The 71,856-nt window shown below is 32.7% G+C and overlaps 5 protein-coding genes and 1 pseudogene across 22 annotated transcripts; 3 read left to right on the top strand and 3 right to left on the bottom strand.

Annotated features, from left to right (window-relative positions):
* Positions 1–974: 974 nt before the first annotated feature.
* On the top strand, positions 975–2,872 carry LOC105109323 (ecotropic viral integration site protein). Its single transcript, XM_011003989.1, has 3 exons — positions 975–1,141; positions 2,281–2,388; positions 2,524–2,872. Exons 1-3 carry the CDS (start codon positions 1,079–1,081, stop codon positions 2,743–2,745), a joined length of 393 nt encoding a protein of 130 aa, XP_011002291.1. The 5' UTR covers positions 975–1,078; the 3' UTR covers positions 2,746–2,872.
* A 272-nt stretch (positions 2,873–3,144) lies between these two features.
* Positions 3,145–8,186, bottom strand: LOC105109321 (uncharacterized). Of its 5 annotated transcripts, none has more exons than XR_839225.1 (4): positions 7,167–7,359; positions 3,577–4,050; positions 3,221–3,531; positions 3,145–3,159 (listed from the first exon to the last, which is right to left on the bottom strand). XR_839225.1 is itself a non-coding variant. In XM_011003988.1 (3 exons), the coding sequence occupies exons 1-3, from the start codon at positions 7,292–7,294 to the stop codon at positions 3,706–3,708; spliced, it is 372 nt and encodes a 123-aa protein (XP_011002290.1). In that variant the 5' UTR covers positions 7,295–7,356; the 3' UTR covers positions 3,629–3,705. The 5 variants fall into 5 exon arrangements, 1 of the variants encoding a protein (XP_011002290.1); XR_839228.1 differs by lacking the exon at positions 3,145–3,159 and having other exon boundaries at positions 3,349–3,531; positions 3,577–3,818; positions 3,920–4,050; positions 7,167–7,358; XR_839226.1 differs by lacking the exons at positions 3,145–3,159; positions 3,221–3,531 and adding an exon at positions 6,751–6,861 and having other exon boundaries at positions 3,629–4,050; positions 7,167–7,358.
* Positions 8,187–12,223: 4,037 nt separating this feature from the next.
* On the bottom strand, positions 12,224–24,479 carry ATCS (Citrate synthase family protein). 12 transcript variants are annotated; one of them, XM_011003976.1, is made up of 21 exons: positions 24,368–24,479; positions 23,810–23,855; positions 18,354–18,421; positions 18,184–18,276; positions 17,972–18,013; positions 17,728–17,793; positions 17,528–17,593; positions 16,430–16,543; positions 16,274–16,337; positions 15,988–16,070; positions 15,617–15,666; positions 15,460–15,537; positions 14,988–15,116; positions 14,822–14,864; positions 14,585–14,671; positions 13,592–13,693; positions 13,322–13,429; positions 13,154–13,204; positions 12,890–12,963; positions 12,727–12,778; positions 12,224–12,647 (listed from the first exon to the last, which is right to left on the bottom strand). In XM_011003976.1, the coding sequence occupies exons 3-21, from the start codon at positions 18,402–18,404 to the stop codon at positions 12,549–12,551; spliced, it is 1,452 nt and encodes a 483-aa protein (XP_011002278.1). In that variant the 5' UTR covers positions 18,405–18,421; positions 23,810–23,855; positions 24,368–24,479; the 3' UTR covers positions 12,224–12,548. The 12 variants fall into 12 exon arrangements, with proteins under 12 accessions (XP_011002278.1, XP_011002287.1, XP_011002283.1 ...); XM_011003985.1 differs by having other exon boundaries at positions 18,184–18,258; XM_011003981.1 differs by having other exon boundaries at positions 18,184–18,261; positions 24,368–24,478.
* Positions 24,480–34,388: 9,909 nt separating this feature from the next.
* LOC105109318 (F-box/kelch-repeat protein SKIP25-like) lies at positions 34,389–37,181 on the top strand. 2 transcript variants are annotated; one of them, XM_011003975.1, is made up of 2 exons: positions 34,389–36,049; positions 37,108–37,181. In XM_011003975.1, the coding sequence occupies exon 1, from the start codon at positions 34,840–34,842 to the stop codon at positions 36,040–36,042; it is 1,203 nt and encodes a 400-aa protein (XP_011002277.1). In that variant the 5' UTR covers positions 34,389–34,839; the 3' UTR covers positions 36,043–36,049; positions 37,108–37,181. The 2 variants fall into 2 exon arrangements, with proteins under 2 accessions (XP_011002277.1, XP_011002276.1); XM_011003974.1 differs by lacking the exon at positions 37,108–37,181 and adding an exon at positions 36,217–36,322.
* Positions 37,182–43,901: 6,720 nt separating this feature from the next.
* LOC105109317 (cyclic pyranopterin monophosphate synthase, mitochondrial-like) lies at positions 43,902–58,592 on the top strand (annotated as a pseudogene).
* An 8,421-nt stretch (positions 58,593–67,013) lies between these two features.
* On the bottom strand, positions 67,014–68,214 carry LOC105109316 (uncharacterized). 2 transcript variants are annotated; one of them, XM_011003973.1, is made up of 2 exons: positions 67,593–68,214; positions 67,014–67,344 (listed from the first exon to the last, which is right to left on the bottom strand). In XM_011003973.1, the coding sequence occupies exons 1-2, from the start codon at positions 68,046–68,048 to the stop codon at positions 67,324–67,326; spliced, it is 477 nt and encodes a 158-aa protein (XP_011002275.1). In that variant the 5' UTR covers positions 68,049–68,214; the 3' UTR covers positions 67,014–67,323. The 2 variants fall into 2 exon arrangements, with proteins under 2 accessions (XP_011002275.1, XP_011002272.1); XM_011003970.1 differs by having other exon boundaries at positions 67,503–68,213.
* Positions 68,215–71,856: the final 3,642 nt, after the last annotated feature.

Here is a 71,856-nt window from a genome sequence, read left to right as displayed (position 1 = left end):
ATTCTTCTTAGAAGGTTTAGAAAAAGATAAATGAAAGTTTGTTGTATATATTAAGAAAAATATTTTTTATGAGATTACAAATATAGTCATTATGAAACAGTTTTAAAATACAAAATCTCAAAGAAAATAATTATGATATAAGTTTTTTCATTTTAAATATATTCTTAAATTAATTTTGCTTGACTTGAATTAGTACATATATTTTAAATTAATTTCTCTATATAATATATGTCTATATAGTATATAATATCACATATTTATTAGTAATTTATCCTCTTATTTAAAAAACTTAACTTCACCTTTAGGTATATATAAATTGGACAGATTTCAACAATAATAATAATAATAAAAAAGATAATAATAATAATAAAAAAAAAAAATAGTTAAACTTGTGTGACAAGGAAACCTCCAAGAAATTTAATTTACATAAAGCAATCTTAAGAAGGGTTAGCATCAATTTAATATTGCTATCGATTATATATCAATTTAATATTAATATGCTTAATCTAAAATCTCGAAAAGAGAGAGAGAGAGAGAGCTTATCTAAAAGAATAAAAATAGTTTCAATGAATTTATCCTAGATTCATTGATCGCGTCTAACGGAACCGACACCTGATTAATTAATTAAATCACTGTCCTGTCCTCGTCAGCCTACTTGAAAAACATTCATTGCTTTATCTAAAAGCTTTGTCGCATTATCTTCTAAGTATTTTTTTATATATGTTTCAATCGGATCCTTTTATCAATTTGTATTAACAGTAATTAGTTTCATTAATTGGATTGGGGAGGGGACGCTTTCATGCATGCTCCACCACTGCAACGGTTCTCTTTTAATTTTATTTAATGTGTATTTTATCCAATAAAACGAAATTTCTTCTATATAAAAATTTAATTCAAGTCTACCATATACTTCATGCTTCGGTCTCTTCAGTGTAGAACACAACCCTATTGCTTTCGGACCTAATTGATAATTATTGTATACATCAGGTACTAAATTTGAGGTTTTCCATAAAAAAAAAAAAAACAAATTATACTGAAGAAAGCAGAGGGAGGGAGAGAGAGAGAAGAAATCCAAACGATGGCAGAAGAAGGGAAATCAGATGCACAGCTCTTTCAGCTCCTCTCCAATCTCCTCCAACAAGTAGGTTTCTTTTCCTTTTCATAGTGATTTTTTTCCTTATTTCTTCTATTAATTAATTTAATTGTATGTTTTACTTTTCTTAATTCTTGTGTTGATAATTGTTTGATTTCGGGTGTTGAAGAATGGGGATTTGACATTGATTGAGCATCTGGGGATCAATGAAATTGGGTTTTTATTTTTATGATCTATTGAAATTTCTGATCTGGGTTTTCTCTAGCTGTGTCTTTTATTTCTGATTTGATGGTATTTGCTTGAGTTTGTTGACATTCACAAGGTCTATTCTAATTCTTGATTACGAAAAAGAAGAAGAAATCACTAAATATTGTTAATCTCATTACATTTCTCACCTATTGGATTCAGGAATTATTTGAGAATTATCCCAAGCTCTCGTTTTAGAGACGTGCAAAATTTGATTTTGGTTTAGTTTTGTACATGTACTTGAAGAAATGGCCTGTACATCGTGTTCTTATAGTTTCAAATATGCTTTTATCCAAGGATCTCTTGGAGGTTTACGCAACTGAATTGCCTTCAGAGAGCAAATAAGTGCTCAAGGAACGTCATAGAACGAAGCCTTACATAGGAGCAGGATTCCGTGGAATGTTAATAAATACATGGGGTAGCAGCAGTTGATGCTTATTATGCAATAAGAAGCTGCATTTGATATGCTCCATGGAATGTACCAATGAAGTGAACTTGTTTTTGTAATTCCGGAGTTTTTATTTTGCACGCACTGTGTCGGTTGTATTGTGGTGGGAAGCGTGCCTTATTAGCCTCTTTTAGCATGACTGTCTTCCCCCTTCCACCTGCTGCTGAAAAGTTTTTGGCTCTGAAATTCTCCTCGAAGGACCAGCGTGTGTTAACTGATCACAATGTCCAATTTTCCTCATGCAACTTGGTATTGTTCTCTCTTGTAAATTCGAGAGATGCCCATATAAAGAGCAGCCTCGTTTTTGTGATGGAGTTGAAGACGCAGTGTATGATCATGACAGGCTTAAGGGGAATCTCTCTATGGGCCGGTCTCCAGTTACAAATAGGACACAGGGCATAACTTAATTGCTGCTTAAGATTTATCTCTCGGTCCTATGAATTTTTGATGTTTTGTCAGTGTTTCTTTTCATTCACTGGTCTCGTTAATCTAGGTGGAAGCGCAATCAAACGAGGAAGAAGTTGAGCTGCGCTCCAAAATTGAAGCACTTGGATTAGAGGTTGCAAAACTTCCATCAAGGTCGACAAATAATCTTGATGAGGTACAATAAAGTCCTTGCTTTACTTTTTTCAGATGTTATAAACCCCAACCCCCAAAAGTAATGTTCCCCTTCTAGAGTATAACCATAAATCTTTTAAGAGTTTGCTTAATGTGGGTGCTTTGATTTTATCAATAGCTGGAAATAGCGAGAGAGTTGGATAAATTATCAGCCAAGTTAGATGACGTGGATGAAATGATATCCTCGGCCCTGGCATCAGATCCACAGGTGCAGTCACTCTTAAGTGACACTGCTGATGTATGGATGCCAGTTATTACTGCTAACGCTGATGAACGTCGGAATTTTACTGCATCAGTCGGCAATGATAAATCCGAAGAGAAAGGAGAAAATCCCAAATAATTCTTGCAGGCTTGTTCTTATGATTTTAGTTTCTGCTTTCAGTTCTGAAATGACACTGTTGTATAACCTTTTATGTTTCCCTATATTTCTAATAAATTTTTATAATAATTTGCAGTTTTTAGTGGAAGATCTTTTTTTTTTGTTGTTTTCAAAGCAGTTTTTAGTGGAAGATCTTTTTTTTTTTAAAAAAAATTGTATTAAAATATATTTTTTAATTATTTTTAACATCAAATCATTAAAAAAACACTAAAAACAATATTAATTTAATATTTTTTTTAATAAAAATATACTTTTAAAACACAACAAAATCTAACACACTTCTAAAATCTCACTTAACATTCCCTTTTTAACAATAAAACATCATGCATTGGCAAATGTACCATTGAGCAGGCCACTGGTACCAGAAGGACAAGTCTTTTTAACAATAAAATATCATGCATTGGCTAAGCAGGCCACTGGTACCAGAAGGACAAGCTAGCTCTCTGGATTATCACATTTAAATATCGTCTTGTTGCTTAGTCATCTTCCTTCTTAAATCGGTGCTATGACACCCGTTTCTCTTTTGTTCTTCTATAAGTCCATAGCGCCTCAACATCAGGCCCCTATATAAGATGCTAGATAAATTAAAGCTTCCCATTGATTGTTCTCTGTACATCAACTTAGCTGGGGTTGCAAGCTAGTTCCTTGACAGGAGGAAAAAAAAGTCTCAGGCTAGTTCTTAACAGCTACTTGACACTAAATGCATCAACTGTATTATTCTGTTATTGGGGTTTTTTCAAGTTTCAACTAATTGTTTGCTTATTCTGTTATTGGGGTTTTTTCAAGTTTAAACTAATTGTTTGCTTCTTTTTTTTTTTGTTCTTTGAAAAAAAATCTAGAGCACTTGTTTGAATCCAGGTGGAGTGATTGCAGACTTGCAGTTACAAGTACAAACTTTTTAGGGTCAACCTAGTTCTCCATTCACATGTCCAAACTCCTGACATACGTGGTTTCTTGTGTCCTTGTTGAGTAGAAGTCAACCTTCTGCTCCGAAAATGAACAGTACAATATTCGATCTACTTGAAAAGCGGCACCTTAACAATTAGACCAAACAGCCACATTATGATAGATCCAAAAACCCAACATAAGAGGCAAAAAACTAGGAATCCTGCCAAAATAGTTAGGAATGGAGGACCTCGGGCATCATCGCTGGATATTGCCCCGCCGGATTTCTCTTCACTGGAATCTCCATCAGAAGGGCTGGAGTTTGAAGCAAACACAGTATATAACCTTGTCCTTAACTGCAATCTTAAGGCATCTCCGAATCTGGACCCAAAAGAAATTAAAATACTTGATATAAATTGGAAAGGCATTGGTTTGAGCAACAGCACACAAGTACTTCACCAACTGATGTGCACACACAAACATGTAAAACAAATATCTCATTTGAAAAAGCTACGAGCATAAGATATTAAGTCTTGGATACAATTCGGACAGTTTGCTAACTTTCAAGCTATAATCAACATCTTAGCCTCACTGCTGCTTTCTTCATGCAGCTACCATGTGGTTCCATCATTTTGTAATTACAGAATAATCCAAAAGAATTTGAAATTCATCATTTCATACATATGGGATAGTGATATAATCCACTCAACAACATACCAAAGCATATCAAAGTAAGTCTTCATGAAGATATTAAAATAATCAAATGTCACTGGGCATTTTAACAAATGAGTTCATATCCCTTGATCAACCAAATAGGCCTTCTCCAAAAGGAGTTAACATGTCATTAAAAAAAAAAAAAAACTATATCCATAGACAACATCCAAAAGGTCAGAGATATAGATGCAATCCAATCAAAACTTCCATTTTTCTTCTCTTTAGTGTATCTTCCGGCAACCAAACTGTGTGACTAGAATCCAACTCTATTGGTTAACCCAAAGCATAATTAGCATATAGAACAAAAAAGTATAATCAAATAGAACATTGGAGGAGCTTGAGAAATTTGTAGTGTTGTAAAGAGCAAGCCATAATAGCACATTAGTATTGTTACAATATTCAACACAAACTTATAACCCAGCTAGCACAGAGATATAAGGGCCATTGAAGACCTCAGCACTTAATCAGTGCCAAATTTAATCGGTATCAGCTTAAGCACATACTTGATAACAAGAACTAATGAGTTAGCCTAATACATGGTCTCAATGCAGAGGAGACGGTGACAAATATCATTCTCATACCAAGCAAGGATATACAATCCAAGAGTTTACACGGCCATTTGGCCCCACAATTTAGCCACCGCACAACTAATAACGTGGAAAGAGTAGGTGGAGAAACTCATATGGAAAGTTATCCGTGACCATAGCAAACAATATACATAAAAAAATATTAATTATTCGACATGTATTTAGGTGAAAAAGTGAAGAGGAAGGGTGGTGCAACAATTTATTGGGACATTTAGAGCCATGATGTGGATTTCATGTTCACAAGCACATCATCCATGAATTGACACAAAGCATAGTAATTCCACAACAGTTAACAAATAAATTTACTTGAAAATTTTCTTCTCATGCATCTTAGAATCAGCATTATATTGTGATAATTATCAGTTGCTCCAAATAATACCAGGCGAGATGCCTAAAAGAAGTATGTTTATAGTAACATTAATTAATCTGTTATGCAATTTTCAAATAAAATATAAAACAAAATCCAGAGTTTGTGATAAATACACATTCAATCCACGGGCTTGAATGAGTGATTTTCTAGGATCACCTTTCCAAAGATGCAAGATTTTGTAATCCCTAGAGATGTCAAAATAATAATCATAAACCTTCAAATAAGTTTTCTATATAAGCTCTCATTCAAGGCCACCAAATGCACCTTGTTCCATTTTCATCCTAGTTCCATTTTCATCCTAGACCCCTTCAAATAAGTTTTCTATATAAGCTCTCGTTCAAGGCCACCAAACGCACCTTGTTCCATTTTCATCCTAGACATTTGCTTCTTTCTCAATGGAAAAGAAACAACACGAGAGCGTCCTTTTCAAGGTAAGTGATTACTATGCCTAAATGAAATTTAAATCATTTTCAGAATCCTCAATAGAGTTTGCTACTTCTTAATATGTTTTGCTTATTGTTAGTATCAGCGTGCACGAGGTAAGCAACCCCAAATGATTGCAAACAAAATTCGAATGTGGGAAGAATTGACGGAACCTGCGACGAAAGATTTTATCAGTCTGATTAATGCTAATGACAGCAAGAAATGTGCCAACACATGTCCTAAAAGTAAGAAAGGAAAAGCTTTTGATCTGAATAAAAAACCACCAGAGAAGGACTGTGACGTAGCTTCAAGCTCTAATCATCAGGAATCAAACAAAGTTGAGCTACCTCTGTCAAAGGACAATTTGGATCTGACATTGCGACTATGCTCTGTTCATGCTTTGCCCTCATCGACATCTTGCAAGAGTACATGACCTAATCTTTGAGGTTTTCGAATGATTTTTTTCAATATTCAAACAATGGTAGTAAACACATCCAACTTTCTGAAAGAGATTGCTAATACAAACAATGGTAGTAAACACATCCAACTTTCTGAAATTCTCTTCCAATTGCTAATGATATTAGATTTCAAATTGTAATGGGGAAAAAGAAATTGTTCAGAGCATTACTTGATTATTTAGCAATATGTATTTGTATTTTAAGAACACCAATAATTAATCAATTATATATATATATATAAAAAAGCAAAAGAATAAGGAAGCCAAGATCTGATCCACTCATGCTGCCAATGTATGTGTCCTAAATTGCTAACATTTGCTATCAATTTCAAATGGTTAAATGCACCTCTAAAAGTACCAGGATCAGATCTCACACTTACAGAAATGACTTGTGTATTCGCAATTCATTCAATAATTGTTCAACAAATTGAGTCATCAAAATCACATTGATTACAATGCTACCTTTCAAACTCAATCAATAAGAACTAATACTTTTCAATACCATTCCTTTTTTATAATCCAGCACTCACCATTCCCAACTCCTTTACAAGCACTTGCAAACATTCAGTGTAGCTTTAGAAAATGGCAATGTTGTCATTCGAAAACACCAATATAAATTTCAAAGATCTGAAGTTTCGTCCCTGAAAATGAAATCATGTTCCTTTTTATTTTCTTTGAACCACCAGGATATAAACTGATATACAGAATATAACTCTTCACAGCTTAAACCAAGTGCCTAAATCCAAGAAATAATGCATGCCCACAAGTGGGTTTCTACTTCAGAAGCACCAAACTACTCACTCTCTTATTTATCTAATGAGCAAAAGAAGAAAACCCAGGAAATATAAAATACTATAAAACAAAGAAACAGCTGCAAAAGCATTGATAGGCATGCTGACTAAGAACGAAACAAAAAAAGAAGCAAACTTTTGGAGATTATGAACACCTGAAACTGAGAGGGGTTTGAGAGCGGCTGCTGCCAAGTTTGATAGAGTGAAAATGAGGTATGCAACTGCAACCATTTGGACTATGAAACCCATGGATCAGTTTGGGAGAAGAAAAGGAAGAAGCCATTTTTATTCCCTTTTTACTACCGATGGAAATATGATAATGGAATTATTAAGAGCCATAAAAAAATATTCGAGGGATTTGATGAAGGTAGAATAAATTAGTCTTTCTTTAGTCCCTATATTTCAAGTGTGATTATATCTTACTACCTCATATTTGCAAACCCATAACTATATTTCTAATGAAACTGGTTAAAAAATAGTGTAGTAAAAGACTTTTATTTCCTCTAGTTTTTATTATAAATTATTTTTTATAGATCTTCCTAGATAACACAAATATAAAAACTACTCATAAATAAAAAAATAATATTTAATAACACTATATAATTAGCATATACAGTTAACATTCAGATTTAATAAATATTATTTACTGGGTTGATTAAACAATTTTAAGAGCACAAAGAGATAAATGAAAGAATTTAAGAAAAAAAATAAAAAATAATAATTGATTGAATTAAAATACACAGATAAAATAAATAAACAATTGACACACAATTGATCAATTAAGCTTAGGATGCCCATTAAACTGAAAGTGTGATCAATGGGGGAGTACTAGCAAATCAGCTGCCACAATCTCTCTAACAAAACCCTTTCACACGCAACTCCTAGTCACTCTCTAATCAAAATCAGCTGCCACAATCTCTCTAACAAACCCCTTTCTTGCATATTAATTCATGCAACTCCTAATCACTCTCTAATTTATTCTTTTGATTTTTTATAAGTTGAATGATTAATTAAATTCTATATCTTGGTTTTCAACATTTTCCTCTTCCTAGCTTAAACAGATACTTAACAGCAAATTAAGCCCTCCATGGAAGAAGTACCTGATCCTCGACTTGGATTGACGTTGTCTTCCGATCTGATACAAGACCCTACTTTGCTCATCTCCTTTCCTACGGAGGGTCAAAGAAGACAGCAATTTTATTGAAAATCGTTCCAGAAAGGTTCTTGCCATGCCATATCATTAAATATTCTTGTTTGAAATAGACTTGACTCGTTTATTTATTTTACAATACAGAAGGATAGAGCAGTTGTTGCGGCCGGAGACGCTGTTTATTACATCAAACAACTTGTCCGAACAGTTGATGAACTCAAACAACTGGTGGGGAGAACGAAAGTGAAGAAATGTTGGGTTGTCGACGTTGATACAAAGCCTACTGTTCTTGGATCACGGTATAGTCATTCGTGCAATAATATTAATGATGGATCAAAATCATTTTCTAAGAAGCTTACTGAAGATACAGAGATAGATGTTCACATTATATAGTTGATGAAGTTATCATTAAGTCCTTCGCCGAAAGAAGAAGAACATTAATCATTGCTTGCTGTCTGTGTCCAAGGTTCTTGATGAGCTTCATTTAGATCTCCGGTTTGTTTCCGGTCACTACATTGGCTGCGATAACTATTATTTTCAGTTGAAAACCAAGGTCTGGAACGAACATTAATTGCCATAACTGCATATGTTGTTATTATGAAATTTAACTTGGTCTGCTTATGTTGCGAATGTACTTTGAATTGCTTGGCAGATAAATGAAGGATCAAGTGCTGATACGCTTACAATAACCGATAAGTTGACTGAGGTTCTGGACAGCCGTTGTTCTTAATAGAGCAGGACAAAGAAATTATGGTTTTGAAGGCGATGCTCTTATATGTTAACAAATCATCATGCTTAGATTGAGCACTGGGAATGTGCTGATTAAGGCTTGATGACATGCTATATATCAATTTGCTCTGATTGGATCTCGTGGCTTTTGTTGCCTCTGTTGCTTGGAGTTCATCGTAGATGCATACCCGCGTTCTAGCACCCGCTCTCCAAAGTCCATTCCACAAAACTTGTCTGCCCCACTTCGGGATGATGGCTTAGAACACCTAAAATTAATGCAAACACAATGCATTAGCATCCCATTATAAGTGTTTTGTCCCAACCGAAACAACAACTAGAGGAAAATGAGGATTTGCCAGGTGAACAAATTAAATTAATAAAAAATATGCAGGGGATGAGATCATAATTTTAAAAACCAGCCCGGTGCAAGGCTTGGGTTTCGAGTTTTGACTGGGTTATTAGGTCGGCCGAGTCAAATTTTATTTTTTAAAAAAATTAAAATAATATTATTTTAATAAAAAATAAAAAATCAATGAGTTTGCAACCAGATCTTACAGGGTTAACCATGTCTTAGGTCATATTAAGCTTTTATTTTTATTTTTTTTAACCTGACTTGATTCCAATCCTGGATTGACCGGGTTTTAAATCAACTTAACAGTCGGGCGGAGTTTCAATACTCTGGATGAGAAATCACACGAAAATACAAGAGATAATTTATAATTTAACAAAATAAAAAATCAATGAGTTTGCAACCAGTTCTTGACCGGGTCTTACAGGGTTAACCATGTCTCAAGTTATATCAGATTTTTATTTTTATTTTTTTTTAACTTGACTTGATTCCGATCCTGGATTGACTGGGTTTCAAGTCAACTTAACAGGCCGGGCGGAGTTTCAAAACTCTAGATAAGAAATCACACGACAATACAAGAGATAATTTATAATTTAACGTGGATGGATTGTAATAGTAAAATTATATTTTTTTTTGTTACTTCTCCAAATCAAGTCAGAAGATTAAGTTCATGGATTAAATAATATTTTCCATGTGATTCATTTGGTGTTCTTATTTTTAATGAGAATACAAACGTATTTTATCTTTTTTTTCTTAAAAGTGAAAAACCTTCTCTGCTTTTAAAAGAAACACTCGCATATTTCGTTCCCAGAGGCTTTTTGAGATTTCATGTGTTTTGCATAATTTAATTACTACCTTACACATGATTTCATAATTAAATAATCCTTGCTGCAGGGGCATTTGTGTGTTTTCATTATTCTAGGCATAGTGAAATCACAAAATTAACCTTTATCCTGGAACTTATTTAGGCTTGATTAAAGGATAATTTCATGTTTTTACATGGTTTTTTTTTTTAGTTATAAGCAGGTTAATTGAGGAGTAGATTAATCTTTTAAAGTAATTAAAGAAAAATTGTTAGATGTATAAGAGATGCCGCCGCATTTTAGTGGTGTGTGCGTCTTTATACGATGACCAAAATAATTTTTTAGTTGAGTCATTAGATTTCTCATGACATTCTCTTTCATATTAAAGCGATGTATGTTTATTTTTAATTGATGGATTGTTATCAGAAACATTTTTTTTCTCTTTTCTCTCCTCCCTTTGATATTCATGCATGGCATTTAAGATCTCAAAACAATCATATTGGTCGGGTATATTTGTGTATCGGTTCTATTCTTTTTTTGAATTTTTTTGTGGTTGATTTTTTTTAATTTTATTCTTTAACAATTTATTTTTTTTAAATTGAAAATTATGGTTTTTTCGAATATGATACTTTCAATCATATGACCTAGGTCATGAGTTTTGTAAATTGACATGGTTTTCCATATTTTCTTTTAGGCTTTTTTTCTTTTTTGGTATCATTACTTGATGTTGGTTTTAAAAAGAATGGGCTTCATGGTATTCTTCTTTATCTTTTTTATAGATTTATCCAGATTTTATGAGTTGGCCATTGGTTTGACGAGTTAACTTAGGTGGTTAGCGTTTATTTTTTTTTTTTATCTTTTAATAACTATTTTTTTGGATCATTTTATATTATTGATTTTTTTAATTTAATTTTTTAATATTTAATTTATTAAGAATTGATCTTTGTGGTTTTTTCATATCTAGAGTTTTCGATCAAATGGCCCGAAACACGGGTTTTATAAGCTAACAAGGGTTGGCATCGTGTTTTTTTATTTATTTTTGTCCCATATCATAATTTGACATTGGTTTTTTTAAAAACTAGGTTTCATTATTTTTTTTTCATTTCATTGTAGTGTTATCTCGATTTTATAACTTGACTCGAGGTGGACTCAAGCTTTTTTGGCTTATAATTATTATTTTTCTAATCCTTTCCATGTCATAATTCAACATTCAACATTTTTTTAATAAAAAAAATAGGTTTCATTATTTTCTTCATTTTATTTTTTATCATATTATTTCAGTCTCATAACCTAATTTATATATTAAGCGGGCCGACCCAAGTAGTTTCATATTTTTTTTAACTTATAATTGCTAATTTTTTTTTGTATGTTTGATTTTTTTTTAATTTAATCTTTCTACATAATTTTTTTACTTTTTTTTTTCATTGTTCAATACTGTTATTTTTTTTGGCTTTAAGATGTGATTTTATCGACTGAATATTATTATTATTATTATTATATTCAACCTGCAGCAAAACACAGGCTGGATTCCAACCATTGATGAGGTGTGCATCAATGTTAGTCTCCATGGCCAGCTAACTTGATATATTTAGGAGGGTAAGAGTTGCCAATCAGCTCAAAAGCAGGGGATTTTTTTTCACCGTCTTGAATGGGTCATGAAATGTGGCATCGGAGAGCTTATGGCTCGATGTCGAGGACTCCTGTACGTTCCATTAGTTCTACTCTACACTGGCAAAGTGTTTCCCCATTACACCTTTTAACCAAGGAGAGCATTCCACCTAATACATGACTGCTAATAGAGACCTCGAGAGGACAGGTTCATATTTCATGACGAACCCATGCAGATGATTGCAGATAGTTCTAAACATGGTAGCTTGCATTAGATCGACGTGAGAACCAACGCAACTCATTTATCCATTTCTCCTCTTTGATTGTGTTTCAAGTCCACCAGCATTATATATTAAGCAAAAGCTTCAACACGATCAGAGACATGGAATGTCAATGACCAACGATCATATCAGGAGAAATGAGAAAGTTAGATTTTATCACATCCAGAAATACAAAAAGGTGTTGAAGAAAGAGGCTTAGCTCTGTGGGGGCTGATTTAAAAACGAAAATAGACAGGATTAGGCTAACAACAAATCCAGCCAGAAGGCCAGGTGAGCGGGTAGTGAAAACTAAGACCAAAAGGAGTGTCATGTGAGTCAAAAGGAAATGAGCAACACAGCACTATTTTATTCAACGGGCTCCATGAAGCTTTGATTCATGTCATGACTTTACTCTCAACAAGCTTCACTGTAAAAAGTTGGTATCGATCAAAATGAAACTTGGGGCAGTCACCTAGCTGTAACCGCAAATTTTGCAGAAAAAACTTGACACCTGAGTTTGAAAACGCCTGGAAATTTGACTACGACGGAACTCATTAACTTTACACCAGTCCTCTATCCAACACGAAACTCGTGTTTCTGATAAATTATTACTGAGGAAAACAGGATGGCATTCTTCTTCAGTTGTCAGGAGCTTTCTTGCAGTGATTCTCAAGCAATTCCATTGTAACACTCTTTGGCCTCTCCAGCGGCAATCCAAGAGCTCGATCCCATATCAGCTGAATGAACAAAAGTGTATCGGTAAAATCTAAGGCACCAAACAGGATCACAGAAAATGATAATGACTGTAGAACAAACCTGAGAGCAAATGCCAATACTCCTTGATACACCGAAAAGTACAGTATAGTACCTATCAAAAAGCAATTTAAAGGAGCGTTATCATCTTTCCTCATAAGTAATGTGGTTGCTATTGAAAAGTCAATGTGGTATTATATTATTCAAAGAAACATAAATGGAATACCTAGCTTCAGTTAAACCGTAGTAGTTCAGCAACACCCCACTGTGAGCATCAACATTAGGCCATGGGTTTTTAACCTGAAAGCAGAAATAAAATCCCTATTAGAATAAGAAGCCACTCCCAGATAGGATTGCAGGACCATCAGAATTTGCGAGCAATTGGATCCATGGACAAAAATACAAACGATATTCTTACTACCTAAAAGACAAGAGCATTATTCTATGTCATTTATATTTTCAGCCTAGAGCAAAAGGATAAACAACTTGCCTTGCCCAGCTGGGTAAGAACTGGAGGCACAACTTCATATAGCTTAGAGACCTGTTAAGGTCAAAACTAGGTTAGCTAGTGAAAGAATTGTCAACGGGATTAAAAAAACCATGTGTATTAAAAAGGCATGGCCTTGTTAATGTAACATGATCAGGATAAAGTTACAACCAGCTGGAACAATGGATCATCAGGTAAATGCTTCAATGCAAACTCCCTTTGACATGTATATCTTGGATCAGTTTTGCGTAGAACTCCATGACCAAATCCAGGAACAACCTGCAAAATAAGGGAGTGGTGAATGAAGAGAAATGTGTGAATTAAACACAACAAAAGCAGAAGCAGGACTATTGTGAAGTAACAATGTGAGAGGAACTAAGATACTTATAGATTCTGAAAAGCATCTGCCAACTGTTCTTATTTCAAAATGACATAAACTACCTTTCCGCTATTTAATGTTTTCCAAACATAGTCTTTAAGTTGTTCTGTGGTTATATTCTCTCCACACTCTTCTACCACGGATTTGATCCAAAGGAGAACTTCCTGCAACCACAAAATTCTGATGAGCAAGAAGAGAAGCAATAACAATCATCTACGGCAGAAAGAAAGTGATGCCAGCATTCAAAGGAACTTGCTTTTTGTAATAGATTACACAGTTGGTGATCTTGATGTTAGAAATAAATGTGAAAAAACCCTACACAGATAGCAAGAGAAACATTTTGGTTTATAAATCTATATTTGGTAAAAAGAAAAGAGAGGCAAACATGAGCAACAAATGCCTGATATACTGGTTAAGTTTTATAAGATCTCCTCATTTTTATATTAACAAGTGATTTAGTCTCAATATCACTCATTGACTTCGTACTTACAATTTGCAGAAAGGTTTTTTTTTTCTTTCTTTTTTTATATATGAATTGCTCCATCCAATGGTTTTCAGTGAAGTATTGCCTATAAATGAGAAACTCTTATTGCCAGACATGGTTTCCCGCCCATTTGCATAGATATGTGACTGTGTTCGGGCATCTTTGCTTTTGCAGTTGCTAAGGATATGTGACAGTTTGAGTGTCTATAGCCAATACCAAAACAATCAGAACTTCTAGAAAGCATTCTTGAGTCCAGATTTTTGCTTGTCTTTAGTTCAAAAATACAACGCAAGTTGGGTACCTTATAATCTAAGAGATCCATAACTTTTAAGTTGCATATTTAGAAATCAAGCTCATTGTCAAGTGTCAACAACTAGAAATCTTTAGGGTAATATGATAGTGCCCACAGAAAGGGACAGCCTAAGACTTTTGGTCCTTGTTCTTAATATATCTTCTTCAGCACCAGCTAAAATGTTGATCCTACTCCAAAGCCCCAGAACAGAAGAAGAAAGGACATCAACGAAGAATAGAGAGTAAGCTGGATCAGAAGATAGGACTTAAGCTGCCATACCTGATTTGCCAAGCCATGGAGTGGCCCAGCTAAACCATTCAATGCAGCTGCAAATGAAAGATAAGGATCTGAAAGTGCACTAGCAACCTGAACACAGCACAACATTGATTCAAGGAAAACCATATGCATTAGCATTTAACTGGATAAGAAGCCATACACAATACCCCTCCCTTCCCACCAAAAAAAAAGTGGGGTGAGTAGGTGAAGTCCTGAAAGTGCATAACTTGAGTAACTTACCAGGTGACCAGTATGAGCACTGACATTCCCACCTTCATGGTCACTGCATCACATTAAGAAAGGAATGAAAAATTAGCATGATAAAATGCTTCTATGTTTACCACATGCATCACATGAAAGTCAATAGAATTTTATTCAATCCAAGTAAAGAACAAGATATACAAACCTATGGATTGTAACATAAAGCCTCATAAGCTCTTGCATTTCAGGACTATCAAATCCCAACATGTGTGAAAAATTTCCACCATAATCCAAAGAATCATTCATAGGAATAACTTTCCCATCTTTGTAAATTCTTCAAGAAACACGATAGATCAAGGAAATTAAAATCAATTTCATGAAATGTAATATTATAAGCACAGTGAATTAAGTCCCGCATAAAACACCCAACTACCAGAAATTTGTGTCTGTGAGAGAGAGAGAGAGAGAGAGAGATTTTGAACGCTCATAGATTTGCAAAAGTGGCTTAAGGATGAAAATATTCACAGAGAGTTCTTGCTCAAGAAAAAAAAATTATCCCCACAATACAGGAGCAGCGAAAGTTTTCAAAACACTACATTCAACACCATGCCCCAGCCTTTTCTGATGCTATCAGGCACAATATGCAAGGTTGAATGCTGTATAAAATGCTCACTGACCTTCGATAAATATATGAAGCTACTACTGGCACACGAGCAATCAGACTAAGAGAATCCTCATAAGTTGGCTCCCAGTACCTATGAATTTACATTGTTATAACACCAGCATGACACATATAATACTAATAAATGAGGAGAAAAATCCTAAAAACCTTACTTTGATTTATGAATCCCTTTTTCATAGGCTTTTTGAAATTCACTCTGAACCTGAAAGACCATCAACAAATACAAAAATACACGTCAACTAACACTATTTAATGTGTCTTCTTCCGGATAATATGTTAAATTATTCAGTTAACTTTCCCCACTCCATAATTTTATCTCTTTGAGCCTCAATTGGTCACGCATGACACAGATAAGCTCTCAAAAAGTCATATTAGAAAATCAAAAACAATAATGGTCATTTTGAATTAACTGAACTGTGATGATAAATACAATCTAAGCAATGATAAAAGAGGACAGAAGGTGGGCCACACACACACATATATATATATATATATATATAATGGTGTCAGAGCATTTCTCTACCTGTAGGGCCATAACACCAGTTGCAAACTGAGTCATTGGATGAGCAGTGACAGGTAGGGCATCAATGGCCTTAAAGACATAATCTGCAACCAAGAACAAGAGGTCATTCGCCATGCTAATCATTAATGCAAACAAAAGAATTAATAGTTCTGGGTCAATAAACAGTTGAAAATCAATGAGGGATGCATTGAACAGGACCAGCTGCCACAAGAAATATACTGTGCCATCCAGCTGCTATAAAACTTATTAGCAGTGCAATTTCTCAAAAAAAAAAAAATCTATGGACCTGGAACAGAGGCACGGTCACGCAATTCCTTTGATAAGGCACCGACTTGCTCTTTGGTTGGTACCTAAAACAAAAGATGAGAAGAAATGCTCAATGATGGTGAGAGAAAATTTTTTCCAGAGACACGAGATTAAGATAACTTATGATGTTGTGTACCTTTCCCGTTAAAAGAAGCCAAAGAAGACCCTCTGGCAAAGGTTCCCCACCAGGCTTTGCAGCTGGCAACAATTTTTGGCATTCAGGAATTGACATGCCCCTAAAGCGAATTCCCTGAGAAACAATGCACAATAACTGAAATGTGATGCGAGCCCATAGTAGATTTTTTAGGTCTACTTATTTTGGGAAAAAAAAATAGTGGGCTTAATTTTATTATTCTAGTTTCCAATTTCTATTATGACTAATCTAATGCACCTAGCACTTTTATGTGAACCATGACTCATGTTTTACACCAATTTTGTCAAGGCTTGTCTTCATCTTGAAAGATTTCCTAAAAATTCTTTAAAGAAGCTCCATGCTCAAGCCATGGGTCCCTTTTCTGTTTTGCACAAAATTGGATCTAATGCTTATTTACTTGATTTACCTAATGAAATATTAGTGCAACTTTCAATATGGAGGATTCAACACCTTAATGAGGTGCTTTTGAGCCTCTTACTTTGCCTCTAGTGTTTTCACAGGTAGTCATGAGCCTAAAGCACCGATTGTAACACAACCTTCATATGAGATTGAGCGTGTTGGATCATGAAAATGTTGCTTCTTCTAGTGGTGGTTTTCAACGTTTTCTTGTTAAATGGCATGGTCATCTAGATTCTGATGCTACTTGGATTTCAGAGATTGGCTTTTGTGCATTGGATCCTGAACTTTTGGACTTTCATCTTCAGAAAAACTCTCCGGAGTCAAGTTCTTTTCAACCAAGGGAGAGTAATGCGAGCCCATGTAGTGGATTTTTAAGTCTACTTATTTTAGAAAAAAATAAATATAGGCTGTGATTTTATAATTCTAGTTTCCTATTTCTTTTAAGTGCCTATAAATTATTGACTGAAATAAAGACTGTGTATCTCTCTTGATCTGGTTTCTTTAAGATCAAGTGTGTCTCTCTTGTTGGTGATTTTTTGTTTCTATTCTACATCAATGCTCTGGTTTTGATGATTTTTCTCTTGTTCTACATCAAAATGACAAAAACTTTGCGAACAAATTGTTTAAAATAAGAGAAATAGAATAGTTTATGATGACTGATTAATTAATATTTATCCATACCTCATCTGGATCAAGTAATGAAGTCTCCCACAGTAATCCAGTCATTCCTCTCATCCCCCCAAGCACCTTACCAATTCAGTGAACAAATAATTCAATCAGAAGTTACACAACAAATAACAACTGTTATATTAATAGAAATTAAACAGAATTGTGACTTATTGATCTAAAAACAAACAGCAAAAGCTCAGAACTATAATTACCATGTCAACAGTAATATTTCCCAATTGAACTTTTCCATACTCTGACTTAAGCTTCTTCAGGCGCTCCTGCAACAAAATGAAAAATAAGAAACTATGAATGCTTGTACCAATCTGCAAGAACTAGCTTCATCAGATTTTGAACAAAAACTTGTTGCGACAAAGTTACTTGAGTGTAAGGTGCAAGCACCAAAAAGTTAAGACATAAGAGCAATTATCATTGCTTTTTAAACGAGGAAATACATACCTGTTGTTCTGGGATCAATTCCTTCAGCTGAGAATGAAGGTCCTAAAAATTCAAGAGAAAGAGAGAGAGAGTAAGAATCACTATAAAAGAAAACAAAGCAAATCAAATAACAAATTGCAACAGAAACCACATTGGCCCGCGTCAAAAACATCAAAACCCTAAACACCATCCCGATGATTTTTAAGATAGGAGAGAGAAGAAAAGATGAGTACAAGATCAGAAGAGATGGTCTGCGTTTGAATCCATCTGAAAGAATTGCTGAGGTTTGACTGTTTCTGAACCTGATGCTGCTGCATTAATCCAATCCAATCTAATCAAATCATCCTTCTATCCAAAAATAAATAAATGGAGGCTTGTAAAGAGAGAGAACAACAGAATTTACAGCATGAGAACGAAGCCTGGAAAGAAGAGGAACGCTTCGAAAGAAAACCATGGCGAGCAATCAATCACCTACACAGTCAGTCAATGAACCAAAAAAGGTTTAGGTTTTGACTAAATGAAGAATTGATCAAAAACTACTCAATCGAACGATAAAATCATGCAGGTGATCAAAGTAATACCCAATAATTGAAACGGAAGTGCAGAGAAATGGAGGATGGAGAGAATGTTAATCGTAGACGATCAATTTTAGATCTATGAAATGCTTTCGGCGTTGTCTAGTCTTATTGCAAATTAAACCTTCACTTGATTGAACATTCCATTCCAATTACCATGAGTTAATACCGATATTTTTTCCCTATTTTATTTTGTTGACCAACCTACAAGTCAAACCCTAATTTTAGTTTTTTTTTTTCCCCAAACACTGTGAAACACTGAAATTTATTTTATATCATTGACACGAGAGATTCATCTATTGATTAATGAGTTTTTATTTGTTTTTAATTTTCTTGGATTTAATTTAAAAAATATATATATAAAACTAATGTTAGATGTGTGTTTTTAAAATGATTCGAACAAAACATGATTTACAATGTGCGCTCCAGGCGAGTTTTGCTTCGGTTATGCCACAATAAGCATCTCGCACCTGGCATCAAGGGCGATTCTCCTGTAAATAAATATTGGTGCCACGGTTTTCAGCTTTTTTTTTTTTTTTTTTTTTTTTGTTAATCCAGTCAAAGCGAGGGCAACAATCCCTTGCCGACCAGTTATGCGGAAACGTGCAGATTTTTGCTGATGTGATTGACTTCAACTTTTATTTATCCAAATATAATGAAAAGTGCCTGGTCAAAACTCGATACCTCTTTGAAATTTGAATATGTGGCACGCTCATGCATGATCTGTCCAAAGGGCAAATAGCCTGACAAATATAATTATTATAATAAACTCTATTACTTTACTTTATGGCCAAATTAAACAACGATTGTTTTCTTTAATTGCATTATTTTATGGACACATTGAAAAATCATTCATTTATTTATTTATTTATTCTTGAACCACTTTTTAGATTGTCTGAGTTTTTTTAAATCTCTAAGGCGATCGATATAGGGTGAAAAAATGAGTTTTCTTTGTGTGAAACATCCTTGCTCGACTTCCTGGTGATCTCTACCTCTGCTTGCTCACCGGAAATTGAGCGGAGCAGGTAGTAAGTTACCTGCTATTTTTTCTTATTAACAATCAAATAGGCTTGTAATTGGGTCTCACGTCTTAACTTTTTGGTGCTTGCACCTTACACTCAACTAACTTTGTCGCAACAAGTTTTTGTACAAAATCTGATGAAACTAGTTCTTGCAGATTGCTACAAGTATTCATAGTTACCACCAGAAAATAACAAAAACATAAAGCAAAACATGTTATCAACCATAATTTATAATAGACTTGAATGTACTAAAATTCAAAGAAACTAATCGAAACTTAAATGTACTAAAATTTTAAAAAACATGATGATGTATTATAGTCAAAACTAAAATTCTGGACACGCTTAAGCTAACATATGATTTACATATGATTTACATCAGAAAATTAAACTGCAATCACTAACACATGACTCATTTTGCTTCCATCTCAAAGAAACTAATAGTGACTTCAATGTACTAAAATTCAATCCATGAATGATTGCATGCAGCAGCTGGAAAATCCACCCACCTTCTCTTTTCTCACCCCTCAAGTTTGATTCTTAGCTTTTTTTGACTGATTCTCAGTCTCAAGTTATATTAGAACATGTGGACGAGGTGGTTTGCATGTAATGGTAAATTATTCAACTAGGAAATAAAAATTCAGATTTCAGAATTGATAAATTACAAAGTCCACCGAAACCCTTCTTTTTCTTTGAAGCTGAGAACAATTTTAAACCATACTCGATGAAATTTGTGAGAATTAGAGAATTTTTCCATTAACTACTATCCTTCAACAAACTCTGGAGTCAAATTAAGAAAGGCCTTGTTATTAGTTTTCCACAGCTGTCTCATTCCCTAGATTTTTCTTCATCTAGAACTTTATTCGTAATATATAGTTTAATTTGTTTCTCAGAGTCAACTTTGAAATTATAGATGTAATTTGCAAGTCCTTAATTATTTTGCAGTAACCCTTGATTGGATGGCGAGGAAAGTTTTGTTGAGAGAAAAATCGGAATCACTTTTATTAAATTGCCATTTCATCATCAAATTATTTCATGCATTATTCATTGTTATTGCTTTCATGTATTCGTGGATTAACATGTTCATTGTTATTGCTGAAGCATAGAGTAGGAGGGCTAGAAATTGATGGAAATAGATTATTAGACTCTAAGTATAGATGTCATGCTAGGAAGGGAAAATTTTATAATTTTGGTCCTGCACTGCACGATCATTTTATATCAGGTTGCACAGAGTTTATGCAAATAAACTCGTTATAAACTAAATTCATCTAATAATTTGTTCTTGACCACGAAGAAATTTAATCTTGATATATACACAGAACCTTATCCAAAAATAACCTAGACATTATAATTAAAATAAATTGGTAAATTAATCATCCCTATGCTAAATTTATCTATATTCCTACAATCCACAGAATACACAGAATCACAAATTTTTTAATGCAGAAAAAAATCAACCAAAATACCACTCTAAGCTCAAACTCTAATTTTTTGTAAGGATACACCAGCAAATACACAAAATCACAGTGCATATGTTAAAATTTTTTATTTTTTTATTTGCTTCAAATTATTTTTTTTATATTTTTAGATTGTTTTAATGAGTTAATATTAAAAATAATTTTTAAAAAAATAAAAAATATATTATTTCAAAATAAAAAATACTTTAAAAATACATTGCTTGTACACACTCAAACTCAAGGTTGTCAAAAATGCTTTTTTGACACAATATAAACTCGAATCGTAAAATTGCGAGTAAAATATTTTAACTACAATCTTAAAATCACAAGTAAAATATTTTAACTAAATTGCAAGATCCAGTCAAGTAGTATATAATAATATAACACTATTAAAATAGAAGTAAAATTTAACTAAATTGCAAGATCCAGTCATGTGTGTTAAAATTGTTTTCGTTTCCTTATAGGTCACCGGTCTTTATTCAGATTCTAAATATGAACAAGTCCAAGTGGATTGAATAGAAAGATGCTCTTAATTAATAACATTTTGTTTTACCTGTCGATATAATTATGTAAAGCTGCACATTATAAACTCCTAACATCATTGTTCTAATTGTTCATTAATTTCAAATAGAACTTTAGTCCTAAAAGTGTGTGACATAAATTGATGGCACTAGGTTTTGCATGAAACACATAGCTAAACAACAAATATATATAAGCATGAAACAACTGATAAAATGGGACACTCTGATTGTTTAGGAATATAATCAGTATCTTTGTTCTGTTTCCCAGTTTTTCAAATAGCATATTTGTTGGCTATGGTCTGCATTATATAATTTCTTGTTCCTCACCTCGCCCAATTAAATGTTATGTGATGAAAGACTGTTGAGAAATGACTGCTAATTGGATCAAATTTCTGATTTTTCTATGCAGTGATGAACTGGGTCGTTTTGTTGCTAATAAACATTGCCTAAGAAGCCTTAAGATGGAAGGGTGTTCTAATCTGGGGGCAAAATATGCTTATAGAGAAGACAACCCTAGCTAGTCAAAACACACACACACACACTGGTTTGATTCTAGGCCAGCAGCAGCAGGAGCTTAACTTGAACACGCAAACTAAAAGCTTTTGCTTTTGCTATGCTATGCTATGTTATCCAGTTATCCTAGTGATCATCTTATCAGTGTCAGCTATAAAAAGGGATCCAGGCATCCAGCTGCTAAAAGCTTATTTTGGAATCTTTCTACCTTTCTGCTAAATTACATAACCTGATTAAAAAGGTATATACTAATTAATTACATAGCCATGTCAGCTGGAGTAGTTTCATATGAAATTGTATTTTGTAATTAAATCTTTCATGCAAGATTTCTAAAAACTGTTGTTGTATATATGTGATTGCAGGGATGATCACGGCTTTTGTAGCATAGAGTGCACAAATAGGCAGATGGTTTAAATAGTGCAGGGATGAACTGAGAGAACTAGAAGCATCTACCAATGAAAGATTAAAATCTTATGAGCACTGCAGTACCAATGCTAAATTACATAACTTTTTCATATTCCTAATTTTCCTCCTTTGAACAAACTTTGTGCTAAACAGATAATTCAATGGAAAGGGATAATGTAATATAGCAGAACGCAAGTTACTAATGGGATTTTTTAAAGATTATTTGTCACATCAAACAACAGATAGAGACGATTAACAACAACAACAACACTATATTTGCCAGATGCTGGCGTCATGTTTTACAAATGATACGAGTCATATGACCATTAACAACAACAACAACACCACTGTATACAGCCAGAAAAAAGACATGCCCTCTTCTACATAATAAAACATGACAGAAAAGATGAGAATCCAACAAGCAAACCTGGTTATATATTTGCGCTGCTGGTGAGTGGAGAGTCGAGACTTGAGATTTTACGTTGCTGAATGTGTGAATGCTAATGTTAATTTGTTAGGACTGGGACTTGAGATTATGAGAATTTGAGATTTGGGGAAACCTTGAAAGGGGCCGAAAGAGGAAAGGAGAAAAGGGTGGGTGGAGTGTCGGGCGCAATTACTTGGTATTAGAAAAGAATCAGTGAAAGCGACGCGCCTTTCTCATTCCTCTTTTAAGATTTTCAAAGAAAATCGCTTCATTTTCGGAAACCAAGATTAAAAATGTCGGGGCTCAAGCGATGCTTGGGTTCCTCCTTAAAAGAGGAATGAGAAAGGCACAAGAGAAATAATGAGTTTTTATTTGTTTTTAATTTTTTTAGATTTAATTTTAAAAAATGATATAAAACTAACGTTAGATGTGTGTTTTTAAAATGATTCGATCAAAGAATTTAGTCTAAATTATTATATAAATTAATCTAAATATAAATATATAAGAAAAAGCACAAGAGAAATAATAAACTGACCAGTGACCTCATTTCATTGGAAAGAATCTACGCTAAAAAGGAAGTGAAAACAGACTACGGTAAATTAAGAGTCCCACTGAAAATTATATGACCATAATTAATGAGAATACAGGCACACGCAGCTATTTTCAGAATTAGCTAAAAACAAAGGAAAAATCAACCACCCATGTCACAAATCTGAACAAAGAATTGGACTTTAGCACACAAATAGCCCAATAACATAATTCATAACAGGGTATGAACCAGAAGATTCAGTAATGGTAAAGGAAACCCACTTCAAATTCCAACTCTAACAGCTAAGAATAAACACGAGAGATTGAAAAAACAAGCTTCTGAATCACAAAAAAAAACAATGGCATTTTGAGTAAGAAAACAGAGCAACAAAGACCAAGTTCAGATTTTCTTACCTGAGTTCTTGGAAATTTGAGGCTTCGTCGCTTTGCTCAGAATTAGCTAAAAACAGGAAAAATCAACTACCCATGTCACAAATCTGAAAAAAAAATCCCAAAAAAGAGACTTTCGATGTCCCTCTTAAGAATCCATTTAATTTAATTTAAGCGATCTAAGTGAAAAAATATCACCCCTGCTTTCTCTACGCTTGACTTGAATTAGGAAATGAAAATCAATCAAGATGCGAGCAAGAACTATGGATCAACCTAGTTTTAAGAAGACTATGCCACCGACGAATGTGGCCCTACCCAGAAAGAGTAGAAAAAGGCTTCCCCGTGAGGAGGCAGACACTTATTCTTATCTAATCAAGCACACAAAAAGCCCAATAACAAAATTCATAACAGGTTATGAACCAGAAGATTCAGTAATGGTAAAAGAAACCCACTTCAAATTCCAACTCTAACAGCTAAGAATAAACACGAGAAATTGAAAAAACAAGCATCTGAATCACAAAAAAAAAAAAGCATTTTGAGTGAGAAAACGGAGCAACAAAGACCAAGTTCAGATTTTCTTACCTGAGTTCTTGTAAATTTGAGGCTTCGTCGCTTTGCTAATTAAGATAATGTGGGGAGAAAGCAAGGGGTTTGGTTGAGAGACAAAGGGGTTTTTGGTTGAGAGAGGCATGCCTCTTGTGTTATTTATAGAGCCAAAATAGGAAAGAGAGACCAGACACAAACAAGACTTCTATTTTCCCGTGTGTGTGTGTGTGTATATATGTTTTGTTTTTGTTTATTATTTCTAAATTTTCCTCTCGTCGTTTGATTATTACCAGTTATTTGACCCGTATATTAGACAATCAAATAATTATTTAAAAAAAAAATAATATAGCATCTTTTCCAACATATTTTTTACATAAAAAATCACATCATAATGATACATATTTATAATTAAATAAATTAAAAATTATTTATATAATCAAAATAAATTATAAAATCTCATCTCTGACAAATTAAAATTAACTAATTAAACAATTTAAAATCATGAATTTAATTGGATTTTATGTTTTATAATATTTTATTTTATTATATGATAATAAAAATAAAATATGTTAAAATCAAGAACTAACTAAATATTTAGAAGTTTATTTGAGATTATAATAAATCTATAAATATAAAATCGAAATAAATTATATTATTCAATTAAAAATCAAATAAAAATTAAATTAAAAATAAATACAAAACAAGAAAAATCACCAAAGATCCCATCACAAGCTTATTTGATTGTTAATGAGAAAAAATAGCGAGTTACTTGTCACTTGTTCTATCTAATTTTTAGTAAGTAGAGACCATAGAAATTCAAGCAAATGGTGTTTTTTTATATAAAAAAAAAAACTCATTTTTCATCCTATGTTGATCGCCTTAGAGATTTAAAAAAAAAACTAAAAAGTTGTTCAATTTGGCCATAAAATAAAGTAATTGATGAGAAAAAGGTTCGATAATCCAAGATGAAAAAGAGAGTTTCTTATAATAATTATAATTGTCTGGCCATTTGCCCTTCGGACAGATCATACATGAGCGTGCCACATATTCAACTGTCAAGGAGGTATCGAATTTTGACCAGGCACTTTTCATTAGCTGGTGGCGGGCTATTTACGTCATATTCGGATAAATAAAAGTTGAAGTCAACCACGTCAGCAAAAATCTGCACGTTTCCGCATAACTGGGTGGCAAGGGATTGCTGCCCCCGCTTTGATTGGATTAACAAAAAAAGAAAAGAAAAAAGAAATGCACGTCATTGGCTGAAAAAGGTCGCCCCAATATTTACAGGAGAAGCGCCCCTGATGCCAGGTGGAAGATGCTTATTCTGGCATAACTGAAGCGAAACTCGCCTGGAGCGCATATTGTAAATCATGTTTTGTTCGAATCATTTTAAAAACACAAATCTATCATTAGTTTTTTATCATTTTAAAAACACAATATTTACAGGAGAATCGCCCTTGATGCCAGGTGGAAGATGCTTATTCCTATAGTTTTTTGTGAGAACAATGTTAAACCAAATTCGGTGAAATTTGTGAGAATTAGAGAAATTTTTCATTAATTACTATCCTTTAACAAACTCTGGAGTCAAATTAAGGAAAGCCTTGATATTAGTTTTCCACAGCTATCTCATTCTCTAGATTTTTCTTCATCTAAAACTTTATTTGTATTATATAATTTAATTTGTTTTTTAGAATCAATTTTGAAATTATAGATGTAATTTGCAAGTCCTTAACTGTTTTGCAGTAACCCTTGATTTGATGGTGAGGAAAGTTTTGTTGAGAGAATTCAGAATCATTTTTTATAAATTGCCATTTCATCACCAAATTATTTCATGCATTCTTCATTGTTATCGCTTTCATGTATTCGTGGATTAATATATTCATTGTCATTGCTGGAGCATGAAGTAGGAGGGCTGGAAATTGATGGAAATAGATTATTAGACTCTAAATATAGATGTCATGGTACGCTACGAAGGAAAATTTTTATAATTTTTGTTCTTGCACTGCACAATCATTTTATAGCAAGTTGCACAGAGTTTATGCCAGTAAACTCACGCATAAACTAAATTCATTTAATAATTTATTCTTGATCATGAAGAAATTTAATCTCAATATATACATAGAACCTTATTTAAAATTAACCTAGACATTAAAATTAAAAAAATTTAGTAAATTAGTCATCTCTATACTAAATTTATTCATCTTCCCATAATCTATAAAATATACAGAAGCACAGATTTTTTAATGCGGAAAAAAATCAACCAAAATACCACGCTAAAATCAAACTATGATTTTTTTATAAGGATATAGCAACAAATACACAAAATCAGAGCATATATTTAAAAAAATAAAAATAAAAATTGATAGAAAAAAATTATACCTGGTACAAGTTATGACACGATTAAAAATCAGATGTGAGAGAAGAAAGTGATTACCTAACTGATTTACTAGATCTGGAGTTATTAAATCAATTTTAGATTATAAAAAGGTCAATTGTCCAGTATTAATTCAAAACAAATCCCTTTTTAAAAATTAAAATGTATAATTCAAATAAAAATATAACTAATCATATTGGATTAATTACCACTTAATTTAATTAAAATTTTAACTTAATTCAAATCAAATCAATAAATAATTAGATTAACACGTAATAGTAACATTGTGGTTTAAAAATTATTTATTTTTGTATTTCAAAAATATTTTTGAAAAAATTTAAATTTTTTATTTTTTATTTATTTTAAATTATTTATTTATGTTTTAAAATGACAAGTTAATATTAAAAATAATTTTTTATAAAAAATTAAAAAAATATATTATTTTAAAATTTAAAAAACTTTAAAAATACATTGTTAATACATGCTCAAACTACTTCATCAATGACCGTGCTGGCAAAACACTTGGTATTAAAAAAAGAATCGGTGAAAGTGAGGCGCCTTTCTCATTCCTCTCTTTTAAGATTTTCAAAGAAAATCGCTTTATTTTCGGAAACCAAGATTAAAAATGTTGGGGCTCCAGCGATGCTTGGGTTCCTCCTTATGGATCGGGCCGGATTTTGGGCCAACCTGGGCTGGTTGATGTCTGTTCTCTTATTATGCCAAAGTCCAGCTTAGATACAACCGAGGCCGAGCAGCATTATCCCTTCCAAAATTGTTGATTATTAAAAATATCTTTGGTACGTGATAGTTTTTATAATTGTTATTTTAAAAAATATTATTATTTTTTGTTAGATTAAAATATATATTTAGTTAACATTATGATTAAAATTACAGTTAAAAGATATATGATTAAATTTTTTGTTGAAAATGTTGATGGTAATGAAATAATTAAAAAAACATTTATTTTATAATATTAAATTACACAGGTATATGATTATTAATACATAAAAAATATAGCAAAATAATATCAAAATTCTTATGGATTATTGACTAATTTTTTATAGGAATCTAAAAACACAAGTAAATACACAGTAAGAATAAAAAAATTTATGTACATATAAAAAAAACTAATATTAGAATTTAAACTAAATTTAATCTAAATCATGTCAGGTCAGGACAAAACATAGCTCTAACTACCATATCAAACAGATTTTAAATATAAAATCCTTTTACGAACAAATGTTCCCAAGACATATTAATTTTCTTGACAAAAGCAGTATTACAATTTTTTGAGAATGTATTTGTTTTTATATTAAAAAAAAATTGAATATTTTTTATTGCTTCAAATTAAATTATTTTATAATTATGGATTGTTTTGATATGATAATAGAAAAAATATATTTTAAAAAATAAAAATATATTATATTAATATATTTTTTTAAAAAAATATTTTAAAAATAATTATTATTATAATATCAGGGAGTAGTAAATTGAAGCTTGGAAGTTGAGGCATGCAATATGAATAAAATACATTTAGAATTTCCTTTTGGTAACTTTCTTGGGAAAAAAACAATTACAGCAAGCTAAATAATAATAACAACGGGAGTCGAGGGCTTAAAGTTGGGATTCCGCAGTCACGTGATTTTCAAGCTCTCACGATCCCTCGTAGAATTCAACATGCGGCGAGACAAATTCAACCAACCATTCTTCCTCTTTTTTTCGTGCTTTTCCAGAATTAAATCTCTTGAAAACCCCCTAAATTAAATGTTTATAGTAAAGTTATTAAATCTAGGCATAGTACAATACTCAGAAAATAAATTATGCATGTTAATATAAATTGATGTAAATCAATTTAAAATACTATTGTTTTAAGAAGAATTTTTAACTAAGAACTAACAAAACATGCTCATTTAAAAAGAATAAATTTTAATCAAATTATAAATTAACTCATTAAATTAATCGGATTATACTAATCACCTTTCACTAATTTAATTTGAAAATCAACATAATTCAAGAATTATATCAATAAATTATTAAATTAATATATCAAATCAGGCTAAATTTAATAATTATCTAATATTAATAATCATGTTTATATTTATATGTGAAAAAATAAAATGAGATTGAAAATGTTTGAAATTATACTAGTGGTAAGTTTTTAATTTTTTTAAAAAATATATTAAAAAATATTTTTTATTATTATAAAAATATTATTTCTGATATTAATATATGAAAATGATTTATAAACATTAAAATAAATAAATAAAAATAAATAAAAAATTTTAATTTTTTAAAACACTTTTTTTTAAAAATAAAATAAAAGTGTTGTTCCACAGGCGGTGTATCATCTCTGCGTCTGTGCTATCATTCTTTCAGTGCATGAAGAACGGATAGCCACACGTTCAGGCTACCATCTTGTGGTTCTAACTGGCTTCACTTTACCTCTTTTCTAGGAATGCCCGGGAGCCGTCCTTGTCTTCAGAACCAGAACCCAAACGCAAGCCAATAACCTTGGCTTTTCGAGAACTCAAGGAGGCTGCTAGCCACAGGGCCCCTGCTTGCGTTCATTTCCTCAGCATCAATGCCTGTCATCCTTCAAGGGTTGCCAAAGAAACAAGGCATATTAATTAGAAGTGTCTTGCTTTGTTTCTTCTCCCCTCCTTGAGAGAGGGATGATGGATTAGCAGAGCTTCTTCTTCTTCTTCTTCTTCTTCTTCTTTTCAATGACGTGTCTGTTGTGTTAGGCATTGATCATTGACTAAAATATTGCAATTTGCTAATTAATTGCATTGAAGATTAATTGTATATCTATTTACCCAAGTCTTCAATTTATTTATCTATTTCCAGTGTAAAGAGATCTCTTATAGTTGGTTTAGGAAAGCTATGGCTCTCAGCGGTAACCATGACTTCTGAAAAGTTATAAATTGTAATTTTAAAAAATAAAAGATGAAAATGACTATGATATTAGCTTTTAAAATATTACCAGAAACTTAAAAGCCACGTCAGTGAGCACTTAATTTATGTCCATAATATATAATCAATCCATCACATACCCGCTATCCATTATCTATCTTCTATAATATTTATAGATGAAAATGGAAGTGGTGATTTGTGATGTATTTGTGACTTGTCAAGGGTGTTGCCTGCACTTGAATTTTATTTAGATGAAAACTAGACGGTAGGTTTGATATATGGCAGGTTGGATTATTTTATTTTTAATGTAAACAAGAATACCTGGAGTTGAAAAAAATAAATTGAATGAGAGTTGATTAGATATAGCAATAATCACCTCGGCAAATCTAAATACAATATAAATGACCAATAAAAATATAAATTGGTTAAAAAAATCAAGACAATAGTTTAAAAAAAAGATTGAGATGACAATATATTTAATTAATCTAAATTAATATTCTAAATTCACTATCTGAATTATGAGATCATGATAACTCTATATAAAATAAATCAAAATAAATTATGAAATCAATCCAATATTAAATAATAAAACTGAAAAAAATAAATTAAATGACCTATGTAAACTTGAGTTAACATGTTAAATCCATAATCTGGATTGTGAAACTAAGATAATCTTATGAAAAGTAAATTTAGATAATTATGAAGTCTAATTCTTTATTAATTTAATATTAAAGAAAAAAAAGAACATAAATAAATTACTCGCGTCAACCCGAGTTAATCCATTAAACTCATAACTCAGGTTATAAGATCATAATAATTTTATAAAAAGTAAATGGAAAAAATAATATGTGTCAATCCAAGTTAACCTACCAAATCTAAAATCAGGGTTATAAGACCAAGATAACCTCATAAAAAGCAAATAAAAAAATTATAAAGCTTAATTTTCAATAAACATATTGTTTAATAATTAAATTAGAAAAATAAAAAAAATAACATAATAAAACAACTTAAGTTTACCTGGGTTAACTCATAAATTCATAATATATATCATGAGATTGAGATAATTTTATAGAAAATAATTAGTGTAAAGTATATTTATGACATGAGTCATAAAATTAAAATAAACATATAGAAAATAAATCACAACAAATTATAAAATCTGATTTTTAATAAATTAAATATTAAAAAACATAGATTTTTTTTAAAAAAAATATTATGACATGGTGCATAGCAAACACACCATCTCTTTCCATTTTGTTAACTGCTAAAGATTTGAGGATTGTACATCTTTTAAATTAATATCAATATGAGATTACATGGTTTCTTTTGCATCGTGTCTTGCTGTTTTTATTTTAGTTTAATTTCTTAATTTCACAAATATCACATATAATCACTCTTTTAAAATTAAAAAAAATAGAAATGATGCTAGTTTAAATTTAATAAAATTAGTATCTTTGTGTTTGGTATTAATTCATGACATGCTTAAAGAATCGTAAATTTATGATTTTCTACAATTTGATAATAATATATAAAACTAATAATTTAAATTTAGGAGACTTAACTTAATATTTTAATTTTTTTTAGTTAAAATAATTCTTTCACAAAACATATAAAATCAAAATCTATTCCACTTTTTTTTTTTTATTCTCAAAAAGTAGAGATCACCATGATCACCAAATCATACAAAATTTTTATATAAATAAATTTATTACTTCATATACACACATTAGATTATGCATCAAATTATTTTTTTCATTCTAAAAAAAATTATTTATGTTTATTAACATTTTTTTTAATAAAAATAAAATTTTCAAATCATATAAAAATTAATTTATATGACCTGAATAAGTTAATGAATTTAAAAATTACCTCAATAATTAAGAAAGTAATTCAATTTAAAAAAATTCATAACACTATTATTTAAAAAAATATTAATATAAAAATGTTAATTATTATAATATTTCACAAAAATTACTGAAAGCTTTATGTGCTAGGTGATGTTAAAAATAATTTTATATGAATTCCTTAAAACGATTCTTGAATGAAATATAGTTAATCTTAAAATATGCATAAATTTATGGCTATAAGAAGTGAAAACTTTTAATTTTATTAAAGACATAAGGTGGTATAATTTCACCGTTTGGTCATTAATATATAATACTATATTATACAATATCATAATTAAAAAGCGTGACATCACAAAAATAGTTCTATCTAGACTTTTTAAATTCTATAACATATACAGACAGTGTAAGTCATGCCTTTCCAAAAGATAAATAAAGAAAGATCTTGTCGTTTAAGAAGACAAATCTCTCCTCTTTTGGTCGAGAAAAAAAAAATCTCTTATAATTTATTGAGGGTTATGAACAGAAAGCTGATGGGAAGCTGATGTCACGGCGGCAGCTTTGAGAATTGAGCACCGAAGTAGGAGGCGAACGCGTGTTCTTTGGGATTGCACGTGACAAAAAAGGCCCTCTTCCAGGTCACCCAGGAAGACGACAAAACAACCTTTTTCAGAAATTTTTTCACAATACTTTACGCGTGTTATTGTTTAAGTGGCCTGTGATAATGTTCGCTGGATAGCGCCGTCCCCACCGACTGACTCCTTGCCATGCTTCATTTCCTGCCATGAACAGTCGTTTGGTAGCTACCTCTATTTTTATTCTATTTCATTTCCTGCCAAGAATATTATTCTATTGCATTTTTAATAGAAAAATATTTTAAAAAATTGAAGGCAAAATTTCATTGAGAATTTAAGAGTTAAAAAAAATATTTAATGCTTTGGGCGGGGTTCACGAGCAAATCAAAAGTTGTACATGGTGATTTTAAGAATTTCCACAAATTAAAGCTAATTTTATTCCAAACAATTGCATACTTGTGATAATATTAGCATTTTAAGAAATAATTAGTGTAAAATATATTTTCATGTGAATTTTATAAGAAATTCTACAGAATAAGAGAGGCCTGCCTTTATTTGTTTTCAAGATCCCACCGCACCTTGGATTTCTTGGTCCAGGCGTCACCTCACGCGCGGAAAATAATATCTTGATCAGTTATGAGGCAATGTTTTCATGCATGCCTGTTATGTCTGGAGTGTCTTGTAAATTTAATAATGTATTTTTTGGTTTAAAAATATATAAAAATAATATTTTTTTTATTTTTTTAAAATTATTTTTTGTCCATAGAGTTACTATTCAATAAATTCACTTAAAAAAATGAGAGCTTGAACTTGATTTAAATCAATTTTCAGTTAAATAGAGAAAGGATTTTATTCAATAAAATTTGTCTGTGATGGCCTGATTTTAATAATTAGGGTTATTTAAACAAAACTCATCATATTGAACACACATATATGTCCGGTATATACAACACGTCACGTTCGAACAATAAAAATAATTATGAGAATTTTTAGGAATGGTTTAATTGTTTGGTTATTAGATTTAATTTCTAATAATTATGAGTTTGTGGTTTTTTAGGGTTATTAAAGATTTATATATTTATTAATTTTAAAATTTATGAGATTAATTAAAATACATATAAATTAACCCGGTCATATAAAAAAAAAATCATGGGATAATATCTTGATTAAGCAATTCTCTTGAAGCGCTAGTGTCCAATAACTACTAAAATTCTTTCAAAAAACTTGAACCGGAAAATAGAAAAATCACTTGCCATCACAGCCTATAAATTAACATGGAGGTTGATTGAGGTCATTTATTTATTTACAGTATTTTGGTTTTTTTAGTTATATTTAAATTAGTTTAATTTGATCTAGCTTTTTTAATTTTAGTTTTATAAAATTAAAATTAAACCTAATGTATTTTTTTCTAGTCAGTTTAATCAATTTTTTTATTGTTTAATTTTTCGGTTATTTTTAATAAATTATAAATGTAAATTGTAATTTTTAAGAAAATAAAAGTAAAGAGAGGAAATAATTAATATGTAAAAGAACTAGGGTAACTTTTTTTTATTAATAATATTTAAGAAAATTATTTATCTGATTTAGTTATGTAATATTAATAATATTTAAGAAAATCAAGTAAAAGAATTGGGTACTAAAAAAAAAAATCTTTCGATCTTGACAAGTGAAGTAACGGAGAACTTTCATTGTGACCTGTCAATAATAACTATTCAAGACATTTTAAATGATAGCAATGGATAACTATCCTTTACTATGAATATTTTAAAATAAAATATAGTTAAAATAAATAGTATTTGTTTATTAATTATCTTTTCATTATAGATTTGATAGATATTGATGGCTTTGAAGATGACGTTGATGAGCTTGGTGACATTTTGAAATGTTTTTATGAAATTGACTTAATTCATTAACATAGTTCATCAAGGATTTGCTTATTTAAATATCTAAAAATTTAATATGTTTATTCCATCAAATTCTTAAAATTTTTTAATCATAAATTATGGTTACTATCATTTACATATTTAAGAATTTAAATTTGATTTTAAACATGAATATTTACATATTTATATTTGTGTCAATGTTGTGATAATGATTATTTTTTAAAATGTTTTTCTTTAAAAATAAATTAAAATAGTATATTTTTTATTTTTGAAATTTATTTTTAAATACATGATATAAAAATATTTAAAAAATATTAATTTAAAATAAAAAATAAAATTTTTTAAAATAAAAACACAAAAAATATGGTTGGAAAGATGGTACAGCTCTGTTCCCAAACGGTCCTGTAACCTCTTGACCTCCAAGCTTTTCTAGATACGTCCCAAGTAGGGAAGAAAGACGGGATTTTGAGAGATTCTCTAACTTACATTGAAAAAGTCTATATTTCTCTACAGCCACACAGTACTTTACCGTGTTCTTTTTATTGCTAAAGTCCAACTAAGCCCATGTGGTCTCCCCATCGGCTTGCATTGAATGGCTGCCGATACCTTTCTTGGTGGATGGTGAGACCGCCGTACCCCCCTCCCTCCCTCCCTCGCTTGCATGCCAGCCCAGCTACTAAATTCTCAATTCCTCCCTGCATTTGAGTTTTATTTTAAGCAGCTCTGACGAGCTTTTGGGATTCATCTCCATCGACACACTTAATTTTAAATCCTCAATGAGAGCTCATTATCTTTTCTTCACAGGAAAGTAAAGCCAAAAATACAAAATTTCCAAAAAAAAAAAACCCTAAAAACTAAAAAGCCGGCCCGATATTAAAGCTCTTCCTACAGCACAATTCTTTCCCTTCCATTCCAATCCATGGCCAATTCCATCCAAACTTCCACCGCTGACACTGACACTGCCACCAAACACCCCTCAAAACGTAGAAAGCTAACCACAGACCACCACCAGAACCACCAAGAACAGCTTCTCATACCAGGTCTTCCTAACCACGTAGCTCAACTTTGCCTCTCCCTTGTCCACCCTTCTACACTTTACTCTGTTTGTCACTCATGGCGTCGCCTAATCTACTCCCTTTCTTTCCCTCCTTTTCTATCTCTCTATGCGGTTTTATCATCAACAAATATAAATCACCGCCTTTCCAATAACAACCCAATCCAATCCTTCAACTTTGACCCCATTTCTTCTAAATGGGATTCTCTCCCTCCTCCACCACCAGACCCACCACTCCATCTCCTTCTCCGCCACCCTTGCTTCATCGCCCGTGACCTTCCTATCCAATCCATCTCTGCTTGTGGTCGCTTGATACTTATTGCTGCTACTTCTCACAATTTTTCCCCAGCTCTCTCTCGCCCTCTTGTTTTTAATCCACTCTCAGGCGTATGGGGCTTTGGCCCCCCACTCACCGCACCTCGCCGCTGGTGTGCTGCAGGCTCAGCAAAGCACACGGTCTATGTGGCGAGTGGGATCGGATCCCAGTTCAACACGGACGTGTCCAAGTCAGTAGAGAAGTGGGATTTGCAAAGCAAGAACGTCGGGATCTCCAGCATCGCCAATAAAACAATTAAATGGAAATGGGAAAAGGTTAAAGAACTAAAAGATGGGAGATTTTGTAGGGATGCTATCGATGCAGTGGGGTGGAGAGGGAAACTTTGTATGGTGAACATGAAAGGAGATGCACCTAAAGAAGGACTTGTTTATGACACTGAGAAAGACGCATGGGAGAACATGCCAGAGGGTATGCTTGCAGGGTGGAGAGGACCCGTAGCATCCATGGATGAAGAGACTATGTTTGTGGTGGATGAAGCCAGGGGTGTGCTTAGAAAGTATGATCCAGAAAGGGATTATTGGGAGCATACGATGGAGTCAGAAAGGCTTGTTGGAGCACAGAAGATTGCAGCTGGTGGCGGTAGAGTTTGTGTTATTTGCAGCTGTAGTTCTGAGATTGTGGTGCTGGATGTGGCGGCGCTTCCGGTGAAACTATGGGTGGTGAAAACGCCACCGGGATTTGAAGCCTTGGCAATTCATATTTTGCCAAGGATGAGCCGGCCAGATTTTTGATTTCCTGGTATTGCCATGACTTCTATTTTTATTTTTTAAAAATCTTATATGATCTGTGTGTTCTCATGTTGCGTCTTGGCCTCATTTTCTGCTCATTGTTGTATTGCAATTTCTTTTTATCATTGTTTTACTCTCAGTTTATTCTGATTGAAAGTGCAAATTTGTCGTTTCTAGGATCAATACAGTACTGATGCTGATCCCTGCAAGATTTCGTTTGCCCAGAGTATAGTTTGCTTGCCCACTTCAACCACCGCTGTTAAAAATATTTCTGTAAAAACATTTTAAAAAATTTTTTTATTGCAAAAGAAATGCTAAAAAAACTAAGTTAACCAAAAAAAAATGTTTTTGTACCCTTTAACTTCACGAAGTGAAAAATATTTTCCATTTGATTTATTATTTTACTATAACTCTCCAACACGGTTAATATCATTCCGACAACCACCATCCCATCGTTAACACTCATCATCCCTGTCATAATTGTCGCCGCCATGATTATTATCAACATCACCACGATTACAGCGACCGCCATTGTATAATTATTATTACTACCTTCATTATTGTCATTTAAACATTACCTCCATAAATACTATCATTAGATCACCACACCAGCTATCACTATTTCTATCACAGCAAAATATCTTACCCTAAAAGCTATCAGCACTACAATCCCTATATCACAAATACATTAATAATTACTTTTATTATTCTATTATCATAAATACTATCAGTGTTTTCTAATTTCATCTTTATTATTTATCGAAGTTCTTACATGTAGAATTAATTTTCTTAGCAACATTTTCTAATTTTATATTCACAGATAACTAGAATGCTCTTTTTTTTCTCAGTGAGAAAAAAAGCTTATTTGTACGTGTTATATACCCAATTTATAGTAAAATAATGGTTAAAATTTATACTGTTGGATCGCATACGTACCTACAAGCGATTTCAAACCATGCTCGTCAAAGATCGACCTGTTCATAAATGTTAAACGGAGACATTTTCCCCGTATATAAATATAATGCATGTGAAGTGGGAAAATGGAGATTAATGAAAAAGTTGTGGCAGGCACCATGTTGCCCTGCTCCGGTTGGCTTTGAATATTGATCGCTGCAGCCCCGCTTGCTTAGGTCATCGTCATGAATGTCAGCTGCTCCTTTCCACAAAAACAAGACACGTACTACTTCAGCTTTACAGATTCTGGATAGCAGGTGCGTCAGTCCATGTCTTCCAGGGTTTTACGCAGTCCACTGAACAGCTTCCTGCTATCTGTTGACCGTCAAAGCACAAGCCTTTTATACGACTCTGTTTGTTTACGTGGTTGCGTCCACGTTTAGCTGCATTTACAATTATAATATGTTTGGTTAACAATGAGCTATACTTTTTGATGCATAGATCCCACATAGATATGTATTGCAAATACAGGAATGTTAGAAGCAAGTCTGTCTTGTTTTTATCGTAACTGCTAATTAAAAAACGTGAAATAGAGAATGAGAATAAAAAAAAAGAAGCTTTTGAATGCTGAGATTTCAAATTAGTTGATGTCATTGTTTTTTTATGATATTTTTATATTAAATAAGTATGATAATGCATAATCTTATTACTATTTTAGAAAAAATTATGATAACTTAGAAAAGAGATATATTTCTGGTATAAAATTTATTTAAAAAATTAATTTACTTTGTGTATTATCTATAAAAAAAAATATTTTTTAATTTTTAATTCATTTCCAAAAAATACATAGAGAATAAATAAATAATTTTTAAAATAAAAAGATATTAATAATTAATTAGTTTTATTATACATATAAAAAAATAATCGATTTTGAATTATATGTTTGAAATTAGATGGTAATTATGAATAGGTTTTTATGATATTTAAAATTGTATTTCTTGTCGAATGAATTTTATCCATGATAGAATTGCAAATAATTTAATAAAATAATAAAAAATACTTTTAACCAAACACATTAAACTACTTTTTCTTCAATTTCAATTTTAACCACAGTTTTAACCAAACACCTATTTTTTCAAACCAACTTCAACTAAAAATACTTTTTATAAAATAATTTTTTTCAAATCACAACCACAACAATTACCACAATGCCAAACACACTCTAATTCCTTAATGGCAAGTTACTACTTTTATGGTCATTTTTACATTGTGGTCGTTCATAAATGCAATCCATAAAAAAATGCAATAAATAGATATCACAGATTACATAGATTTTGAAAACCTGCTCAATCCGTATAAATAGTTTTTTTTATTTTCTTCTTATATTTTTTTTGTTGTTTCTCACTTGCATATATAGTCACCTCTCATTCTATTTCTCCTGGTCTCTTTCTTTTCAATTCTCTCCTTCAAACCTAAGATACTTATAATGTTTTTTTTTTTGTCTCTGTCATCAATGCTATTGGCTTTCATGTGTCACTGATTTCACTTTTGACTAGTTTAGCGTGAAGCATTGGTTTTTTACCCTAAGCTCGCCTGTGACCGCCCTGCTCTCCCAAGTCAGTCTGGCAAGCGGTTGAACTTGATGCTTCTTTCCAATCATCTACCAGGTGAGATCCCAAGGTTTGACACGCTTTTAGAAGGAAGAAGTTTGTTTTTGACTATTTGTGCAAAAGGCAACCTAATGCTACTTCTTCTTCTGTTTTTTTTTAGTGTTCCTAGGTGCATGATGGATCAATTTTTTTAACAAAAAAATAAAAAAAATTAAATTATTTTATAAAATCATGATTTTAGTTATAATACCTGATCCAAAAATAATATTTATAATATTAATAATAACATTAAATTTTCATGATCTAAATTTAAATGAGTTTGCCTACCATATCAGATTCAATAATCTTGGATATAGGTTTGGCTGTAAGGTCGTATCATAAAAATATAATAATTAAATAGATTAATTAAAAAAATAAAAAATAATAAAAAAAAACTAATGAAAAAAATAAATTAAATAGGTTAATCTGTCAAATCTTGGATTCATGTCGTGAAAGTTTGATAACTAAAAAGAAAAAAAATTAACTGGTTAACCCAAAATTAATTGGACTAATCTGTTAAATTATGTTAATCCGTCAAACCCGGAATCTATATCATGAAAGTTTGATAACTAAATAGAAAAAAATTAAAAATTAACAAACTAAATTAAATGAAAAAATTAATTAAAAAAGGAAAAAAAACAAACAAAAGATTTCATCTTTTTCACTGTGAATTGCACTATGCAGTCCAAAATAAAAAACATAAAAATGACAAAAAAAGAAAAAGAAAAAAAAGAAAAACTAAAGGCATCAATTGATAATTAAATAAAAAATTTAATATTAATGAACTAAATTAAATAAAAAATATTAATTAAAATAAAAAATAAAAGAAAAAACTTATAAGAAGAAAAAAACTAATAAAGAAAAGAAAAAAAAATCTAAATTAACTGGGTTAATCCGTCAAACCTGAGATCTGTGTCATGAAAGTCTGATAATTAAATAGAAAAAAATTTAATATCAATAAATTAAATAAAAAAATTAATTAAAAAAACATCAGCCTTTTCAATGTGGATTGCACTATGCGATCCACAATGAAAGACATAAAAAGAAAAAAAAATTAAAGACATTAAGTTTTTCACTATGAACTACCTATAATATTAAAAAATGAAATCGAAAGAAAAAACTAATGAGAAAAAAGAAAAAAAAATCTAAATAGCTGGTTAACCCATCAAATCAGATTAACCCGTCAAACTTGAGATTCGTGTCATAAAAGTGTGATAACTAAATAGAAAAAAAAATTAATATTGATAAACTAAATTAAAAATAGATTAATTAAAAAGGAAAAAGCAAAGAGAAAAAAACCTACAGGAAGAAAAAAACTAGTGAAAAAAATCTGAATAAACTAGGTTAACCCGTCAAACCAAACGTCTATGTTATGAAAGTTTGATAAATAAACAGAAAAAATTTAATATTAAAAAACTATAGACAAAAAAAGAAACTAAAGGCATCAGCTTTTTCAATATGGATTGCACGGTGTAGTTCATAGTAAAAAGCTTAAAAAAGAAAAAAAAGAAAAAAAACAAAGGTATACATCACGAGTTAATTTTTTTTGCATAAAAAATATAAAAAAGAATAAGATCTAAGAGTGTCAAGTTTTTTTACAAAGATATACTTAATAGCCTTTGGTCTAGCTGTAACGCTTGACCCAAGAGTAATATTTATAATATTAATAATAATATTAAAATTACGTGACTTAAGTTTAAGTGAGTCTCGCTACAGCAATAGATCCAAGAGCCTTGGATGCGGGTTTGGTTATGAGGTCATGTTATAAAAGTAAGATAATTAAATAAATTAATTAAAAAGAAAAAAAATAAATAGAAAGAAAAAAACAAATAAAGAAAAAGAAAAATCTTGAATTAAGTGGGTTAACCTTTCAAATCAGGTTAATTTGTCAAACTTAGGATTCACGTCATGAAAGTTTGATAACTAAATAAAAACAAAAATTAATGGTTTAACCTAGAATTAACTGAGTTAACTCGTCAAGTTTGTAATATGTGTCATAAAAGTGTAATAATTAAACAGATAGAAATTTAATATTAACAAATTAAACTAAACAAAAAAAAATAAAAAGAAAAAGCAAAAATTTTTTTTGGGTTAACTCGTCAAACTTGAGATCTGTATCATGAAAATCTGATAATTAAATAAAAAAATTTAAAATTAATAAACTAAATTAAAAAAAATCATTAAAAAAAAAGAAAGGAAAAAAACATAAAGGCAAAAAAAGAAAAAAACAAAAAAAAAGGAAAAAAACAAAAAAAGAAAAGCACAGCGTTTCTCTCAGTGCAATGTACAGTGAAACCATGTTATAATAATTACTAATTTTTGGTTCATCTTCTCATAGTATTCGCAGTGAACTCTTCACAATGGAACTCGACTCTATTATTTTCATCAGTTGATTTAACGGTAACCTTTTCTTTTCCTCTCACTCATTGCTGTTATAATGTATCATAAACAACCGATGAGTTCTTGAACATGAATTCTATAGACGGAATCAGAACCTTAATTACCATTTGTTCCAATAATTCATTCATGTAATGTGTCCTTGAAAACAATCCAGAACCCGCTGGAATTTATCTTTGACAATCAAAGCCGGCGGACCTGCTGAGTTCATAACCTGGACTTTGTTGGAAACCTTGAATAATGGACATGGTTTGCTCCGATTGTGTCTGTGTTTGGATATCATCACACTAGTTCTAGTATTGGATTGAGCTTTTGATGAGAAGGTCTTAGCTTTTTAAACTTGCTTCTTGGTATCATTGGACATCACCACATTACAATTTCCTGTTGGCATTGGTTTGTAATTTATTCAACATTCTGTCTTTAACAATTGCCATATAATTTCCAACTTTATTCCCTACCTCGCTATTTATATTTACTGGAAATCTTCTTCATATAACATGGCTTGTCCTGGTTCCATGTACACACAACCTTGAGGCACTGAGCTAATATATCCAGGTTGGTTTTGGAGAGGAACATGCTAGTTGTTTTATGTTTTCTTTTCTTTTGCTTGATAATCTAACATATTTAATTTATGATTTTGTAGCATTTAGTGAAAGTTTAAAAATCTCTATTGATGATGAAATGCTTGAATATAATTTTCTGTGTGCTTGACTTAATTTACCTGGTTAATTCTCCTTTTCCTTTTGCATTATTAATTTGGATTTTAATATATTGCTAATTCGCTAATGTTTATTTATAACATTAACCATGCGGGATCTTTTGGTTTTAATTTGTTGTAGCTGAACTTTTTTTTTTTTTTTTGTGGGAATGTCTCGCGTAACCATTGATATGGAATGTTCTGTTGACTTGATTATGCTATGTTGTTGATTTATTGCTTGGTTTTCTCGAATTTGATTATGAAATTAAAAGCAATACTAAAACTCATTTTTTGATCATGTCTAATTAATTCATGTGGAATTCTATTTCCATTTTAACAATGGAGTTGGGTTGGTTTTCCTAAACAAGTCTAATAATTTTATTTATTACAAGTCTAATAATTTAATACAGGCAAGCTAATTTAAAAAAACAAAAAACAAGCTCATTTAATAAGCATTAAGTTTCTTGATTTTTAATGATAAAAAACCGACTTTGATCGATTGAAATGAATAAGTTTTTTTAACGTTGTTTGTGTCATATTATCAAAGAATAACAACTTCTGGTTGGATTTTTTCCCATCCAAATTAGACTGAACCGGATTGGAAACACTTCTAATATTTACCACTTTAAGCTCTCTCCAGTGAAACAAGATCATCTCAGTGGCCCTCCGTCCCTTATTAGAGCGCGTGGTTGATGGACTTTTAGCTTGACATCATCAGTATTTTATTTTTTTCTTGATTTTCATGTACTTACACTTTAAATTTTTAAAGAAATTTTTTAATTTTTTTTTCAGATTTTATCTTTGTTTTTTTTATTTTTTATTTAAAATAATTTTACAATTTTTTTTTAATTTTATCTTCCTTCAATTTTCTCATTTATCAAATTTGATTCATGTTCTTTTAATTGTTATTTAATTTATTTTAAATAATTTTTAAAGTTAATTCTTTTACAATTTCATCCTTGTTAGCTTTGTTAACTATTAGATATGATTTTTATTTTTTATTTTTATTTATTTTGCTTTGTCAAATTATTTAAATTCATATTTATTTATTTATTTTAATTTACAACATTAAATTAAATTGGTTGTGAATTGAGCTTTGGTTAAATACGGTTATAAAACTTTACATGATATGAATTTAGAAAATTAACTTATTTTTTTATTTAATTTTTTAATTTCATCCTTCAATATTTATTTTTTTCTTAAATTTTATCTCTAATTCTTTTACAACTCTTTAATTTAATTCCAAATTTAACCTGACCTAAGGTCAAGTAAAACCAAATTAAAGCCCAACTAAAAAGAAAATAAAAAAAGGAAAAAGAAAAACATAGATTGTCTATCCGAATTAACTCATTGTGATCGTGTTCATTATCCAGATAATTAATTTGATGAGTTAACTTGAGTCGATTCAACATGTTACCATTTTGTTATTTTGTTTCTTATTTTGTTTTTTTAATTTAATCCTTTTATTGACCTATTATTTCACATTTTACATTTAAGTTATTGGTGTATTGTGGGTTCCCATGAAATGTAGCGTGATGCTAAAGAACTTGAGATTTGCGCAACAAATCTTGAGTTTGAGTCAAGACGTGCATCTTTTGTAAGAGTTCGAAATAGCCGGGGTTTTACTCGCTTACCTGGACCCATAAAATGCTTTTTATGAGGAGTGGAGTTTCTTCAAATAACAAAAAAATATTGTATAAATTTTAAATTAAAATAACTTATATGACAAAAAGTATATAGTAAAATAGTAAAAATTCAATCTTAAAACTTCACTCCATGAAAAAAACCCTTTTAAGTTGGGCCGATACTCTAGCATTGAAAAACAAGAACTCTAGGTTTTGACACACAACATCAGCTATAGGATATATAGTAACGGTAATTTTTTTGAATTTTTTTAAAATATATTTAAATAATTTAATTTAATTTATTTTTTTAAAATTATTTTTAAAATTAATATATTATAAGGATTTAAAAATATATAAAAATTAATTTAAAATAAAAAATAAAATTTTTAAAATTTTTACGAATATTTTTAAAACGCAAAATAGTAACTTCATGAAAATCATATGGCTGTCTGCATATAAAAACAAAATAAATAGATATTTAACTGTAACAATTATCCTACGTTGAATAATTAAAACAAACACAAACATAAATCTTTAAAGCCCTCAGTGTATAAATCTTTAAAGCCCTCAGTGTTGTTGAATGACGAACTGGCTAAAGTTCTCAGAACAAAAGCATTCATTGAGCTTGGATCCATTGCCTTTTCTTTCTTTGGAAAAGCACAAGAGTCATGGCCGTCATTTTTTACACTTGCCACACCTTCTTTTCCTCTCAACCTTTTCCAATGGCGAAAGATCACCTCTCGTAAAAGCAATTGAAGTGTCTAGCGTGGATATAAAGCTAGGATTCTGGAACCTCTGAGCTAAAGATTTAAGCTGCAAGGGAATTTTTTTTTTTTTGGTGTGTTTAGCAGTTACTAAGCTATGATGAGGCGGTCTGCTTCAAAGTTTATTAATCGGCTCTTGGGTTTGAAGAATTCCAGTCGCTCCATGGTATGTAGCCATTTTCTATTCCTTTTCTTTTCTTTTGCACTCTAGTTTTTCATTAAGATTCTGCATGACTGGACATACTTATAGCATCTATTTATGTTTAATTAACCTTTTTTGGGGTGTTTGCTTTTTTAGAATATATGTGAAAGCAAAGAGTGTTGTGTCCACTAGTAGTTGTTGGGAATTTCGACCGGTGATGTACCAATACTTGCTCATGGAGAGCCAAGCACACTGACACAATATTTAACGTGATTCGGCAAAACCGTCACACTGACACAATATTTAACGTGGTTCGGCAAAACCGCCTACATCCACGGGAGAAGTCAATATATTTAGAGATAGAGAAAGAATACAAAACAAATACATGGAGGAGGAGGATTACACCCTCTCATACTCAACTCTCAACTCTCTTTGCTGCACTTGCAACTGCTGCAATGGCAGTAAGGCTGCTGCCATTGCAGCTCTCTCTTCCTCTCTACTCTCTTCACATTTTCATAATTCTCTTCACTCATTTTGCTCTCTTGCATATGCCTCTATTTATAGGCATTCATGGAGGCTTTTCTTCAACAAAGGTGGCTGCCTACTCTAACTCTTCTTCAACAATGGTGGCTGCCAACCTTTGACATCTTGGATGAGTGCACATGGTTGGTGCAATAGCAAATGGTTGTTGCACATTAATGGCAACCAACCTAACAATCACCCCCTTTGCCATTCATGTGGGGCAACTGTCCTCATTCTTCTTCAACACAAGCTTGCATCTTGCAGCTCTTCCAAGCTTTCCATTTTGAGAGCTTTTGTAGCCAAGTTTACAGGTACTTGCCAAACCTTTCAATCATCAGAGTGACCTAAGCACACCTTTTCTCACACAAAAGGATCATTATAACCAGATGGTCTGCCACATCACATCTGAATAGTGTTAACGCTTGTCTCTGGAACAACATTCCCCTTCGAGCGTATCAACCACGCTCAGTTTGGAATGATTCCTCAATCCTCACATCAAGGCTTACAACACCCCCTCAAACGGATATTTCAAGTGCGACAGTCATTATCTGAGTATCTCAATATGATCACAAGCTCACCACTCTTCCAAGAGTCTACTCATCCAGGAGTTGCGCCTGCCCTCTGTTCCACCCTAGGAACCACACCTTACTTCTCCATGAGTCTCTCGCTCTTAGTCTCAAGAGTCCAGGTAGCTTTCCACCTTTAACCATGAGAGCAGCCCATAAAAGGTTGATCCATATCTGTCTTCATACTCTGAGTATTACAATGCCATTACCGAGCTCACCACCTTGACAAGAGTCAACTTGTTCCCGGAACCTGCGCATGCCCTCTACTCCTTCATAGCAGCCACGTCTTAATGCTCCACAAGTCATCCACTTATTGTCCAAGGCAAATGTCTTCTAGCTCATTGATCTTTAGCATGGGGGCAATATCCATGAAAGTCAATCCTGCATTTGTCTCCATACTCATCATAGCCCTTTTATTGGCTATCCATCTGTCCACTCATACCTAGCCATCACATTGGCTCTGGGGCGTTCTGAACTGGGCTCCTTCCACGACCCTCACACCTTCTCCTGAGGTGTCTCAGCTCGTCGTCATGTGGCGGTCTGATCATGGGCTCATCTCATAGCCCTCACACCTTCTCTTTAAGGTGTCTTCGCCTTTTATAGGCAGTCGCATCCTCCTTCAGCTAAGATGCTTCAAAGTGGCTCCATAAATTCTTTGCCACTAATTACATAGAAAGAGAAAGTTGCGGTATACTCCTCGCAATCCTCCACCTCAATTTCTATGTTTGGAGCTTCTACGCCTTTTCTGCTTAACAGCTCCACCCGCACCAACTCCTTTTGGTGTCTTCGCCTTTCATCATAGGCGGTCACCTTTTATCATAGGCGTTTGCACCCCCTCAATTAGGTGCATCTGCAACAACTCATCCTTCCATCCTTGCATGCATTGAAAGGTCCTTGCTTGTTGCCTTTATCAAGAGCACAAGAGACTTTTTGTTGTACAACTTTTTCATAGTCTCTGCTCTGAGCTTCATCTGGGAACTCTTCTTCTCCTTGCACCTGTTGTCTCATTATAGTACCTCGTTGGATCCTCCGGGTACTCCTACACAATCTTCATGTGCTCTCGTGCAATTTTGGTTCTCCAGATTTCTCCCTATTCCTTGCTTATGTTTGACAGCAGCTCATCCTGTCACAACATCTATCCAAGTTTAAATAGGGTGCCAATCTTTATCCCTTTGCTGTATTTCTCTTCCATTATCAGGGTCTTCATCAATTCTCCCCTCGAGAAATTATAGTCACCGAATCTAACTTCCTTGGAGAAATCACCACTCCATCAAATCCTTGATCATATGGAACCCAACTGTTCCTTTGTGCCGTCATCCTGCTAGTCTTCAACAGTTTCATAACAAACTGTCACATATACGAAAATAGTACCGTATGGATAATCCTTCCACTAAGCAAGTTCCCAGGAAAGATTGGAGGGGTCACAACGGTCCCGCTTAAAACCCAATCTCCTAGCCAGAACTTCTTAGGCCATATCTATCCATCGTACTGTCTTTTCGTATATACAACCATTTGCTAGCTTTGTTGCGGCTTTCCTTTACAAGTGATCTGGGGTATTCTGGTTTTATACCTGATTTCTCAATATCTGGCGAGACTACCAGTGCTCAGATTCATCAAGATTGGTCTTCATCAAATTTCACTCTCCACCTCAAATTGTCCAAATGATCGGGTGTCCAGAGTGTCCCAATTTTAACTTCCCTCAAGGCAATTAAAATTCCCCACATAATAGTTCAACACATGTAATTGGGCAAACATGTGTGATTTCTTTTTCTTCAGCTCCATCGACCACCATGATGACCATCAGATGCCTCCTAATCGGGCAATCTCTCTTTAATAATTCATCACTGCCTTTTATGATCTCAATCTCAACGATCGGACCATACCATTGCATCCGGAACGATCAAATTAGCTGGAAACAAGTCTGAAATCATCCAAATCGCACTTCAGACGGCTAAGATTTGATCAAAACAATTCTGGCCTGATAAACGGCCCAGATTCAATCTCAGAACCGGTTGCACGTAGACTCTGCCACACAGGATCAAAATCCAGGGAGCTGACGTGGTTGTAATGACGTGTCATCCACGTAGGACATATATGTCAACCAAATCTGACGTGGCAGTTTGACTGGTCAAAGTGCTGATGTGCCAGGTGATGTGACTGATGACTGTGCAGAACTGCTGACGTGCCTAATGACGTGGCAGTTTGACTGGTCAGAGTGCTGACATGTCAGGCGACGTGTCTGATGACTGTGCAGAACTGCTGACGTGGCTGATGACGTGGATAGTCACCCTGCCGGCGCGTGCGCTGGTTTCCGACGTCTGATTTCGACGCGGTTTTCACCAGTGGCTTCGTCTCTTCCTCCTCTACATAGTGGTATGGTCAAAACACAATTTTGACAACTTTCATTTTTGAGCAAAATCAAACACCACTTTAAACCGAACGCTCTGATACCGAACGGTGATGTACTAATACTTTCTCATAGGAGAGCCAAGCACACTGACACAATATTTAACGTGGTTCGGCAAAACCGCCTACATCCACGGGAGAAGTCAATATATTTAGAGATAGAGAAAGAATACAAAACAAATACATGGAGGAGGAGGATTACACCCTCTCATACTCAACTCTCAACTCTCTTTGCTGCACTTGCAGCTGCTGCAATGGCAGGAAGGCTGCTGCCATTGCAGCTCTCTCTTTCTCTCTACTCTCTTCACATTTTCATAATTCTCTTCACTCATTTTGTTCTCTTGCATATGCCTCTATTTATAGGCATTCATGGAGGCTTTTCTTCAACAAAGGTGGCTGCCTACTCCAACTCTTCTTCAACAATGGTGGCTGCCAACCTTTGACATCTTGGATGAGTGTATATGGTTGGCGCAATAGCAAATGGTTGTTGCACATTAATGGCAACCAACCTAACAGTAGTGTCTTTTCTCATGGGGATGGGACTAATTGATGCTTTGAAGCAATGTCCGAAACTAGCTCCTCGCTGCTGCTTGCATTTAGTGAACCATATAAGATGATTTGAAGTTGTTTTCATTTGATCCCAATGCTACTTAGTGAAGCCCGTGATTTTTTTTTTCAAATTTGTAGTCTTTCCTTTTGTTTGTTCTAGCAGAACATCTTCAATTTTGCTGTCATCATGATTTAGACATGCTGCGCCATTAATGCCAATCTCCTAATTTTTTCATTCATAATACACGAGGAAAATTCATTGCTCTGTAACTAATAAGGGGAATTATACTAAAAAAAAATGTTCTTTCTCAGCAAACTTCCATCTTAGTGTCCTTTTTATGATTGTTAACCTTGGGAGATTTGGCTTCAGGATGGTCTTTCTTCACGTCAAGGTTGATGACAGTATACGACTACTGTTATCTGATCACTTTGCGTTGTCATTAGGTTATTCCACAAGCCTTTTGATGTTCAATTATTTGATGGTAGCCCAAATACAACTCTGAAAGTGTTTTCACTAATCTCTATCATCTCAAGAAATTTTGTGCTTGTTGCACCTGCTTGTCTTTACACCTTGAGCATGCTTGATGATTTTTCTTATTTTGATTGGTACTCCAGTTAACATGCAAGTTTAAAATGGTAAAGATGTTCAGAATTCACTTGTAGGTTGATTGTGAGGTTGGATATTATTCTGCATCCAGAAAGAGCAAATGTCAAGGTTCTTTTAGCGGCCATCTTAATGGTTCCTTGCCAAAGGCGTATACAACTTCATGTGCTAAGTTGTCAGAAGATCCACTGAACACTAGTCTCATTTCTGACATGTTAATTGATTCATTTGGGAGGATGCACACTCACTTGAGGATCTCCTTGTCAGATCGTCGCAATCCACATTGTCAATACTATACGCCAACTGAGGGCGGGGAGCTCACTCCTAGCCCTCAATTACTCTCGCATAATGAGATTGTTCATTTGGCAAATCTCTTTGTAAGCTCTGGAGTAGATAAAATTCGTTTGACTGGTGGTGAGCCAACCATTAGAAAAGGTATTGAAGACATGCTTACAGCTTAGACACATTGGTCCCAGGAATCACTCTTGCGAGAAAACTTCCAAAGCTGAAAGAATGCGGGCTTACTTCTGTAAATACCAGCTTAGACACATTGGTCCCTGCAAAATTTGAATTTTTGACCAGGCGGAAAGGGCATGAAAGAGTTGTGGATTCAATTAATGCTGCTGTAGACTGTGGGTACGATCCAGTAAAAGCATATATCATATCTGCAATTCTGTCGGTCTTTGCTTTCTCTCCTAATTTTGCTCGCTTCATATTCGATCTCTTAACAAGTACAATTCTTTTATTGACTGCTGCAACGATAGGTTCACTATTAGTCACATATTTATTTATTTACTATCAGGGCTTCCACTGACTCTAAACTAAACTAGTTTTTTTTTTTTTTTTCCTGTCTTTGTTGGTTACAATTAGGTGAATTGTGTGGTGATGCGTGGCTTTAACGATGATAAGATTTGTGATTTTGTGGAGTTGACACGTGACAAACCAATTAATGTTCGGTTTATTGATTCGAGTTCACGCATTTTGATGGAAATGTTTGGAATGTCAAGAAACTCGTTCCTTACCCAGAAATGCTCGGTAGAGTGGTAAGGTAGAACCCTGACAGGTCTGTGAGGAAAATTTATAGTTTCCCCTTATCAATTCTTTTGGTAACTCCTTTTAACTGAACAGGGGAAGCTGTTTCCTGGCCTAAAGAGACTGCAGGATCACCCTGCTGATACAGCCAAGAACTTCAGGACTGATGGGCATATTGGAACGGTTTCTTTTATCACCTCAATGACTGAGAATTTCTGTGCTGGTTGCAATAGATTGCGACTTTTAGCTGATGGAAACTTTAAAGTATGCCTCTTCGGTCCTTCAGAGGTGAACCACATTCTTCCATGTCATAGCGATTTATTGCTCAAATTCTCTTCTCTTCAAGCTATAAAACCAGATCATATAATTGCTATTGCTTCATCTTCAGTTGTGTGTGTTTATTTCGTCTGCCTAACCTGATTGACTTTTCAATATGGTCATGCTTGTCTTTTTTTATTTTTCTTATGCATTCCTGGGCATAAGAACCGATACACACTCTTACTGAATTTGCAATACATAACACAAATTTATTATCAGACTGTCTTTTAGTTTGACTTGTCGGTGTCAGATAGAAAGACTATAAGCTTCATTTTCTTGCGGTTTCCATATTTAGCTGAGTATGGGGGATTTTTAGGTACAAGTTTAGTCAATTAGGTAGAGTGCAATTCAGCTTTTGGGGTTTGCTACAGATATCATCTTTGTTTCTGCTAAAATGCTGGATCCCATGCTTCTTTAGAACCTTTTTCACAGTACTTACATCCTTAATCTTGTCTTGTCTTAATTTGAATCTTCCAAGTTCTTTTTTGTGTCGCAGATTATTCCAAATGACTTAACTATTGTCATCTAATGTAGAAATATTTATATTTATTTTTCTTCCTTTCAGTTGCCACAGATCCATCACAGCATTCTCTTTTAGATGACTGTCATACCACGGCACATATTGCTGCTCTACTCTAGTGTACACAATATTATCTGCAATTTGACTAACATGGTGCCAATTGAGTAGGAGTGTTTGTAACATTCTTAGTCTTAAGGATCTTCTCCTTTTCTTTCTGTTACCATAGAAGAGAAAGCTTGAGTTCTTCTATCCCGGGCAGCATCCTCTTTCTTTTCTTCTTGTGGTTGTTGCAAAGTTTACATTGAATTTTGTTAAATTGAGTTATCTCATTGCAGACTTTTTCTTTGCGTGTTTCATATTTATGTGGTTCAACCTAAAATTGTCTCCGTCCATCTTGCCTCCCATTGACTGACATAAAAAGCAGGCAAAACCAGTTAACAAGAGAACATTTTGTATGAGATTAGAGTGATATCCTAATAATATTGATGTTAAATAATATCCTCAAATTAAGAACTGTTGTGTATATATCCTTTACAGTGATTAATAGTTATATTTTAGTGATATCAGTGAAGTTTCTTAAATAGCATGATGTCATCTATGCGTCAACTGCAGCAAGCTGCCTCATTTCATATTGTAGTGGCCGTGATAAAAAGGAGATACTTGGGTCAGTCAATTTGAGCTCAGTCAAACTGGTTGCTTACGTGCTGTCATACTACCAGTTCATCTTATTTACAGAACCCCTGATGATGAACCAGATTTAACAGGATGAATTGACTTCACTGGACTTGAACTCTGTTTGAGCTGCGCTTGCACTCTAGAAGGATTTCACAGAAGAAATTTGAGCAAGAGCTTTTGATTTCATGTTGAAGCATGGAAGAATTGAGTGATGCATCAATCATTTCAAAACTTATAGCCAAAAACAATGAGTTATGCTTATTGTCCACACGCTTCATTCCATCTTCTGAAGCATGCACCATACTGTCATTCCAAAATACTGGATATAATTGTTCTCTGTTTTATCATGCATAAATGCATAGTGCATGTGGACGCTCATGGCAGTTCAACTGCAACCCATCGAAACATTCATGCAACCAGCCCTGTTCTGCACGCCCATAAATGCTTTCCAATGAAAGTATTTATCAGCCTTAACTGTTGAGACATGCCCCCCGAAACTTTACTAAAAGATTATCTGGTACTTTTTTTAACATTTATTTTGAAATGCAACAAACCTTGTGAGATTTCATATCATCTTCCTTAGAGTTGCGTGCATGCTCTGATGCTGATCATGGTAGTGATACCATAGATCGCAAATCTGTTACCGGGATCTGTATTTTTTTAGGTGATTTTTTTATTTCTTGGAAGAGCAAGAAAGAATCTATTGTTTCTCAATCATCCATCGAAGCAGAATATCGTGCAATGACATCTACTACCAAAGAGATTGTTTGGTTATGTTGGTTACTTGCTAATATAGAAGTTTTCTTTTCTCATCCTACTCCTATGTATTGTGACAACTAGAGTTCTATTCAGATTGCTCACAACTTGGTTTTTCATGAGCGAACTAAGCATATTAAGATCGATTGTCATCTTACTTGTCATCATCTCAAACATGACACCATTACTTTGCCTTTTGTTCCTTCTTCCTTACAGATTGCAGATTTCTTTACCAAGACGCATTGCACCTCTTGTTTTTGTTTTTTGGTTGGCAAACTCTTGATGCTTGTAGTTGTCGCATCGTGAGTTTGAGGGGAGATGTTAAATAATATTTATGTAATCTTATTTATTAAGGATAGAATAGTATTTTCAGTTTAACCTATATATACTTTATATGTATTTAAGTTAAGGCTAAGCACTCATCATTAACAGATTATTTAGAATTGTAGCCTCCCTTTTATGTTTGATCTTAATTATTTTAACATGGTATCAGAGCTAATTTTATGAAACGAAGCTTAATCCTGAACACAGCTTCGCGGATCCAAATTTTTTGGAGTGAGATTTTGTCTTCCGCTTCTGTAAAAAAAAAAAAAAAATTTGGTTTTTCGTCAGTTTTTGCAATTATTTTGGTATTTCTTCTTCCCTTCAGCTTCTATAATTTGGTATTTATGTTCAGTTTCTGTAAATTTATTTTGTGTTTTAGAGTAATCGTATAGTTTTGAGAAGATATTTGTTTAGTTTCTGCAATTTGGTATTTGGTTTTCCGCTGCTTTTGCATTCTAGTTTTCTATGATTGTTGATTATGGCTACTGAAAGAGATGATTCACTTCAGTCTGTGAGTATGAGGTTAGATGGGAAGAACTATTCATATTGGAGCTATGTAATGAGAAATTTTCTTAAAGGTAAGAAGATGTAGGGATATGTCAGTGGAATTTATATGGTACCTAAGAATACTGAAGAAACTGCTTCGATAGATGCATGAGAAGCAAACAATGCAAAGATCATTACTTGGATCAACAATTCTGTTGAGCATTCTATAGGTACATAGTTGGCAAAGTATGAGACAACAAAGGAGGTTTGGGATCATCTGCAACGGTTATTCACGCAATCAAATTTTGCAAAACAATATCAGTTAGAGAATGACATACGAACTCTTCACTAGAAGAATATAAGTATTCAAGAGTTCTATTCTGCCATGACAGATCTTTGGGATCAATTGGCTCTTACAGAATCGGCAGAATTGAAAGCATGTGGTGCTTATATTGAACAACAATGATTGGTACAATTTTTAACAGCATTTCACAGTGATTTTGAAGGACTTAGAGGTTCAATTTTGCATCGTTCTCCATTACCTTCTGTTGACTCTGTTGTTAGTGAGTTATTGGCTAAAGAAATACGTCTTCAGTCTTATTATGAAAAGGGAGTTTTTTCTGCTTCAAATCCTTCAGTATTAGTAGTACCTTCTAAGCCATTCTCTAATCATCAGAACAAGGCTTATACAAGGGTTGGCTTTGATGAGTGCAGTTTTTGTAAGCATAAAGATTATTGGAAGGCTCAGTGTTCTAAGTTGAGACAACAGAATCAAGCTTGGAAGTATGGCAGTCAGTCATAATCTAATGCTTATAGACCACCTCAGGGTTATAAACCACTACACCACAATATTGTAGCGATAGCTTCCCCAGGCTCTATTACTGATCCTAATACTTTGGCTGAGCAATTCCAAAAGTTTCTCTCCTTACAGCTACAAGCAATGTCCGCTTCTTATTCCATAGGTCAGTTGCCTCATAGTTCGTTAGGTATGTCACACTCTGAATGGGTCTTGGATTCTGGTGCTTCCCATCATATATCTCCAAATTCCTCATCGTTTTCCTTTGTGTCCTCTTTGTCTTCCATTCCTGTTATGACTGTTGATGGCAGTCCCATACCCTTAGCAGATATTGGTTCTGTTGTCACACCTCACTTGTCTCTCCCTAATATTTATCTTATTCCAAAACTCAAATTAAATCTTGCATCTGTTGGCCAAATATGTGATTCTGGTGATTATTTAGTCATATTTTCTGGTTCTTTTTATTGTGTACAGGATCTGCAGTCTCAAAAGCTGATTGGGACAGGCCATAGGGAGAATGAACTATATATTTTGGATGAGTTAAAAGTGCCAGTTGCCGCTGCTGTAGCTGCTACTACTACTATTGATTTGTCTTCCTTTCGTTTTAGTCTTTCATCTTCTAGTTTTTATTTATGACATTCCCGTCTAAGTCATGTTTCATTTTCTCGTTTGAGATTTTTAGCATCCATAGGAGCTTTAGGAAATTTAAAAACTTGTGACATTTCTGATTGTAATGGATGTAAACTGGCAAAATTTTTCGCTTTACCTTTTAATCGAAGTATTTCTATTTCATCTTTACCATTTGATTTGATTCATTCTGATGTATGGGGACCTTCTCCTGTTGCCACAAAAGGAGAGTCTCGATATTATGTCTCTTTTATTGATGATCATACTCGTTATTGTTGGGTTTATTTAATGAAATATCGTTCTGAGTTCTTTGAGATATATGTAGCTTTTCGAGCTCTTATCAAAACTCAACATTCTACTGTGATCAAATGGTTTAGGTGTGATTTGGGTGGGGAATATACCTCTAATAAATTTTTTCAATTGCTTGCCTTAGATGGAACCATCCACCAAACTTCATGTACATATACTCCTGAGTAAATGGTGTTGCTAAAAGAAAACATAGGCACATTGTTGAAACTTCTCATTCTCTCTTGTTGTCTATTTTTGTTCTTAATGAGTTTTGGGGAGAAGCTGTTCTTACTGCTATAAGTTTGATTAATACAATTCCATCTTCTCATAGTTCGGGTCTATCTCCTTTTGAAAAGTTATATGGGTATGTCCCTGATTATTCTTCATTTAGAGTATTTGGTTGTACTTGTTTCGTTTTTCATCCTCATGTAGAATGCAGTAAGCTATCTTCTCGATCTACTATTTGTGTTTTTCTAGGTTATGGTGAAGGTAAAAAGGGGTATCGTTGTTTTGATCCAATAACTCAGAAACTTCATGTGTCTTGTCATGTTGTCTTCCTTGAGCATATACCTTTCTTTTCTATTCCATCCACTGTTTATAGCCTGACTAAATCTGATCTTATTCATATAGATCCTTTTTCTGAGGATTCTGGTAATGATACCTCTTCCCATGTCCGATCAATTTGTGATTATAACTCTGCAGGTACTGGTACTTTATTCTCTAGCACACCTGAAGCTCCATTCTCATCTACAACCCCTCAAGCTTCATCTGAGATTATAGATCCACCTCCATGTCAGTCCATCCGCATTCGTAAGTCCATAAAACTATCAGATTTTGCTTATTCTTGTTATTCTTCATCATTTACTTCCTTTTTAGCTTCTATTCATTGTTTCTTTGAGCCCTCTTCCTATAAAGAGACAATTCTTGATCCGCTTTGGCAGTAAGCTATGAATGAGAAACTTTCTGCTTTACATAAGACAGATACTTGAGATCTGGTTCCTCTACCTCCTGGTAAGAGTGTTGTTGGTTGTCGTTAGGTGTATAAAATCAAAACTAATTTTGATGGGTCTATTGAGTGATACAAAACTAGGCTGGTTGCAAAATGATATTCTCAACAATATGGTATGGACTATGAGGAGACATTTTTCCCGGTTGTAAAAATGACTACTATTCATACTCTTATTGCTGTAGTTTCGATTCGTTAGTGACATATTTCTCAGCTTGATGTTAAAAATGCCTTCTTGAATGGAGATCTCCAAGAATAAGTTTATATGGCTCCCCCTCTTAGTATTTTACATCACTCTGGATATGTTTGTAAGCTAAAGAAAGCATTATATGATCTTAAACAAGCACCCTGTGCTTGGTTTGAGAAATTCTCTATTGTGATCTCATTTCTTGGCTTTGTTTCTAGCAGTCATGATTCTACTCTTTTTATTAAGTGCACTCATATAGGTCGTATCATTTTATCTTTATATGTTGATGATATTATTATTACTGGTGATGAACTTAATGATATTTCAGTTTTGAAGACAGAGTTGGTTAGGCAATTTGAAATGAAGGATTTGGGTTATCTTTGATATTTTCTGGATATTGAGGTAGCATACTTACCTAGAGGTTACCTTCTTTCTCAGTCGAAATATGTTGCAGATATTCTTGAGCGGGCTAACTTACTGATAACAAGATTGTAGATACTCCTATTGAGATTAACACAAGGTATTCTTCTTCTGATGATTTGCCTTTGATAGATCCTACTTTATACCGCACTATTGTTGGAAGTTTGGTATATCTCATAATTACTCATCCAGATATTGCATATGCTGTTCATGTTGTTAGTCAGTTTGTTGCTTCTCCTACAACTGTTCACTAGGCAGCTGTTCTTTGTATTTTACGATATCTTCGGGGTATAGTTTTTCAGAGTCTTTTACTTTCATCCACCTCTTCCTTGAAGTTGCGTGCATACTCTGATGCTGATCATAGTAGTAATACCACAGATCGCAAATATGTTACCGGGATCTGTATCTTTTTAGGTGATTTTCTTATTTCTTGGAAGAGCAAGAAAGAATCTATTGTTTCTCAATCATCCACCAAAGCAGAATATTGTGCAATGGCATCTACTACCAAAGAGATTGTTTGGTTACATTGGTTACTTGCTGATATGGGAGTTTCCTTTTCTCATCCTACTCCTATGTATTGTGACAACCCGAGTTCTCTTCAGATTGCTCACAACTCAGTTTTTCATGAGCAAACTAAGCATATTGAGATCGATTGTCATCTTACTCATCATCATCTCAAACATGGCACCATTGCTTTGCCTTTTGTTTCTTCTTCCTTGCAGATTGCAGATTTCTTTATCAAGACGTATTCCACCTCTCGTTTTTGTTTTTTGGTTGGCAAACTCTCGATGATTATAGCTGTTGCATCGTGAGTTTGATATGAGATGTTAAATAATATTTATGTAATCTTATTTATTAAGGGTAATAGTATTTTCAATTTAACCTATATATATATATATATATTTTATATGTATTTAGATTAAGGCTAAACACTCATAATTAATAGATTATTCAGAATTATAGCCTCTTTTTTATGTTTGATCTTAATTATTTTAACATAGAGTTGTGCTATCATACTAAATGGTCAAAAAAAAAAAAAAAAGGAGAAAGAAAGAAAAACCTGTAAGATTTAAACTCCATGCATCCTTGGGGTTCATACAAACTCAGAAATTACAATATTTTGTTTTGATTTCTAAAGGTTATGTCCTTTTCAGGTTAGCTTGGGAGATCCCCTTCGTCGAGGTGCTGAAGAACGTGAGCTTAAGGAAATAATTGGGGGCAGCGGTATGCAATTTTTAGTCTTGTCAGCGTTTTCTAATATAGATAGATGTTGTAGATCATCATTAGGATTAACATTCCTTGTACTGCCCAAAGTTGCGATTGCAGTTACTTCCCTGGTACAGTGATACTCCATTCTAGGCTTTAGTTTTGGGACTAATGCACATGAATTTTTATTAATTTTTAGCAACTTGTCTCTTATGAATGAATTTTAAAAGAATTCACTTGAAATGAAAATGCAAATACTTGAATCAATGCATGCCTTAATTCTAGTGAAAAATATGCATCCATTTTCATTAAATGATTAAAAGTTTACCAATCTAGCTTAACTCATGTAGAAACCCAGTGATTTTTGCAGTATTGTGTTTAAAAATAAATATGCTTTGTTATTAAGCTTTTGTTGCTTGTCTCACTGAGTTTATCTTGTTTGCTTCAGATCAAGAAGAAAAAAGCTTCACATGCTGGGATGTTTGACGTTGCAAAAACGGTGAAGAGGCCAACGATACATTTAGGTGGCTAAGGCCTGGCATGTCCACGGACCCCTTTTCTGAATGCTAATGTTGAATTTTCTATAGTTGTTCCTGTTTAGTGTTCATCCAGACGTAAATGTTTCCTGCATTATTTAGTCAGATCGGTCCAACTCATTGTCGGTGAATTTTTTTCTCTCTTAAAGTTGCTTTCAACCTCAAAAAACTAGCATATCTTATGGTGTTTATTTAATTAGAAGAATATTAGGCTTGCTCACACCTTAAGTGGGAGGTGAAATGGTGCTCTCACGGACAAAATACTTACAACTAAAAAGCTACTTACAGGTAAGATCCTAAGCATGAGAGTGCGGTACTGCAGTGCACTCTTAATATAGTACAGAGATTTGGTGGTTTTGGAAAAAACCAAGTACCTAGTCTTCTCTTCAAGCTTCCCTCGGTATTTCACCATGACAGTGTCCACTCAACGAGTTGGAGAAATTTTACAAAAATCTTGGCCAGCTCACTTGAGTCGTTACAAATCAGAAACTTCCCTCGAGCTTTTCCACCTACTCTTATACAGCATGTGAATCTTGCAAGCCTAAATTTATCTGCGCTCAACCCATCAAGATATCACCCGTTACCCCTGTTCTCTCTCTGGACTAAACCATTGTTGAAGCATTTTCTCTGGTTAGTTTAGTTACTCAAGGCAGTGAAGCATAGGTGCATAAATGAGAGCGAATCTTTATAAATTATGTTTCCGTTTACCCTCTCTTTATGCTTAGGACCACTTTATCTTATGAAGATGCTGCGAAAAGCATAGCAACTGATTGCCCTTCTAAAAGTCCGCTATGAACACTCAATCTAAAGCTAAAATGGAGTTCCACTTTTAAAACACAATTACAATTCCTATCAGGTTTGGTGAGGCGATGCGGAGCAGAAACGACTCTTTTCATCATCTCATTTAGTTGATGTCATTGCATTGAGATGAAAAACACATTGCTGGCTAACCATGAGCCATCACCACCCCCAAAAATTCGAAATCAATGGGCAAGGCGTGATCAAAATTCATCCAAGACCTCAGAAGAAATTTCGGACATTGTACCTGAATGTTGTAATGATTACATTCACAATCATGGTGACAAATGTTTTTCAGTTCTGTCATTTTTGTGCCTTGCCTACGATCAGCTTTACTTTAAATGAAGTGGAGGCTCTGTCTGATTCATTGAGCATGCCATGCATTATTTTACACTGATCATGTAATCATATACAGAGAATACTATTGATAAAATATCATATTGGACCACCGTTGAGGAAACAACAGAAAGACCTTGTTATTTAATCATATATATGATATAAGCCATTGATTTTAGTGAATCGGTTAGGTATTATCTGTTAAGAAAATATTTATTATATTTTATTTGTTAAGAGTAGAATAACATTTTTAGTTTATCTTATATATAATCTTTTTATATTTAAATTAAAACAATAACTTTAGAATAAAGTGATCAATAAAAACCATAGCCTCCTTCTCTCTTGCTTTTGTGTTAATTTGGATTACTTGGTATCAGAGCTGGGATTTGGGACAGAGCCCTGAAATAGATGACATTTATCCAGTTTTTGCAAATCTAATATTTCATTTTCCATTCATTTTTTATAATTTAATATTTGCATTTTGTTTTTATATTTTTATTTTGTTTTGGAGTAATCGTATAACTTTTAAAAAATATTTGTTCAATTTCTGTGATATCTATTCAGTTTCTACAATCTTGTATTTTGTTTTTTACTGCTTTTGTGTTATGTTTTTCTTTGTTTGTTGATTATAACTACTGAAAGAGATGATTCATTTTAGTCTGTTAGTGTGAGGTTGGATTGAAAGAACTATTTGTATTGGAGTTATATAATAAAAAAATTTCTTATGTGTAAAAAGATGTGTAGATATGCTAGTGGAACTTATGTAATATCTAACAATATTGAGGAGAAGGAAGTACTTTGATAGATGCATGAGAAACAAATAATGCAAATACTATGACTTGAATTAACAATTCTGTTAAGTATTCCATATGTAAGCAATTGGTAAAGTATGAGACAACAAAAAAGGTTTGAGATCATCTGCAAAGGTTATTCATGCAATCAAATTTTGCAAAGCAGTATCAATTAGAGAATGACATATGAGCTCTTCACTAAAAGAATACGAGTACTCAGGAGTTTTATTCTGTTATGACAGATTTTTAGGATCAATGAACTCTTATAAAATCGATAGAATTAAAGGTATGTGATACCAATATTGATCGTAGAGAGTAGTAATGATTGATATAGTTTTTAACAGTACTTCGTAATGATTTTGAAAGACTTAAATGTTCAATGCTACATCGTTCTCTACTGTCTTCTATCAACTCTGTTGTTAGTGAGTTATTGACTGAAAAAATACGTCATCAATCTTATTCTAAGAAGAGAATTATTTCTGTTTTGAATCCTTCTATACTAGAAGTATCTTTTAAGCCATTCTCTAATTATCCGAATAAGCCTTATATAAGGGTTGCCTTCAACGAGTGAAGTTTTTGTAAACAGAAAGGTCATTGGAAGAATTAGTGTTCCAAGTTGAGACAACAGAAACAAGTTTGAAAGGTTGACAATCAGTCATAATCCAATGCTCATAAACCACTTTAGGGTTTTAAATCACCACACCACAATACTGCAGTAGTAGTTTCATCAGGCTCCATCACCGATGTTAGTACTCTAGCTGATCAATTTCAGAATTTTTTCTCCTTACAACCACAAGCAATGTACATTTCTTCTTCAATAGTTCAATTGCCTTATAGTTCCTCAGGCATGTTATATTCTGAATGAGTCTTGGATTCTGGTGTTTCATATCATATATTTCCAAATTCTTTATCTTTTATTCATGTGTCTCCTTCGCCTTCTATTTTTGTTATGACTGTTGATGACACTTTCATGCCCTTAACAATTATTGGTTCTGTTATCACACCTTACTATCTTTTTCTAATGTTTATCTTATTTTGAAACTTATATTTAATCTTGCTTTTATTGGTCAATTTTGTGATTCTGGTGATTATTTAGTTATTTTTTTGTTGTTGTTGTTGTATACATGATTTGTAATGTCAGAAATTTATTAGAATATACCGTAGGGAGAATAAACTATATATTTTGGATGAGTTAAAAGTGCTAACTGTTGTTGCTGTTACTATTACTATTGATTTGTCTTATTTTCGTTTGAGTCCTTCATCTTCTAGTTTTTATTTATGAGGTTCTTATCTAAGTCGTATTTTATCTTCCTGTTTAATATATTTGGCATCAATAGGAGCTTTTAAAAAATTTACAAACTTATGATATTTCTAATTATAGTGGATATAAACTAGCAAATTTCTTTGCTTTACTTTTTAATTGAAGTATTTTTGTTTTTTTTTTTCTAATTTGACTTGATTTATTTTTATGTATGAGGGATCTTCTCTTGTTGCCATTAAAAATACATTTCAATATTATGTTTTTTTATTGATGAACATATTCATTATTATTGGTTTATTTAATGAAACATACTCGTTCTGAATTTTTTGAGATATACACAACATTTCGAGCACTTGTAAAAAGTCAACATTTTATTGTTATCAAATACTTTAGGTGTGATTTGGGTGTGAAATACACCTCTGATAAATTTTATGAGTTGTTTGCTTTAGATGAAACCATTCACCAACCTTCATGTATAAATACTCTTAAGCAAAATGGAGTTGCTAAAAGAAAACATAGGCACATTATTGAAATTGCTTATTCTCTCTTGTTATCTACTTCTGTTCCTAGTGAGTTTTGAAAAGAAGCTATTCCTATTACTGTAAGTTTGATTAATACAATTTTATCTTCTTATATTTTAAGTTTTCTTATTTTAAAAAGTTATATTGGTATACCCCTCCTTTAGAGTTTTTGGTTATACTTGTTTTGTTCTTTGTCCTTATTAGAACATAGTAAGTCATTCTCTTGATCTTTTATTTGTGTCATTCTTGGTTATGGTAAAGGTAAAAAGAGGTATTATTGTTTTGACCTAATAACTCAGAAACTTTATGTGTATCGCCATGCTATATTTCTTAAGCATATACCTTATATATATATATATATATATATATATATATATATATTTCATCAATTACTTATAGCTTGACTAGATTTGATCTTATTCGTATAGATTTTTTTTCTGAGGATTCTGATAGTTTATCATCTCAAGTTCCTAGTACTTCAGATCCCTCTACCCATGTTCGACTAATTTGTACTCATCATTCTACAAGTATTGATAGTTTACTCTCCAACATATTTGAAGCTCCATTCTCATCCACAATCCCTTAAGCTTCGTTTGAGATTATGGATCCAACTTTACGTCAATCCATACATATTTGTAAGTCCATAAAGCTACTAAATTTTGCTTATTCCTGTTATTCTTCATCATATACTTTCTTTTTAATTTTTATTCATTGTCTTCTAATCCCTCTTCTTATAAAGAGACAATTCTTGATCCTCTTTGGCAGCAAGATATGAATGAGAAACTTTTTGCTTTGTATATGATATGTACTTGGGATTTGTTTCTTCTACATTCTGGTAAGAGTGTTGTTGGTTATTATTAGGTGTATAAAATTAAGACTAATTTTGATGGGTCTATTGAGTGATACAAAACTAGGTTGGTTGTAAAAGGATACTTTTAACAATATGGTATAAATTATAAGGAGACATTTTCTCTTATTGCAAAAATAACTACTTTCCATTCTCTTATTGAAAAAAAGATTTTGGATATGTTTGTAAGCTCGAGAAAGCATTATATGGTATTAAACAAGCACTTTGTTCTTTGGCACGATGAAAAGATTGATGTCTTCTCCCAAGTGCAGGAGTGTCGAAGTAATAAATAACCCGGTAAGACCGGGGTCGAACCACAAGGAGGTTAATTGTACAAATTATAAATGACAATAGTACAACAACAATAATAACAACAACAATAACAATAATAATAGTAATAACAATAATAACAACAATGACAATAACAATAACAACAACAACAACAACAACAACAACAACAACAACAATAATAATAATACTAAAGAAAGAGAAGAAGAAGAAGATGATGAGAACTTGGAGATGGAAAATTAATGTAAGGACTAAACAATAATAATAACAAATGTCAAGGTTAGAGGTTTCACTAATGGTATGTCAAACAAGTATAGTATAAACTCTTATTATTCAATTGGAAACCACACACAAAGGAGGTTCCAATCAGATTATAGATTGTTAACATGATTACATTAGTCATCTTATTCGATTAATGCTAGTACTTGTAAATCTCGTCAAGCATTCATGATTATAACTTATGTTAACAACAAATCAAGTTCCTTTCATAGCTCAGGTGTCGGTTATACCATACAGTATGAACTATGAAAGTGCCAAGCATTTGTTGTACCAAGTGTTATACAACATAAATCAAGATTAGTCATTTAACAAGCAAAGTATTAAAGAGTGAACAAGATAACAAATACAAAACATGTTAGTATTAAACATTAAAGTCCATATTAAGTTTACACTATACTTATTCTTACACTATTAGTGTAACCTTTTCACCTTGACATAATAAATTTAGCTAGACATAATGAAATAAAGAAAAATAAATAAATAAAATAAGAACATAAATAAGATAAAAGTTAACTAAGCAAAGGAAAGGAAATGAAAGGCATAAACTTGATATTAATGAAAGCAAAGCATAAACATTACAAAAAAATACAAAGAGAAAAAGGAAGAGCATGATCTTGATCTGGAAACCAAGATGCCTAAATGCATGGCAAATGCCTCCTTTTATAGGCCAAAATTGGGAACTATTGATTTGATGACTAATTCATAAGTGGGTGGCCAACTTTTGACTTGGTGACAATTCTTATCTTCTCTTGTCTGCCCAAAACATCATTGATAACGTCAAAATTAGAGCCAGTTGAAAACATGAAAGTTGTAGGCAATTGTCTCAGCTTTCTTGTGTAAAAATGTCAGCTCATTTGGTCTTCTAGAACTCCAGATATGGCCAAAATACTGAACAGTACTCGGGCTGGAAGACAGATTCGAGCTTCTTTGTTGTTGCTACAATTTGGACTTGAAAATGGCCTTTTTAGATCTTGGGCTCCATATGAAAGTTGTAGGCCTATGTCTTACCTTTCCATCCATATAAATTGGACCTAAATCTGAGATATATAACTCCAGATATGACCCAATTACCAAACAGTATTCCGGTTTGGATTGCACCGACATCTCTTTTCTAAGTTTGGCCATCTCTTTATCCTTGCAATTTAAGTTCTTAAAGTCATCAATCAATCCTTTCATTTATGTGATAGGCCTGCATTTAAAATGAACATTTATCACAAATTAAAGGTATCTTATATTATTAGATATATTATTATAAAACATGCTTTAGTTAAGGAGTTATTGATACTTCAAGTGCAAAATGATGATATAAAACCATGATAAAAATGCACTTTTAAGTACTAATCATTCTTGGTTTGAGAAATTCTTTGTTGTGATCTCGTCTCTTGAATTTATTTCTAGTAATCATGATTTTATTTTTTTATTAAGTGCACTAATGCAGGTCTTATCATTCTGTCTTTATATGTTGATGATATAATTATTACTTATAATTATATTGATAGTATTTCAGTTTTGAAGATAGAGTGGATTAAATAGTTTAAAATGAAGAATTTGAGTTATTTTTAATATTTTCTAGGTATTGAGGTAGCTTACTCACCCATAGGTTACCTTTTTTCTCAGTTGAGATGTGTTATAAATATTCATGAGCAGGCTAGATTTACTGATAAAAAGATTATAAACACTCCCATTAAAGTAAGTCAATGTATTCTTCTTTTAATAGTTTACCATTGACAAATTCTACTTTATATCGTACTATTATTGGTACCTTAATATATCTCACTATTACTCATTTAGATATTGTATATGCTGTTGATATTGTTAGTTAGTTTATTGCTTTTTATATTATTGTTCACTAAGTAGCTGTTCTTAGTAATTTACGATATCTTCTGGGTATAGTTTTTTAAAGTCTTTTAATTCTATGCACCTCTTTCTTAAAGCTGCTTGCATATTTTGATATTGGTCATGACAGGGATCCGCATATTACAAGTTTGTTACTGGTTTCTGTATCTTTTTATATAATTCTCTTATTTCTTGAAAGAGAAATAAACAATATATTATTTCTCAATCTTAAACTGAAGTAGGATATTGTGTAATAACATATACTACCAAATATATTGTTTGGTTATATTAGTTACTTGTAGATATGAGAGTTTTCCTTTCTCATTCTACTCTTATATGTTGTAACAATCAAAGTTCTATTAATATTGCTCACAAATAGGTAAACACATTAAAATTGATTGTCATCTTACTCATCATCATCTCAAGCACGACACCACTACTTTGCATTTTGTTTCTTCTTCTTTGCATATTGCAGATTTCTTTACTAATTCCCATTTCATTTCTCGTTGTCGTTTTCTTGTTGATAAACTCTTAATGCTTGTAATTGCTGCATCATGAATTTAAGGGAAGATGTTAAGAAATATATTTTTATTTTATTTTTAAGGGTAAAATAATATTTTTAGTTTAACTTATATATAATATCTTTATATTTAGGTTAAAAGAAAACCCTTGCCTTCTTCTCTGTTATATATGTTTGTGCTTTTTTTTTATTATTAATTTTTGTGTTAATTTAGATTGTTTTAACATTATCATTATCATCATCAATTTTTTTCTTTCTAATTTACCTGCTTCTTTGCATTTGTATGAACAAACAACTGGTCCTCCTCGTAGTGTAATGTGAATTATATGTGTGTAAAGGATGATAATCTAGCATCCTGAAAGATATGGCATTATTGCTGGTCAAATATTGTAGGGATCTCCGGTTTCCCATCTTCTCATGGAAATCTCAAGTCAATGGACGCTATGAGATCAATGTTCTCAGCATAGCTAGCTTGGAGCAGTTTCCTTCTAATGTTCTTCTTTCACATTGTTTTCTTTGGTTATTTTAATACATTTCGGATTAATGAAAGTCAGTTAAAAACAGCATGATGCCATTTCTAAACAAACACGAAAGAGAAACAACATATCGAGCTAATTAGATTATGAGTTCAGAGAGGAGGTGGGCGTGAGCTTGTCAGAATAAATAGACATTTCTCCTGAATTTTATGGTCTATGATTGTCCATGTATGATAATACTATAAAACGAACGGAAGTAAATCATATTGAGTGTAGCATAAGATTTCACAAAGTAGCACACATCACCGTAATCTCTTGCAATTTGGGGCGGCTAGATATTTTATTGAGGAAACATGGAAGGTGTTCAATTAGCTGCTGCTTTCAAGATTTATTTATTAAGGAAGTTGACAGAGGCAGGTGTTGACTTTGTGTCTTGTCTGAAACTTTGGATTTTCTCTAGAGTTTGTAAAACTCAAAAGGATTAAAATTGAAAGTTATAGGATAAACTTTTTCTACGGAATCCATGGTGCCTGCGTTTATTTTTCACTGTAAAATTGATCGAATGGTTCAAGATATATATTTCGAGCAAGAATGGATAGAACTCTGTTGATAAACAAGCTTAAGCAATAAGCGAAATGACACCAGATGAATCTTGATTTCTAATATGAATATTGTTGTCTTATCAGCAAGGCCAACCATGATCACCCAACATTATAGACTGAACTCTCGGTTATCCAACAGTCAGCATTTTAATTCATATGATAATACAGTAAAACAAGGAGGAGGAGAAGAGAGGATAGGGTTTTAGGGAGCCTCCCTGAACGCCTCTCCACTTCACATCAAACTGGGAGCAAAAACTTAGGCAAAAATGCCAAAGCAAGCATGTGATTCCAAGTCCAGGAAGAAGCAAATAAAAAACAGGGTTGTAGCTATCGCCTCAAAGCATTTCCAGTTTTCCTCAAAGCCTTCCCAGTTTTTCAAACTCAAGGAAAAAATGAAAAATTAATGGAGAATAGTCATCAGCAAAAATGACAAAGCAAGCATGCAATTCCATTTAATTAAGTCCAGTTGCTCCGTGCAATGCATGCAATATAAAAGATCAGCAAAATATATATACGTTTCAATGCGTACATGGTCGAGATCAGATCATAAAGTCAATAATTCAAAGGCATATAAGCCAGAAGAAGAAGAAGAAAAGAAACCCCCAATGAACCCAGTTCTTGAAGTCAATCCTCCGTAGAGCTGTTTCGCTAAGTAAGCCCCGTGAAACAGAAACCTGGAGAAACCATGAAAGAAGATCGAGGAAGTCCATGCAAGCCCCATACCATATATGACGAAATCAATCAGGCGCCATCCATACCTGCAAACCCATCAAAGAAACAATATCTAATTTCATCTCAACTTTTCTGGCAAGAGAGAGTCATTGACTGACAGAAGAAAGAAACACAAAATAAAACCGGGCATGCCCTCAAACTGAACTGTTTTTTGGATAATTGCCCTCAAACTAAACTAATCCACCTTTTGCCAAGAAAGGTGCGTGTCTTCATAACCATCCATTTCTTGAGAAGATTGTGAATTAGGTGTTGTCAAAGAAAAGTTGTTACTCTCATCAAGTACAAAACCTTTCAAATCTCCATACCCATCAAGGGGATTAAAGCTACTCGAACAATTCTGCCCCCCCAACATTTCATTTGCTTCCACCTCCACCCTGATCAGTTTCTCTCCTCTCATCAAACTAGGCAATCCTAGCTCTGGCAGCTGCTGCATCGCTTTCTTGCTTGACTCACATATTGAGGAACCGGTCTTCTTTCTCTTGCCTGGAGCACTGCTTCTTGCTTTCTTCTTGATCATGCCTTCACTTCCACAAGGTTGACCAGTGAGTCTTTGAACAAGCTCTCTAAAATTTGCAACATCAGTCTTTATAACTTTTGGTGCAAATACGTGAATTATGCGAACTTTGGGCTTGATCATCTGTGATATTACATGTGACTCTCTGTGCATACCTAGCTTGGAAGAAGATGATGAACGAGGGTTACATGAGCGTGGCCTTACTGTGCCTTCCATGGCTACACACACACAAACACACTACGAAGTTACAATTAATAAAGCAAGAAAGAAGGCTAGGAGAAGAGAGAAGGGGGCTTGTAGCATGCAGCTAGCCAGGTTCAGATGAAATTAACGTGTCCGTTGTTTTTTGCAGGGAATAAACGGAGGCTTAAATAGAAGAGAAGTCGGGCAATTGACTTGATTAAAAAAAAAAAAGGATTTTTGGTAATTAATTAAGGGTCGATAAGGCTGTCTTTCGGATATTCATAGAATCACAAATATAGAATTACAAGGGTCAATGAAATAAACCATCCAGCAACTGACACTGATTTGCCTTTGCCTTCCTGCAGCTAGCCAAGTACAAAATACTTATATACTACGTCCATATACTCTAGAATACATTAATTATCTCAATTCCCATCTTATTACAGCCCACAGAGTTTTTGGGGTTTTTATAATATGCTATTAAAATAAAACAGAACCTTGTCAGATCAGGTTCATTCTGGTTTATTCAATCTTTAGGAACTTCTAATTATTTCTCACATTTTTCTTCTTCATAAAAGCAATAACCCTTTCTTGACATTTGAACTTTTAGTGACAGGAGAAACACAGAATGTCGAAGGAAGGAGTTCAAACAAATTTAATGATTTAATTTTCAATTTTTTTTTATCGATCAATTAAAATTAATATCACTATAGAAAAACCTTAAGAGACAAACCACTTTATAGTTAAAGTATATTTTTTCTCTTATTTTTTATTTTAAATTTTAAAACCAGCTCCTTCAATAAATTAAATCAATGAGAGAATTTAATTGAGAAAAAAATTGTTTTAAATATTGATGCTATCTTTATTAAACCCGATTTGACTCGGCAGATTAACTTGAGACCTGACTATCCCATTTCCTAGCATTGGCCACAGTAAAAAGAACTCAACTTGAAATTAACTTGGTCGAGCATGCAAACCGGACAAAACCTAGTAAAAAACCCAGTTGATTAAATGATATAGTTTTTTTTTTTTTTAAATGATCTGCCTTGGTCAACACACTTAACCTTGACCAGGCCTTACATCGGGTAGAACCAGGATCAAGTACAGTAACCATGGGTGATACTACAAGATGACTGGGATATCTAACAAGAACAATAAGCGTGTAAGAAAAGTGTCAAATTAGGGAAGGTGCTAGCAAGGCTGGTGAGGTGAGGTCCTGAGAGAGAGCAACCGCTTGATGTGTGCTCGTGGATGTGCACGTGAAGGTGGCAGTGCAGAGACCTTACAATTGCAAAAGTCTGTGCTGTGTACTGAGAATCAAATCGGAGACGACAACACACACAAGACTCGTGCATGAGAAACCCACATGTTCATAGAGTCATGCATGATCCTGCAGAGATCATACCATGGCTGACACCAAGATTTGTCACAGGAAATTCATGATCCTTTCTACTTTTCCTCGTAATTGTCTCTTCTATCACCTCTATGGATCGGGCTTAGGAATCCATCCCTTTCGGATTATGTAGTTATATCGCCATGGCATCATTATAATTCGTTTCGGGTGAAGAAACTGGGGTTTATTCCGACCAAAACATGTTCTGCACGTACACCTCCCTATGTTCTTCGGCTTCATACGTGAATTTATCTCTCATGTATCAGAGCGATTTCTCAGTTGATACTTCAGTTATAAAACTCGTTGCTACCCTGTTTTTGTTTTCTTTTTAAGAAAAAATTGACAGTTTAATTTCAAGAAGAAATAAGTGATAAAAAAACGGCGTTGGCACATGAACAATACGATAAGATTAATTAATTAAATGTGTATTTCAACAAGTTTATTGCCAAACTTTGAAGTCACGATGATGGGGACGAGAGAGTTGCAAAAACGCTGCCAACACATCAATTTGACTTAGCAATATTGAATAGGAAGAAAAATTCTGAACCAACCAAATCGATTTCCCGTCATCCAAGCTGCTTGGTAGTATTCAAAGATCAGTTCAAGTGTTCTTTTCTAATTTGGAAGGATTAACTTCAAACTATAATTAAGTAGAGAATTAAAATGTTAATAATTTCTACTACCATTTCGATTACCCATTTACCAATACTTGAGCAAGTTATTCTTCGGATAGATGACCCTACTATTAAGACAAAGATCAACAGCTTTAAATTATTTATATAGTTATTTGATATGTTCTGACGATGATAAAATTATAGATGCACCATTTATTTATAATATTAATCAATTAATTTTATCTAATTATTATTCACGTATCAACCACATTTCTTGTCACTCGTCCTCTCTTTTAACTTCCAATTTTCTTAAATTATTTTAAAAAAAGCTATTTTCTTTTTTAAATTGAGAGGTTTGACTTGCGTTGTCTAAGTCCTTTACTTTGCTGAAAAAATATTTGCTTAACTTATACAATCAAGGTGGTAACATAAATATTTATATCTCAATAAGATTTTCTAATAGGTCAATATTTTCTTAGTTTCATCATAAAAGTGCTTATGGGTCAATTTATTTATATATTTATATATTACTTCGTTTATCTATAAAATTATTATCAATAGACTCATCGACAGACCACAAATCACTAATAAAAATTTTTTTGGCAGATTTATTCATGAGCTTGCCATTAAAACTCGTGCCGATAGACCGTGAGTATATATATCGACAAAAAATTTCATTGGTAAATCTAAAGATCATGATGGTGGCATGCAATAATCCTAACACAATGTTCACATAATTTCAGCTTAATTACTTATTTTTTGTGATAATGTTTTAAAATTCAAAATATTAGGAAAGTTATTTTTGCTACATTTGGATGATTGTGATCACGTGTTCATATCCATTGGTGACGAGAACTAGATTTCCTGCAAAACAGTCCATTTTTAGGGATCTTCGGGACTTTTTGATAATTAAGTCAACAACTTTATTAAATAGAGTTGTAGTAAATGAGCATTAAAATTTAAGTACAAGAAAGTTTATATTCACTTTATGCATGACATATGTCGAGAATAGGTTGTAAGAGAGTGAAGATGGTAAATCTCTTTCCTATGTATTTCAAAGAGTATTTATAACCTTGCATTTTTCTTTTTCTTGGTCAAGAGGTCGTAGGTCATTTTCTTTTTCATATCAAAGTAGGAGAAAGACTCTTACAATTATCATTAATATTAGTTGTAAGTGACTCCTTACATGTATTAATTGTTGATAGGAGTATCACGTGTCTATAGAAGACAACCCTACATTAATCTACACATGATATTACTACCAATGAAATCATCCCTTATAATCAACATTAATAATGGTTGACATATGGAGGATCCTTAGAAGTTTTTTTGCATAGCTAGGGTTTTAGAGATGATGACCCTAGATTCTCACCTTGGATGCTTGTATCTAGAGGAATTTTTAGCTCAAAAGAGTGTTGATCCTGGCGCGTAGCTGAGCTCAAGAGGGTTGAGTTTGGCATCTCATTAGACCTCCAGTAACTTGGGCCTAATGCATAGTCAAGTTCAAGGAGTTTAGGCTTCATATCTTTCTTGACTCACGGGTGTTTGGACATGGCACACACACTACCACAATCTTTATATTTATCAGCTGAAATTTTCTATTGGCATTTGTAGTATCATTCCATTGATAATTAATTTATCAACAAAATCACCAACAGAAATGCTTTGTTAGTGAATCTTTTATCGGTAATTTTTTTTTTCTGTCAGTAAGTCTGTTGGTAATAAAAAATATTATTACCAATAGATTTATTGATAGAAAAGACGCGCAAAAAAATATCCACTTTATTCTGTCAGAATTTTCCTTTAAAAAATACCATATATAATTCCGTCAGTA

The sequence above is a fragment of the Populus euphratica genome, unplaced genomic scaffold, assembly GCF_000495115.2.
Source record: "Populus euphratica unplaced genomic scaffold, PopEup_1.0 scaffold438.1, whole genome shotgun sequence".
NCBI classification, from domain to species: Eukaryota; Viridiplantae; Streptophyta; class Magnoliopsida; order Malpighiales; family Salicaceae; genus Populus; species Populus euphratica.
This window is presented reverse-complemented; position numbering and strand designations above follow the sequence as displayed.

Bases quoted from the DNA above. Each gene is read 5' to 3' on its own strand.
- LOC105109323 (XM_011003989.1), top strand. From the start codon at position 1,079: ATGGCAGAAGAAGGGAAATCAGATGCACAGCTCTTTCAGCTCCTCTCC. The intron at 1,142-2,280 runs GTAGGTTTCTTT...TCGTTAATCTAG, and splicing joins TCTCCAATCTCCTCCAACAA to GTGGAAGCGCAATCAAACGA. The intron at 2,389-2,523 runs GTACAATAAAGT...TTTTATCAATAG, and splicing joins CGACAAATAATCTTGATGAG to CTGGAAATAGCGAGAGAGTT.
- LOC105109321 (XM_011003988.1), bottom strand. From the start codon at position 7,294: ATGGCTTCTTCCTTTTCTTCTCCCAAACTGATCCATGGGTTTCATAGT. The intron at 4,051-7,166 runs GTGTTCATAATC...TTTTGGGTCCAG, and splicing joins CAAACCCCTCTCAGTTTCAG to ATTCGGAGATGCCTTAAGAT. The intron at 3,819-3,919 runs GTCCTCCATTCC...CTAATTGTTAAG, and splicing joins ATCCAGCGATGATGCCCGAG to GTGCCGCTTTTCAAGTAGAT.
- ATCS (XM_011003976.1), bottom strand. From the start codon at position 18,404: ATGGTTTTCTTTCGAAGCGTTCCTCTTCTTTCCAGGCTTCGTTCTCAT. The intron at 16,544-17,527 runs GTATGGATAAAT...ATTGTTTCTCAG, and splicing joins CATTACTTGATCCAGATGAG to GGAATTCGCTTTAGGGGCAT. The intron at 13,205-13,321 runs GTTGTAACTTTA...TGACCTTAACAG, and splicing joins ATGATCCATTGTTCCAGCTG to GTCTCTAAGCTATATGAAGT.
- LOC105109318 (XM_011003975.1), top strand. From the start codon at position 34,840: ATGGCCAATTCCATCCAAACTTCCACCGCTGACACTGACACTGCCACC.
- LOC105109316 (XM_011003970.1), bottom strand. From the start codon at position 68,048: ATGGAAGGCACAGTAAGGCCACGCTCATGTAACCCTCGTTCATCATCT. The intron at 67,345-67,502 runs GTGGATTAGTTT...ATGGGTTTGCAG, and splicing joins CGCACCTTTCTTGGCAAAAG to GTATGGATGGCGCCTGATTG.